Genomic DNA, 72,089 nt, shown 5'->3' with positions numbered 1-72,089 from the left:
AAGGGGATATGGGGACAATGGTGAAAAAGGGATGAGATGGGGACAAAGAGGTAATTCTGGAAGAGGGAGGAAGATGGTAACACAGATGTAATGCTGGGAAAAGAGGGAAGATGGGGACACGGCGATGTTAGAAAAAGGGAGAGATAGGGACACTAGGAGAGTAGATGCTTGAAAAGGGGGAGATGAGGACACCAGGAAGGCCTGTGCTGAAAAAGGGGGGAGATGGGGAAACAGAAAGGGCAGACACTGAACATGGGGGTAGGGTAGGGACAAGGGACACAGAAGGGAGATGCTGGACAAGACAAATAGTAGTGCAGAGGAAAGAAGGATGGTGCATTTGGAGACAGAGGAAATGTCAGATGGGCAAGAAACCCTGTAAAGGCAGAAGAAACAGAGAAATATAGAAAAGAGACAGTGGGACCAAAGCAAATGAAAAAATAAATTGCTCTAACGGTAGGAAAAAAAAGTATTTTATTTTATTTATTTATTGCATTTTGTAAGGAGGTTGGAGGGTTTAAGCAGGTCAGGAGGAGGGATGGGGCCAGACTACATTCCGCACAAGGCCCTGAGAAAAGGGATCGGGGGGGGGGGGGGGGGGTAGGTTCTAAAACCCGGTATGGCTCCCATGTGGAAGGGAGGGGGAAACGGACTGGAAAGAGCAGCTGCTATGGCAGGCGAGGGCCAGAAGGGGGAGCAGGGATGACAAAGCTCAATTCCCTTGGGTTAGAAATCAGTACAAGATTCCTTCCACCTGGGAGGGGGAGGAGGTCTCCAACCAACAGCATAGCAGAGAGGCAGAGTTAATGGAGTGCTTGGAGGAAGGAGAGTCTGGAGGGACCAGCACACCAGGTTTGGAGGAGCCAGTTGACATGGACTGTAATTGTACTTTGGGGCAGAGTTGCAGGGACTGAAGGCGGTGGGTGGTCACAGGAGTCAATTAGCTGTGTTGTGGGCGGTGTACTGCCATTCTGCAACCACCCAAGTGGAAAGACTTTTAAAACTGAAACCCAGGCTGTTGAACTGGAGAGAACTTGGATTTACAGGGAAGTTTTTTTTCTTGTTGCTTTGTTTTTGGAAACTGAATGGGACTTTAACCCCCTTGAACTGAGATTTGTGGAGGAGGGGAAATAAACTGTTTGGAACTAAAAGCTGTGTTGTCTGGAAGGACTTTGTTTGTGGACTGCTGAAGGGAGCCTACCACCCCCTGAAGGTTTGCTACCGGGATTACAGATATTACACTGGCACACCAGATGGGACTCGATTGAAGCTACCACAGAGTAGCAGGAGTGAAGCTGACAAGGCCACCCTTAGCAAAGCGAAGACCAGCGGTTACCCCAGGTAAGAGGTACCTGAAGGGGGATCAATGCTGGATTGAAGTGAGAAGCTAAGGGGGGAACACAGGTCATGCAAAGGAACCCAGGCGGGGTCGTGTAAAAGGGGAGTTGTGGGAGAAGAGCAGTACAAATTAGTAATTAGGGGAAGAAAAAAAAAAAGTGGTATCGCACTTGGTGTTTTTGGTTTTTTTTTCAGGGTATTCCAGACTGTCGGGTTGGAGCAGAAAGAAGTGCTTCACTGGATGGCTGCGCAGTTTCAGAAGCAGCAGGAGGGGGCTCAACAGGCCGTGCAGCAAGTGGTGGAAGCCGCCAAGGAACAGCATGTACCTTTGCTCCAGGCAGTGCAAGGTCAGATGCAAGCCATAGGGAGCCTGTTGGATAAAGTTGCAGCCCCGGGTATAGTGGCCGGTTTACCCAATGGGTGTAGGAACCCCTCTGTTTGGACCCTTTTCTTTGGGACGAATGGGGGAGGGTGATGATGTGGATGACATTTTTGCTACATTTGAGAGGATCGCAAGGGTAGTGCAATGGCCGAAAGAACAGTGGGCTGTTCGACTGGCGGGAAGCCTAGCTGGGGAAGCTCTGGGTACATACAGGGCCATGCCTGCAGACAGCTCCATGGATTATGAGCAGGTAGTGGTGGCCATTAAAAATAGATTAGGTCTTACTAGAGACCATTATAGGAGACTTTTTAGGGAGACTATTACGGGGATGGAAGTGCGGCCCTGGGCTTTTGCCTAGAGACTGAAAGACTTAGCTTATAAATGGCTGGAGCTGCAACAGAAGACTGCAGAACAGGTTGTGGAGGAGATTATAGTGGAACAGTTTTTGTTTGACATACCCACCCCAGTGCGCGAGTGGCTCATTAAGCAAGGGGTGCGCTCATTGGAAGGGGTGATTCATGGAGCTGAACTGTATTTTGAGGCAGGAAGACCTCCTACTAACCCCTTTCTCCCTAGTAGCAAAGAGGGTATGGGTCAAGGGGGAAGTACTCATGCCAATACGGGGACCAGTGGGAAGAGGGAGGAGGGTCGTAGGGACCCAGGTCCCAGTCCAGGGGGAAGAAGGTGTTTTAGATGTGGGAAGCCCGGCCACATGCTGAAGGAGTGTAGGGAAAGATTAGGGTTTGCGGGACATTTGGGAACAGATCCCGAGGATTTCTTCTTCCTGGAGGTTCAGGTGGGAGGGGTGACAGTTAAGGCCCTGTTAGACTTGGGGGCCAATCAGTCGATGATGTCCCGGGCCCTTTGGAATAAGATCCAGAGCACCGCCATGGGGGAAGAGGGCGGACAGTATGTAGGAATGATTCAGATTAGGTGCATACATGGGGCTTCAACCGCCTACCCTGTGTTCAGGATCCAACTACGGAGCCCTCTGGGAAGAGGGTGGCTTAATGTGGCGATCCTGCCAAAATTGCCTTTTGACCTCATTTTGGGGAGGGAGTGGGAGCTGTTTGTACGGGGGTTGAAAGGGGTCACAGGGTGGGTGACTACCCGGGCTCAGAAGGCTCGGGGTGGGTCGCAGGATAGGGGGGAGGATTCGGTAGGTCAGCTCTTCCCTTTCCATGAGGAGATAATGGGGGAACCGGGTAAAGGGAGGAAGGCTAGAGAAACACGGCAGGCGGAGAGGCATAGCCGGGCTATGCCCCTTAGGGCCCCTAAGGAGGTTGGGGGGAAGGAGAGGCTATGCCATGGAGGCCACAAGAGGTGGTGGAGAGATTTCCCGCTTTTGGCCGGGAGCAGAGAGATGACCCGGTATTAAAATGGGTCTGGGAACAAGTGGAAGGGGGGCCTTCAGGCGGGTTTCCCCGGTTTTGGGTGGTGGAGGGATTGTTGTACCGGGAAATACAGGATCCGGTGGGGGACCCGTGCGAGGCCAGCTGGTAATTCCCAGGGTCTTTAGGAGCCTTATTCTAAAAGGGGCCCACGATCATCCTTTAGCAGGGCATAAGGGCTCCCAGAGTACGTTGAAACAGGTGCTGGAGCGTTTTTATTGGCCTGGCGTACATAGGGAAGTCCAGAATTATTGCCAAAGTTGCCCCTCCTGTCAGCGGTTGGTGGACCGATATCCTCCCAGGGCATCTATGGTACCATTGCCTATTATTGGGGAACCTATGCGAAGTATGGCTATGGACATTGTGGGACCCCTCATCAGAACACCTAGGGGTTTCGCATACATTTTAGTAGTCATGGATAGGGCCACTAGGTTTCCCTGGGCCTTCCCAATGAGAAATATATGAGCTACCAGTATAGCGACCGAATTGGTCAAGCTTTTCTGTGAAGTGGGATTCCCACGAGAAATGCTTACAGATCAGGGGTCCAGTTTCAAATCTAGACAGTTAAGAGAACTGTGGGAAGCTTTTAACATACGCCACATTACCACAGCTGCCTACCATCCCCAGACAAACGGGATGGTAGAGCGATTTAATAAAACCCTTAAGCAGATGTTGAGGAAAGGCTTGAAAGGGAAATATGAGGATTGGGACCAGTTGTTACCCTATGCTTTATATGCATGTAGGGAGAATATCCAAGCATCCCTAGGGGTATCCCCCTTTGAATTGGTCTTTGGACGATTGCCGCGGGGCATTCTGGACATAATTCAGGAGGCATGGGTAGAGAGACGAAAGAGCCCAGAGAGGTTAGTACATACCTGAGGGAGTTAAGAGAAAGGATTCAGAGGGTCACGGCGTTTGCGCAGGACACCCTGGGGCAGAGCCAAGAGAGCCAGAATGGGTATTATGAACGGGGCACAAAAGTAAGGAAATTTCAAGTGGGAGATAAAGTGCTCATCATGGTGGCCTCAGACCCCCATAAGTTTACTTCTCAGTGGAAGGGACCCTGCGTGGTGACAGCCAGAGTAGGCCCATGGACATATCGGGTAAGGCATGCGAAAGGTAGGATTCAGACCTACCATGTAAATATATTGAAACTGTGGATAGAGAGAGAAGGGTTGGTGGCGGTCCCTGAAGAGGAGTTGGGGCCTCAACTAAGTGATGTACAGGAAGGGGGGAAACCCGTTATTGGCGAGTCTCTATCCCCGGGGCAGAGGCAACGGGTAAGGGAAATGATAGAGGAGTTTCAGGATGTTATCAATCCCCTACCTGGGGAAACCCATTTGGTGGCCCATGATATCATCACCGAGCCTGGTAGGATTGTAAGGCAGAGGCCCCATAGAACACCCGAATTTAAGAGGAAGGAAATTATAAGGCAGGTACAGGAAATGATGGACTTAGGTATCATAGAGGAATCAGTTAGTCCCTGGTCCAGTCCAGTAGTGTTGGTACCAAAGAGTGATGGGTCTCAGAGGTTTTGTATAGATTTCCGAAGGGTGAATGCCATATCCCGGTTTGATGCTTATCCCATGCCCCGGATAGATGACTTACTGGACAAACTGGGGCGTGCTCAGTATTTAACTACCTTAGATCTTACGAAAGGGTATTGGCAAGTGCCGCTGACAGAGGAGGCTAAGCCCAAAACAGCCTTTGGCACCCCTATAGGGTTATTCCAATTTAGACGAATGCCATTTGGGTTAAATGAGGCGGCAGCGTGCTGCCAATGATTGGCTGATCAGTTGCTGAGGTGGCATTCGGACTACGCAGCCACGTACATGGATGATATTGTCATTTTTAGCTCAGATTGGGAGTCCCATTTGCCCAAAGTCAAAGCTGTGCTAGAATCCCTCAGGCGGGCGGGCCTAACAGTGAAGCCAAAGAAGTGCGTGTTTGCTAGTGAAGAGGTAAAATACTTGGGATACATTGTGGGAGGGGGAGTTATCAAACCCCTAAGGGATAAAGTGCAGGGAGTGCGTGATTTTCTGCTGCCCCACAACAAAAAACAATTGAGGGGGTTTTTGGGGCTGATAGGATATTATCGCAGATTCATTCCTAGATTTGCGGAGAGGTCAAGCACCCTTACTGACATGCTGAGGAAAAGGTGCCCTAATGTCCTAAAGTGGACAGAGGCAGGGCGTGGGGAGTTCCAAAGGTTGAAAGACCTCCTGTGTCAGGAACCAGTCTTAAAAGGAATAGATTTTGAGAAGCCCTTCCTGTTACAAACAGACGCCTCCGAGACGGGCTTGGGGGCTGTGTTATCCCAAGAGTTTGAAGGGGAGGAGCACCCTGTCCTTTTTCTGAGTAGGAAACTGCACCCGGCAGAGCAGCATTACGCTGTTATAGAGAAGGAGTGTTTGGCTATAAAATGGGCTATAGAAACTCTGAAATACTATCTGCAGGGCAATACTTTTGTTTTGATTACTGACCACACGCTTCTGAAATGGCTCCAACAAATGCAGGGGCAGAATGCCAGGCTCACCCGCTGGTATTTAGCGTTACAGCATAGGGCGGGAAGCTTCACGGGAACGCTGACGCCCTGTCCCGAATTGCGAACTCCCCAGCAAGTAGCCTGGAGGAAGCAGGGATTGCAATTATTTGAAGGGGGGTGTGTAAGGAGGTTAGAGGGTTTAAGCAGGTCAGGAGGAGGTATGGGGCCAGACTACATTCCCCACAAGGCCCTGAGAGAAGGGATCGGGAGGGGGGGTAGGTCCCAAAACCCGGTATGGCCCCCATGTGGAAGGGAGGGGGAAACGGACTGGAAAGAGCAGCTGCTATGGCAGACGAGGGCCAGAAGGGGGAGCAGGGATGACAAAGCTCAATTCCCTTGGGTTAGAAATCAGTACAAGATTCCTTCCACCTGGGAGGGGGAGGAGGTCTCCAACCAAAAGCCTAGCAGAGAGGCAGAGTTAATGGAGTGCTTGGAGGAAGGAGAGTCTGGAGGGACCAGCACACCAGGTTTGGAGGAGCCAGTTGACATGGACTGTAATTGTACTTTGGGGCAGAGTTGCAGGGACTGAAGGCGGTGGGTGGTCACAGGAATCAATTAGCTGTGTTGTGGGCGGTGTACTGCCATTCTGCAACCACCCAAGTGGAAAGACTTTTAAAACTGAAACCCAGGCTGTTGAACTGGGGAGAACTTGGATTTAAAGGGAAGTTTTTTTTTTCTTGTTGCTTTGTTTTTGGAAACTGAATGGGACTTTAACCCCCTTGAACTGAGATTTGTGGAGGAGGGGAAATAAACTGTTTGGAACTAAAAGCTGTGTTGTCTGGAAGGACTTTGTTTGTGGACTGCTGAAGGGAGCCTACCACCCCCTGAAGGTTTGCTACCGGGATTACAGATATTACAATTTGTATCCCACATTATCCCACCTATTTGCAGGCTCAATGTGGCTTACATAGTTTTGTTATGACATTGTCATTCCAGAATATCAGATACAGTTAGTAGTGTGAAGAGATTAAGTAGAGAAGAAAGAGGAAGTGATTGGGCGGGTGATAGTAGAAGTGGATTTTCCTAACTGGTTGGATTGAGAGAGTGAATTAGTGAAGCTGTTGGTTCTCGTTGTAGGCCTTGTTGAAGAAGTATGTCTTCAGAGATTTGCGAAAGTTATTTGATTCAACAATTGATTTCAGGTCTGTGGGTAGAGCATTCTATATTTGTGTGCTCGTGTAGGAGAAGGTAGTGGCAAGCATCAGCTTTTATTTTAATCCTTTACAGCTGGGGAAGTTGAAGTTGAGGAATTTGCGGGATGTTCTTGTGGCGTTTCTGGGAGGTAGGTCCACTAGGTTCAGCATGTAGATCGGGGCGTCTGCATGGATGATTTTGTGTACAATCGTACATATCTTGAATGCAATGCGTTCTTTAAGTGGGAGCCAGTGCAGTTTCTCTCTAAGGGGTTTTGCACTTTCATATTTAGGTTTTCCAAATATGAGTCTGGCGGCAGTATTCTGGGCTGTTTGGAGTTTTTTGATAGTTTGTTCTTTGCAGCCCGCATATAGTGCATTGCAGTAATCCAGATGGCTTATTACCATTGACTGGACCAGGGTGCGGAAGACGTATCTCGGGAAGAATGGTTTTACTCTTTTGAGTTTCCACATTGTGTGGAACATCTTTTTCGTTGTGTTCTTCACGTGGGTATCAAGAGTGATGTTTCGATCAATAGTAACTCCAAGAATTTTCAGGTTTTGTGAGACTGGAAGAGAGCAGTATGGTGTGATTATGGTAGAGAAGTTTTTTGTGTTATGTTGGGAGGTGAGTACAAGACATTGTGTTTTTTCTGCGTTAAGTTTTAGCTGGAATGCATCCACCCAGGTGTGCATGATTTTGAGGCTTTGGTTGATCTTGTTGGTGATTTCATTTAGATCATGTTTGAACGGGATGTAGATTGTGACATCGTCTGCGTATATGTAAGGATTGAGGTTTTGATTGGCTAGCAATTTGGCTAACGGAACCATCATTAGGTTGAATAAGGTTGGTGATAGGGGGGATCCTTGGGGTACTCCACATTCGGGTGTTCATGGGGGTGATCTGTCCGCATTCGTTGTTACTTGGTATGATCTTGTGGTTAGGAATCCTTTAAACCATTTGATTACTGTGCCTATTGCTCTACTACTACTACTACTACTACTTAGCATTTCTATAGCGCTGCCAGGGTTACGCAGCGCTGTACAAGTTTAACATGGGGAAGGACCGTCCCTGCTCAAAAGAGCTTACAATCTAAAGGTTACAAACTATGTAGTCAGTGTAGGTATCAAGAGTGGGGAAGGTGGTTATGCGCCAAAAGCAAGGGAGAAGAGATGGGTTTTGAGTAAGGACTTCAAGATGGGCAGGGAGGGTGCATGATGTATGGGCTCGGGAAGGCTGTTCCAGGCATATGGTGATGCGAGGCAGAATGGGCGGAGTATGGAGTTAGCGGTGGTGGAGAAGGGTACAGATAGGAGTGATTTGTCCTGAGAGCTGAGGTTACGGGTGGGAACATACGGGGAGAGGAGGGTAGAGAGGTAATGGGGGGCTGCAGATTGAGTGCATTTGAAGGTTAAAAGGAGAAGCTTGAACTGTATATGGTAGCGGATCGGGAGCCAGTGAAGTGACTTGAGGAGAGGGGTGATATGAGAGTATCGGTTCACGCGGTAGATAAGACGGGCGGCAGAATTTTGGACAGATTGAAGGGGGGATAGATGGTTAAGCGGGAGGCCAGTGAGAAGAAGGTTGCAATAGTCAAGACGAGAGGTGACGAGCGAGTGGACGAGGGTTCGGGTGGTCTGTTCAGAGAGGAATGGGCGAATTTTGCTAATATTATAGAGGAAGAAGCGACAGGTCTTAGCTGTCTGCTGGATATGGGCAGAGAAGGAGAGGGAGGAGTCGAAGATGACTCCGAGATTGCGGGCTGAAGTGACGGGGAGGATGAGGGCATTGTCAACAGAGACGGAAAGTGGGGGAAGAGGAGAAGAGGGTTTGGGTGGAAAGACAAGGAGCTCAGTCTTTGCCATGTTCAGTTTCAGATGCCGGTTGGACATCCAGGCAGCGATGTCTGAAAGGCAGGCCGAAACTTTGGCCTGGGTTTCGACCGTGATGTCGGGAGTGGAGAGATAAAGCTGGGTGTCATCAGCATAGAGATGGTACTGGAAACCATGTGATGAGATCAGCGAGCCCAGGGAAGAGGTGTAGATCGAGAAAAGAAGCGGTCCAAGGACAGAACCTTGAGGAACCCCAACAGAGAGCGGGATGGGGGTGGAAGAAGAGCCATTAGAATATACTCTGAAGGTGCGATGGGAAAGATACGAAGAGAACCAGGAGAGGACGGAGCCCTGGAACCCGTATGAGGACAGTGTGTTAAGAAGTAAATTATGATTGACGGTATCAAAGGCGGCAGTTAGGTCGAGGAGGATGAGGATGGAATAGTGACCTTTGGATTTGGCGAGGAACAAGTCATTATAGACTTTGGAGAGTGCTGTTTCTGTCGAGTGCAGTGGGCGAAAGCCGGATTGGAGGGGATTGAGGACGGCCTGCAAGGAGAGGAAATCAAGGCAGCGGCTGTGGACAGCGCGTTCAAGTAATTTGGAGAGGAAGGGTAGAAGAGAGATGGGGCGGTAGTTGGAGGGACAGGTGGGGTCAAGTGATGGTTTTTTGAGAAGTGGTGTGACTACAGCGTGCTTGAAGGTGTCAGGGACAGTAGCAGTGGAGAGAGAGAGGTTGAGGATGTGACAGATTGAGGGGTTGACTGTAGGAGAGATATTGTTAAGCAGATTGGTGGGAAAGGGATCAGAGGAACAGGTGGTGCACTTAGAGGAAGAGAGAAGGCGAGCAGTTTCTTCTTCGGTGATCTCAGGGAAGGAGGAGAAGGAGGAGGAGGCCAGGCTAGGTTGGTTGGGGGAGTGGGTTAAGAAGTCACAGGGAGGAGAAGGCTTGGAAGTGAATTCAAGGTTTATCTTCTGCACCTTATCGCGGAAGTAGTCAGCTAGTGTTTGAGGAGAGAGTGGGGGGGGGGGGGGGGGAGCGGAGGGCACTTTAAGTAGGGAGTTGAGGATGGCGAAGAGGCGACGAGGGTTGGAGCCGAGAGAATTAGTTAATTGAGAATAGTATTCCTGTTTGGCAAGGAATAGGGAGGACTGTAAGGAGGATAGCATGAATTTGTAATGGGTGAAGTCTGACAGGGTGCGAGATTTCCTCCAGAGTCATTCAGCAGATCGGGTGCAGGAGTGAAGGTAACGGATGCAAGGGGTTAACCAGGGCTGAGGATTAATGCGCTTAGTGGGTCGAGAGACAGATGGTGCTAGGGTATCCAGAGCAGTGGAGAGAATTTCATTGTAGGCAGAGACAGCCGTGTCGACAGATTCGGAAGACGAGATGGAAGGGAAGAGATTGGAGATATGAGAGGATAGGGTAGGGGGGTCGACGGCCTGGAGATTCCTGAAGGCAGTGGCTATAGTTGGGCGAGGTTGAGGGGGAGGGTGATGAAGTGTGAGGGTGATTAGGTGATGATCGGAGATAGGAAGGACTGAGGTGCAGAAATTGGAAGGTGAGCAGGAAGAGAAGAGAACGAGGTCGAGACAATGGCCATTACGGTGAGTAGGGGTGGTAGAGCATAGTCGGAGGTTAAAGGAGGATGTCAGAGTGAGGAATTTAGAAGCGTAGGAGTTGGATGGGTCGTCAACGTGAATATTAAAATCACCAAGAATGAGGGATGGAGATGAGGGGTCAAGAAAGACGGTGAGCCAAGCGTCGAAGTCAGTAAGGAAGGAAGAGAGGGGCTTATCAGGGGGGCGGTAGATGACTGCAACTCTGAGTGGTGTCGGGTAGAATAGCCGGATGGCATGAGTTTCGAAGGATGAGAAGCAGTGAGACTGTGGCAGGGGGAGGGGTTGGAAACTACAAGAGGGTGAGAGAAGAAACCCAACGCCTCCACCGCGTGCGTCTGGGCGGGGAGTGTGGGAGAAAAGATATCCTCCATGGCATAGGGCTGCGATTGAGGCAGTGTCATTAGGGGTTATCCAAGTTTCAGTTAAAGCGAGCAGTTGAAGGGAACGGGAGATGAACAAATCGTGGGTGAAGGAGAGTTTGTTGCATACTGAGTGGGCATTCCATAGGGCACACGAGAAGGGGAGGGAAGCAAGGGGGAGAAGGGGAATAGAGATGAGATTGGAGGCATTCTGGGACTGGTTACGTGGATATTGAGAGGTGGGGGGGACCTGGATTGGGATTGATGTCACCTGCAGAAAGTAGGAGAAGGAGTAAGAGAGTGTGGAGGAGGGTGGGGGAGGAGGGTCGACGAAGATGGGATGGGTTAAGGAGGAATGGGGATGGGTTAATGGTGGGGAGGAAGTGTAGAAGGTTGAGAGCTAGGAATGACGAGGGGGGCAGGAGAGCTGGGGAGGTGGTGGGGGGTGGGGGGAGGTAGGGTAGGGGAGTAAAGAGCAGGACGGGAGGGGACAAGGGTGGGCAGTGAGTTCCTGAGGTAGACAGTGGAAGGGGAGGGGGGAAGAGGTTAGGAAGGGACAGGGCGATGAAGAGAATGTGTATAGGGGCCATATATAGGCGCTAAGGTGGATGCGGGTAGATGTGAAGTGGTTAAGGTGATAGGAGTGGAGGAGGAAGGCAGGAAGGCTAGGACTGGGACAGCAGGCAGTAGGCAGCATGCAGCAGCTAAGGCATAGGGAGTGATAGTGTTTAACGGAATTCAATCAGCAGTTAAAGTCAACAGTTAAAGTAGGTTTTCAGTATGCATCAGTAGTCAAGGTAACAACATGAGGATTTAAACATTAGCATTAAAGCAGTTCAATCAACAATTAAAGTAGATTACAGTGAGGTGCAGCTAAGCCTAAATGCTAACAATATTGCAGATTGTAGCGGCAATTAATAAAGCAAATAAGTGAGGATTTGCAGTGAGGTGCAGCTTAAGCCTCGCTGTCTACAATATTGCAGAATTAAGCCTCACTGTCTATAATATTGCAGAATTTAAAACAGCAATTAGGTAGAATTTCAGCATGATACAATATTGTAGAATTTAAAACAGCAATTAGGTAGAATATCAGCATGATACAGAGCAGTAGGATTTTAGGTAGCGACTTGAGACAATGAAACATATAAAATTAAGGAGATCAAACAGTCTAATGTATGTTTCCAGAGTGCTACAGAGTAGCAGTAAAGGGTATAGCCTTGGTGGAGTGGCGGCAGTAATATAAGCAGGTAGAGTGGGATCAAAACGTTGCAGGGGAGACTGGTAACAGCAAGAGTTAAAGCCAGGCAGTTTCGACTAAGTGTGATGGAAACTGGGTTGCAGGGGACTCGTTGGTGGAGATTCCGTGGTGCTAGGCACGTCACAATCAGTGTTCTCTCCGATAAAGAAGGAGATATTTCACCTCCTTGACTGTGAGTGGACCAGTTCGCGGATGAGGAGACTCCGCGCGGGCCACGGTGTGATCGGTGTTCCACTCTTAGGACACAGAAGGGGGCAACGGGCAACAGGCAAGCCTCCTGACGTGGCTTACCGTTTCGATGGTGTCTCAGTCACCGCTCCTTCCGGAGGAGGTATTCCACCTCCCCGTGAGTGGTGAGTGGATGTCGGTCGTCACTCTCAGGACACAGAAGGGGGGGCACAGGCAGGCCTCCCATGCGGACTTCCAACAGGCTACATGAACATTAAGCGGTGGAAAATATAGTAACAGCAGCAACAAGCAGTATGAACATTATTTAAAGGAGATACAAAGTGATCAAAGGGTTGGGAAGTGATCAAATACTTGCAGGCCGTAGCTAAGCTTGGATTGCCATTGTGGGTCGTCTGCAAGTTTCATATGTAGTGATAGTGGAGCAGAATCTTTGGTTGGGCTTTTTCTGGGCAGGTCCCTGCTGAATGGTACACGTTAGGGACGATGTTCGTGGGGTTTGCGCTCCTAGTGTTCTTCGGTGCGGCGTCCCGCGAGTGGGTCTGATCCTCCTCCGTGCCGCCCGATGGCCCGGTGCCTCTAGCGCAGCCACCACAGGATTTGCGTGTGGCTCAGGAGTCACCGCCGCTCTGCTGCTCTGCCGCACCTCAAGCTGATCAACTCCTCTCTGTCGGCGCTCCGACGCGTGGAGCAGTCGGGTGCGGAGTGCGCCCGCGTCCCTCAATCCGCTCGCGGCTTCCTGGGCAGCAGTCGGACGATTCAGGAGAGCGCCACATAGGGGATAGGATATGTAGTAGTATTTCATGATTAACCATGTCGAAGGCACTGGATAAGTCGAATTGTAGGACGAGTATCTTGTTACCAGTTGCGATTGCTTGTTTGAATGAGTTCATTGCGGCTACTAGAACAGTTTCTGTGCTGTGGTTTGTCCGAAATCCTGATTGAGATTTGTGCAGGATTGAGTGTTTATTTAGGTATTCAGTGAGTTGTTTCATCACTATGCCTTCCATGAGTTATGTTATGAGTGGGATAGATGCTACTGGGCGGTAGTTGGCTAAGTCCTTTGTGTTCTTCTTAGCATCTTTCAGTAGCGGAGTTAGTAGGATGTTTCCTTTATCTGTGGGAAAGATCCGTTTTGAAGCCTGTGATTTACGTGATTCGTGAGGTCTATTTTGAATTGTTTGGGTGCGGATCTTATTAGACTATTAGGGCATATGTCCAATTTGCATTGTGATTTGGCATATTTTCCGAGCCAATGTGAGATTTCCTTCGATGAGAGCTTGTCAAAGTTGGTCCATGATCGGTCTGCTGGGCATTCCCTGGGTTTCGGGTCTAGACATTCAAGTACATTTGTGTAGTCCATTGTATTTGGAGGTATCATAAGTCTGAGCTTTATGATTTTTTCCTTGAAGTAATTTGCGAGATTGATTGCTGATGGGGTTTCTGTGTTGTTGGAGGTGGCTGTAGTGGTGTTTATGAGATTGTTTACGAGTGAGAAGAGTTTGTGTGTATCTCCGTAGTTTGGTCCTATTTTGGTTTTGTAGTATGTTCTTTTAGTTTGTCTGATAGCGTATTTGTATTTTCTTTGTAGTTGTTTCCAGTCTTTGAGTGTGTTCTCGTCTTTTTTCTTGTTCCATGCTCTTTCTGAGATCAAAACCTGGCTATGCCTCTGGTCTTATCCCACCTCACCTCCTCTTCCTCCTTTTTCTTAACTCTCTTCCTTCCCCTCCCCTCCCTCTCCTTTCTTTCTCCCTGCACGCTGGGACACATCTTCATCTATGGCTGATATGAACTTCTGCTAACATTTCAAGTTGTTCAATCATGGGTCTGGCCCCATTTTTGTTGCTGTGGATTGGGAATTTCCACATGTACTTTCAACCATGCTGTCTCTCCTGATACCACTTCTTCATCCTACCTTCACTGGCTCCTGAATAATCTTCGGTGGGGAGTTTATATTATTGATTCAGATGCATATGGATGGGCACAGAAATAGCAGTGCTAGGTCTAGTGATTATGGGTTTGTGCATGTTGGTAGGATATGCATTTATTTGCTATGTCCTGAGGGCATGGCTGAAGAATTGAACAAATATGGGAGGAGGGAGAGAGAAGAAAGAAATGCAGTTAATTTCTGCAAAACCTGGAGCATACACCTGTTGGTCTTTATCAGACTAATATATACAGCTTGTAACAAACAATGCTTCTATCCCTAATCCTAGGCTTTTTTCATGCTTGCCTATTACTAATGTCTGTGCTTCACTATCTTATACTTTGATGCTAATTTCATATTTTAATGGTATTTATTGTCTTTAAAGTCCTGTACCTTTGAACTATTACAACTTCCTGGCCTTTGTGTCTGCAGTGGAGGAGATTAACAACAGCTCGGAGCTCTTACTCAACCTCACACTGGGGTTCCGCATTGAGAACCCTTATGACAACTTTTTCTTAATGTATAGAGCTGCCATAAATATATTTTCAGGAATGGAGACTGGGATCCCAAACTACAGCTGCAAAACTTCTAGATCACTGTTTGCTTTTATTGAAAGTCTTCCACCTGAGCACTCGAGCCAGTTTTCCAGCCTGTCTAGGATATACCACTACCCACAGGTCAGGAAGCATCTTTTATTTCACTTCATTCTCTCTTCTATGATCTGGTTCAAACTGTAAGGACAATGTGATTAATGTATATGATGAATTATTGGAACTCGTGAGTGTAAAGTTATTAACACTCAGTGCAATAAGAATTCTGAGAAGGAAATTTCTCGCAAGTAATGATTTATGGTACAATAACCAAACTAGTGGAGGTTTTAAGCAGCAGTTTCATTATAACGCTCGATCACCTAAATTTCCGGAAACTACTAAAGACAGACCTGTTCAGAAAAGCATACCCCACCGACCCAACATAAAAAACCTGGATACCTGCGACACAATGTAACCAAAGATTGTAATGGACATACCCTAACTCTTCCTCTCCCTCTCTAAGTTCCCCCAATTGTATTTACCATACATGTAACCCATTCTACCACAATTTCACCTTGTATTGTTGATACCTGTATTTGTTCATACCGGAATCGGCTAACGCCGTTTACGGTACCATCCACCTTATAATCGAAAGAGAAAAACACCCATATTCCGACCTAAATCGGGAGATAGACATCTTTCTCTCGCAGGCGCCCAAATCGGTATAATCGAAAGCTGATTTTGGGCGTCTTCAACTGCACTCCGTCGTGGGAATGAATAAAGTTGACGGGGGCGTGTCGGAGGCATGGTAAAGGTGGGACTGGGGCATGGTTATCAGCCTAGCAGAGATGGGCGCCCTTGGCCGATAATGGAAAAAATAAAGGCGTTTTTAGCGAGAATTTAGGGCACTTTTTTAGGACCCTGTTTTGTCACGAACAGGTGCCAAAAAAGTGCCCTAAATGACCAGATGACCACCAGAGTGATCGGGGATGATCTCCTCTGACTCCCCCAGTGGTCACTAACCCCCTCCCACCAAAAAAAAGAACACTTTTTTTTTCCAGCCTGTATACCAGCCTCAAATGTCATCCCCAGCTCCATCACAGCAGTATGCAGGTCCCTGGAGCAGTTTTTAGTGGGTGCAGTGGACTTCAGGCAGGTGGACCCAGGCCCATCCCCCCCATCTCTTACACTTGTGGTGGTAAATGGGAGCCCTCTAAACCCCCCCAAAACCCACTGTACCCACATGTAGGTGTCCCCCTTCACCATTAAGTGCTATGGTAATGCTGTAGAGTTGTGGGGAGGGGGATTTGGGGGGCTCAGCACCCAAGGTAAGGGAGCTATGCACCTGGGAGGTAATTTAAGGTTTTTTTCTATTTTTTAAAAGTGCCCCTTAGGGTGCACGGTTGGTGTCCTGGCATGTGAGGGGGACCAGTGCACTATGAATCCTGGACCCTCCCACGACCCAAAGCCTTGGATTTGGTCGTTTTTGAGCTGGGCTGCTTTGGTTTCGATTATCGCTGAAAAACGAAAACGCCCAGCTCAAAAAAACGCCCAAATCCAATGCATTCGCCTGGCACAAACCGTATTTTTGATAAAAAGATGGACGTCCATCTTTTTCGAAAATACGGTTCGGCCAGCCCCTTCACGGACCCGTTCTCGGAGATGGACGTCCTTACACATGGGCGTTCGCGTTCGATTATGCCCTTCCATGTAAGCCACATTGAGCCTGCAAAAAGGTGGGAAAATGTGGGATACAAATGTAATGTAATGTAATAATAACTATTAATTTTCCTGAAAGAAGCAAATCAAAGTATCAGTCAGCATGTCTTCTACTTTCTTGAAGCAAAGGCAAATTGCTCTAACTGATCTCAAGCCAAATGGAAAATAAAATAAACAGTCATACTAGGTTTTGTGGCAAACAAGATGCTGACTAAAGATCATGTTCCAAGTAATGGCAGCTGCTACAAGGTGGGTAGGTTTATTCTTCTAACGCTGATTCTAGCCAACAAATTCTCCAGATGGTGAGCCTCACATGTGAGCCTCAAATTAAAGCCACAGTTATATAGAAGGATCATTGAGAAAGTCCAGTGTTTAGAAAAGTCTATGAATCGTGTGGGTCTTGCCTAGAACAGCTACAAAGAGAATGTATACCCCTCAGTTTTGTGATAAAATGTTACCATTTGTTTCCCACAGGTTGGGACAAATTGTTGTCTTGCCTGGCACAAATGGTTGTATACCTGTTTATTTTATTCTCCTTAAGCTTGAGGTCAGTAAGAGACACTTTCCTTTGTTTTTAGGAAGAGTAAGTCAGGCTATCTGATACCTCAATTTGTTTTATTTGAGAAAATGTATTAGTTGCTATAAAGTAAGAGTTTGTAATGAAACTACTGCTAAGAAAACATTACTAGTTGGCTTTGATCCTGGCGAACTGGGGTCAGTTCCCACTGTAGCTCGTTGTGACCTTGGGCAAGTCACTTAATCTTCCAATGCCATAGGTACAAAAGCTTAGATTATGAACCCACTAGGCCCACTAAAGAAAGTACCTGCATATTGGGCTACGTTCTATATATCACACCTAAAACAATGGCTCCAAAGAAAAATAAGCCTATGTGCATTCTATAAACTATACCAAAATTTAGGCGCAGTTTATAGAAAACACCTAAATCTAGATGTAGTTTATAGAATATTCCCGGCCCAACACCTATTTTCTGTGACTAGATTTAGTTGCAGCCATTTATACCAATGGAAAATTGGTGTAAATGCCGACACCTAATTACTTGTGGAACGGTCATATTTTATAACACTGCATGTAATTTCAAGTAATGCACATGACCTGTCCATGCCCCTCCCATGGCCATACTGCCTTCTCAGATCTGCATCTTAGAATATACACACATCGCTTTTAGAACATGCCTAGACAGTTGTGCATGTAAATCCTAATTAATGCCAATTAATGTTAATACTTGCATGTTAAGTTCAATTATCAGTGCTGATTGGCTTGTTAGCTATTTATGCTGCATGTAGAAATCCAGAATACAACTGGATTTACACAAGCAGCTTAAGTCACACTATATAGAAACCGTTGGATAATGTGTACAGCTCTGTGTATGTCTAGTAGTACCATTGCTAGCAAATAGAATGAATCCGAGACCGAGGCAGGTGGAAATAATTCCCTAGGTACTGCTCTTCTCCTGAGTTGCTTGGAGACTCTCTTTGAATGAGGGAATAGCTTGAGGTTGGGGCAGGCCAGACTTTTAGGGGTCTCAGCATCCTTGCTTTCCTTCAGTAGGTCTAGACAAAGGGCTCTTAATGAACTCCTTGATGGTCCTGGTGGTGGACAGACTGAAAGTCCATCCAGCTTAACATCTTGTTTCCAACAGTGCCCAATCCAGGTCTCAAGTACCTGGCAAGATCTCAAAAGAGTATAATGGATTTTATGCTGCTTTATGCTGGGAATGGATTATTCCAAGTCCATCTTTTAATGGACTTTTAAGAATTTGTCCAAACTTTTTCTAAAACCTGCTAAGCTAACTGCTTTTACCACATTCTCTGGCAACAAATTCCAGAGTTTAATTAAACGTTGAGTGAAGAAATATTTTCCCAATTTGTTTTAAATTTACTACTTTGTAGCTTAATTGCATACTCTTTAGTACTAACGTTTTTGGAAAGAGTAAACATGCGATTCACGTCTACCCATTCCACTCCACTCATTATTTTGTAGACCTCTATCATATCTCCCCTTAGTTGTCTTTTCTCCAAGCTGAAGAGCCCTAGCCGTTTTAGCCTTTCCTCATAGGGAAGTCGTCCCATCCCCTTTATCATTTTCGTCACCCTTCGCTGTACCTTTTCTAGTTCCACTATTGGGCTCATTTTCGAAAGAAAAGGACGCCCATCTTTTGACATAAATCGGAAGATGGACGTCCTTCTTACAGAAACGTCCAAATCGGTATAATCGAAAGCCGATTTTCGACGTCCCCAACTGCACTCCATCGCAGGGATGGCCAAAGTTCAAGGGGGCATGTCAGAGGCATAGTGAAGGCGGGACTTGGGCTTGCCCAGCACTTGGACGTCCTTGACCCATAATCGAAAAAAAGAAGGACGGCCCTGACGAGCACTTGAATGTTTTCATCTGGACCTGTTTTTCTTACAACTAAGGCACAAAAAGGTGCCTGAAATGACCAGATGATCACCAGAAAGAATCGGGGATGACCTCCCATTACTCCCCAGTGGTCACTAACCCCCTCTATGCCAGTCTCAGATGTCATACTCAGGTCCATGACAGCAGTATGCAGGTCACTAGACAGGCGGACTCAGCACCATCCACCCCCACCTGTTACTCTTGTGGAGGAAACAGCGAACCCTCCAAAATCCACCACAAACCCACTGCACCCACATCTAGGTACCCCCTTCCACCGTAAGGGCTATGGTAGTGGTGTACAGTGGGGGTAGTGGGTTTTGAGGGGGGTTGGGGGGCTCAGCACACAAGGTAAAGGAGCTATGTTCCTGGGAGCATTTTATGAAGTCCACTGCAGTGTCCCCTAGGGTGCCCGGTTGGTGTCCTGGCATTTCAGGGGGACCATTGTACTACAAATGTTGGCTCCTCCAACGACCAAGTGGCTTGCATTTCTTCGTTTCTGAAATAAACGTCCTTGGTTTCGAAAATCGCCGAAAATCAGAAACGTCCATGTCTAGGGACGTTCAAATCTAGGGACGGCAAAATTTAAGGATTTGGAAGTCCCTGACGGTATTTTCAAAATGAAAGATGGACATCTATCTTGTTTTGAAAATACGGGTTTCCCCACCCCTGGATTTGGATGTTTTGCACGGACGTCCAAATTGAAACTTGAATGTCCCTTTCAAAAATGTCCCTCTATATTTCTTTTGAGATGCGGTGACCAGAATTGAATACAATATTTGAGGTGTGGTCGTGCTATGGAGCGATACAAAGGCATTATAATGTCCTCCTTTTTGTTTAACATTCCTTTCCTAATAATTACCTAACATTCTATTTGCTTTCTTAGCTGCTGCACATTGAGCAGAGGGTTTCAACATATCAACGATGACACCTAGATCCTTTTCCTGGTCGGTGACTCGTAATGTGGAACCCTGTGTCATGTAACTATGGTTGAGGTTCCTCTTTCCCACATGCATCACTTTGCACTTGCTCACATTAAACACCGTCTGCCATTTGAATGCCTAGTTTCCCAGTATCATAAGGTTCTCTTGTAATTTTTCACAATCCTCTTGCACGTAATTTGGCCATGTGGCCGATTTAGGGCACTTTATATAGAGTTTCGGGGTAACTGCCTCTGAATATCACAATCCTCTTGCAATTTAACAACTTTGAATAAATTTGTGTTATCAGCAAATTGAATTACCTCACTAGTTAATGCCATCTCTAGATCATTTATAAATATATTAAAAAACAGCGGTCCCAGTACAGACCCCTGCGAACCCCAATATCTACCCTTCTCAATTGAGAATACTGACCATTTAACCCTATTCTCTGTTTTCTATCTTTTAACCAGTTTTTAATCCACAACAGAACATTACCTCCTATTGCATGACTTTCTAATTTCTTTCAGTCCTTCATGAATTACTTTGTCAAATGCATTTTGAAAATCCAGATACATAATAACGACCGGTTCACCTTTATGTACATTTGTTCACCCCTTCAAAGGAATGTAGTAGATTGGTGAAGTAAGATTTCCTTTCACTAAATCCGTGTTGGCTTTGGGGCTCATTTTCAAAGGGGAAAAAGATCCCAAAAATGGCATAAGTCTGCATTTGGACATTTTTTTCACAAAAACGGCCAATTTTTAGACGTTTTTCTATGAAGTCCGTCAGAAGTGTATTCAAATCACAAGGGGGCATGTTAAGGGTGAGATCTGGGCGTTCCTAACACTTGGACATTTTTCTGCCATAATGGAACAAAACAAAAACATCCAGGGCTATAATTTGGTCGTTTTGGTCTAGACCTGTTTTATTAATGAATAAGCCACAAAAAAGTGCCCTAAATGACCAGATGACCACTGGAGGGAATCATGGATGACCTCCCCTTACTCCCCCAGGGGTCACTAACCCCTTGCCACCCATTCCCCATAAAAGTTGATTAAAAACATTACTTACCAGCCTCAGGTCCATTAGAGCAGCATGCAGGTCCCTGGAGTAGTCTAGTGGTTGGTGCCATGCATTGCAGACAGGTGGACCCAGGCTCATATGTCCCCCTATCTGTTACACTTGTGGTGGAAACTGTGAGCACTCCAAAACCCACTATACCCATGTATAAGTGCCCCCTTCACCCATAAGAGCTATTGTAGTGGTGTACAGTTGGGGGTGGTGGGTTTTGGGGGGCTTAGCAGACAGGATAAGGGAGCAACAGTGAGATGTGTGCCTGGGAGCATTTATTTGATGTCCACTCCAGTGCTCCCAAGTGTGTCCCATTGCTTTCCTGGGAAATCTGTGTGGCCAGTCTACTAAGAAAGCTGGATCTTCCTACATCCCAATGGCTTGATTTTGTGCTTTTCTCACTTGGACATTTCTTTGGACCAAAAAGATAAATGCACAGAGTACAAAACATTTAGCAAATAGCCATTTTTGAAAAAAAAAAAAAGGATAGACATTTTTCTGTTTTGAAAATGGCTATATTCTCCACTTGAATTTAGACATTTTTAGCAAAACGTCCAAAGTTGGACTTAGACGTCATATCGAAAATGCCCCTCTTTGTCTCATTAATCCATTCTTATGTATATGCTCTGTAATTTTGTTCTTTACAATAGACTCTGTCATATATTGGCTACCCTCCAATCTTCTGATGCCATGCTCAATTTTAAAGATAAATTACATATTACTATGCTCTAAATATTTGATATGTGAATGAAATATGATCTTTTCATGGCAAAGGTGATGATAAATTCAATCTTTTATTTTCAGCAGATAAGTTACATCTCAGGAAATCTTCTCATGAGCGACACAGCTAAGTTTCCTTATTTCTACCGGACTGTTCCCAGTGACATGCACATCTGTGCTGGGATACTCAAACTATTGAAGCATTTTGGCTGGACCTGGGTTGGTATCATTGCATTTGATGATGAAAACAGCATGAGGGCTGTGCAGATCCTGAGAGAAGGAATTGAGCAGAGTGGAGGTTGCATTGAATTCATAGAAACCTTACGTCAGTCCCGTTCACTCGGACTTCAAAATACAGATATTTATAACACCTTCAGTACATATTCAACTAATGTGATTATTTTATATTGTAATAAAGACTACAGAGAACTTATAAGACATACACCCATTTGGGAAGCACCTGGAAAGGTCTGGATCATCTCAGAAGAATGGGGATTTTTCTTCCCCTCATACAGTGTTGATAGAAAAAACACCTTAGCTTTAGCAGTCGCAAAGAAAACTATTCCAAGCTTTCACAAATTTGTCCGTGAGGGGAATCCTGCCATGTTTCCAAATGATTCATTCATAGAGATGTGGTGGAAGGACCTGTGTAACAACCAGTGCCCCAAGAGCATCCAAAGATCCTGCAACAGTGAGGAAACATTATTTTTCCAAATACACTGTGACTTTATAAACTCTGGGGATAGTTATAACGTTTACAATGCTGTGTATGGCCTGGCACATGCATTGCATGACATGATCACTTCTGGTTCTAGGAATACCACCAAGAGGAGTGGAGAAAGTGAGAGATTTTTAGATTTTCTGCCATGGAAGGTAACATCCTATGTTAGAAGAATGATATGTTCAGAAAGAAGTGATGGTATATGATTGCGCAGTGTGAAAGGGAAGCAGGATGTAGTGAATTGCAGAAGGTCTTTTAACTATTAAACAGATGCTTCATGTCCAACATTATAGACACACAGCTAATTGCAGAGATAAAAGCACATATAAAAACTACATATTTATCCTGCAGCTGTTGTGTTAAAAGGTTGGAAGAAAAGAAAAGCGTTGAGTACTGCATGATAAGATACTTCACCAGATAAGTTGTTTTTGGGGCATGCCTATTGATCCTCTGGAACTGTGGAACTTTGTAACAGAGTGTTATGAGATTAAACAAAGAGGACGCTTCTATGTTTTGCATTTTTGCATGAAAGTGTGGATTAGCTTTTTTTTAAAATTAATGGGGTAAAAAGGTAATTTTTAAAATAAACTTCAAAAATAAGCTCCACGCTAATGTTGCTTCAAATTGAAAACATGTTCCTAAGATCAGGATCAGATTGTATGAACTTAGAAGTTATAACCGCAGTGAGCTTCACTATTAAAAATGTCTCTCATTTTCATTAGCTTCATCATCATCTGAAGAACCTCCACTTTAAGAACGTTCTGGGTGAGGAAATCTTTTTTGATGAGAACGGTGATCTCGCCATTGGATATGATATTATAAACGTTGTCATTCTACCCGATGGGACACGGATTAAAGAAATTGTTGGAAGTTATAACTCTTATGCTCCTCCAGATCAGGAATTTACTATCTATGAAGAGGCAATCATGTGGGAGAGAACATTCAACGAGGTCAGATTTAAAGTCAATTTAAGTTCATCACGTTGGCATTTGAGGTCCTTCACTTTGGCACCTCCACCCCCCCCCCCCCCCCTTACCTCACTGCTCTCATTTCTTCTTACACCCGTTAGTGCAGAACTCCAAAGGGCAGGGCAGGTCATGGGCATTCCCACAAATTACACGTGTTGTTATAGAATACTTGCATTTGCCTACTTGCCATCAGTTGGGTGCCTGTATTTACACCAGCCTTTAGCAGTTATAAATGCTCACACCCAAAGTTAGGTGTGAAGTTTTCACTGAGCTAATAATCTGTAAAGGTCAATAGAATACTTTCATAGCACTCATTATTTCAGTGCCTATCTTTTAAGAGCATAAGCACAGCCATACTGGGACAGACCAATGGTCCACCTAGCCCACTATCCTGCTTCCAATAGTGGCCAATCCAGGTCACAAGTACCTGGCGTAAACCCAATTAGTAGCAACATTCCATAATACTAAGTTCAGGGCAGGCAGTGGCTTCCCCATGACTGTCTCAATAGCAGACTGTGGACTTTTCCTCCAGGAACTTGTCCAAACCTTTTTTAAACCTATATACGCAAACCGCTGATACACCATGTAACTTCTTTGAGTGTCCCCTACTCTTTGTACTTTTTGAAGGAATGTAGCTCACTGTGTACCTATTCCTTGTAATTTTTGAGGTTACATAGCAATACCATGTTTTATAATAGGAGAAATTATTTTTTCACTCAATACATGGTTAAGCTATGATTATCTGAAGGCGATGAAACAGTGCGACAAGACAGTGGCTATAGCCTTAAGGATGCTAAACTGTATAGAGAGAGGCGTGACCAGCAGAAGAAAGGAGGTGTTGATGCCCCTGTACAAGTCATTGGTGAGGCCCCACGTGGAATGTTATGTTCAGTTTTTAAGGTCATGTCTTGCTAAGGATGTAAAAGGACTTGAAGAGGTCCAGAGGAAGGTGACAAAAATGGAAGATCTGAATATGTATACCCTAGAGGAGAGGAAGCACAGCTATTCAAATACTTGAAAAGTATTAATATAGAAATAAATATTTTCCAGAGAAGGGGAAATGGTAAAACTAGAGGACATGAATTGAGGTTGCAGGGTGGTAGACTTAGGAATAATGTCAGGAAATTCTTCTTTACAGAGAGGTGTGGTTGATGCTTGGAATGCCCTCCCGAGGGAGGAGGTGGAGACAAAACGGTAGAAGAATTTGAAAAAGTGTGGGATGAACACAGAGGATCTCTAATTAGAAAATGAATGGTATAAACAGCAAAAAGAAAAAGATTGGTGGTGTGTTTGCATGATCAGTGGCACTTAAATAATGACTCTGGCTGTGAAGAACTAAGGCTGGTGATGGGCAATGATCAAGTATTTTAAATCACATTCATTGTTGGTTTAATCATGACTTGATAATGAGCGTGACTGGAAGGCTAACTGGTTGGATCGTTCAGGTCTTTGTCTACCATCATTTGCTAATTTATCTATATATCTTCATGCTATATTCAGCAGTAATATCTATATAGCTTAGCCCTCTAAATACGCCGGCCTAACTTTAAATAAATCAATATAATGTTAGACCTGCTATGTCTGCAGTGTAATTTAATATCAATGGGTATGTTAACTGGACAGTAGCTGAATAGTATTGATATCTGTATAAATTAGGCCCTGCTCCTGGAACACGTTTGCTGCATCCTTTACAGATCAAGATAAATTTGGCCAAAATATATCTATTTGACAAGGCAACAAGTTTAAACAAAAAATATCTCGTGTAGCTGAATGAAACTCACTCTGGATAAAGGTGTCACCTAAATGATTAAAGAAACAAAAATGCTTATAAGATAAGCAACCAATGGTGAGCAGCTCCATGAGGTAAATGTTCAGACTTGGAGGTAGAAAAGTAGGTTAGAAAGACATCACCTAAAATCCTTTTTTCTTACGAGGAAGCAGAGGTATTTTCTCATACTTTTAATCAAACCATTAAAGGTGACCTGCACAGCTACATTGCTCAAAACATTCCCCAATCAGCCTGAATGACTGATTCCAGGTCAAACCTACTTCATATCCTATCCTATATAATAAAAAGCACCTCCAACGTTCTGAAGCTGAGAAAGTGATGCCTTGAAGCATTCGTGCTCCTGCTGTATCCATCTCCTGAAATGATGTCATGTACTTCCGTGTTCGTAAAGACCAATCACTGGAAGGGAATGCTGCAGAATTGCCGGCTAATGGAACACGACGTCACACGCATGAGGGTGTTGTCGTCCCTCCTTTCCTCCCTTCTAGTTCCAGGCCCCCTACCTCCAAATTTTAAAAGTCAACTTCACTTACGAAGTTGGGTTTACGGCGGCCGACAGCAGCAGCGGTAACAGGCATGCAGGCTCGACCCTTCTCTCTCTGTCAGCTCTGGTCCCGCCCTTGTGGAAACAGGAAATGAGGGCGTGACCAGAGCTGAGAGAGACAGAAGGGCCAAGCCTGCACCCCTGTTACTGCTGCTGCCGGCCGCCGTAAACCCGACTTTGTAAGTGAAGATGACTTCAAATTTGGAGGTAGGGGGCCTGGAACTGGAAGGGAGGGAGGGAGGGAGGAAGGGAGGGACGACGACACCCTCATGTGTGTGACGTCGCATTACTATGTTTGTGCAGCGCTTTGTACGCCTTGTAGCGCTATAGAAATGCTAAATAGTAGTAGTAGGGGGACCCTGGAACTGGGAGGGAGGCGACAACGACCCTGGAACTCGGAGGGAGGGAGGAACTGGGAGGGAGGGAGGGGACCATGGCACACACTCTCATTCTCACACACACACTCTCTCACAGACACACTCGCACCCAGTCTCACTCTCTCTCTCTGTCACACACACACACTCGCACATTCACTCTCTCTCTCTCTCACAGTCACTGTCACACACACTCTCTCTCAAACATACACACTTCGAGGAAAACCTTGGCTAGCGCACGTTTCATTTGTGTCAGAAACGGGCCTTTTTTTACTAGTTATTTATATTTCCAATCAAAATAGAGCTCATACTGACCTCCATATTCTACTGAGTAGGTTTGCAATGCGCTGAAAAACTAAATGGGAAAAATGCTCATGTTTAGACAGAAAAGTAACACTGCATTTGAAAAGTCATAATCCAGTATTACCTCATGTTAATCAGTTTCTTCTCAATCCTCAGACACCTCCAGAGTTCAGGTGCAGTCCGAGTTGCCATCCTGGGTTCAGGAAATTAACCAGGGAAGGAAAGCCTGTCTGCTGCTATGACTGTATTCCCTGTCCAGAGGGAGAGATCTCCAGCCAGACTGGTGAGTGATTTCATGTTATTATGTGCTACGCTCATATTAGGCCCATATTCATCCTTTATTGAAGACCCAATATGGGCCAGCAAATATGCATGCACTCCTGCCTTTTCCAAAACATCAACACAACTGAGCACATCCTGATCTGGATGTCTCAATTGCAATCTCCGTATTCTATGAAAAATGGGTCTTTGCATGTCCCAGTGGAATACCTTATGTCTAATCCAAAAATACGCGCTGGATACCGCTAGGAAAACTAATCACACCCCGATTAGATAAGACATATGGAATCCTTTACAAACATCCATTTCAGGTGAAAGTTCATCTAAAAAATAATGCATGATTTTATTTCCAGGAAGCTCATCGTTCATTACTTGCTACTGTCTGTCAATTTGAAACAAGCCTTATTATAAGGGAATGGTTACTGTCCTGTAACTGATGTGATTTGTGAGGTAATGAGACAATATTTTTTCATTCTCAGATACAGATGCTTGTACGAAATGCCCAGAGGACCAATGGCCCAATCAGAAGCAAGATGCCTGCATCCCAAAAGTGATATCCTTCTTGACCCATGAAGAGCCTTTGGGGATAACTTTGACTTTCATCTGTATTTTCTTAATTCTCATTAATACTGCCATTTTGGGGATCTTTATTCATTACAAAGACACCCCCATAGTGAAAGCCAACAACCAATACCTCAGTTACATTCTCCTCAACTCCCTCATGCTCTGCTTCCTCTGTTCCTTGGTATTCATTGGCCACCCTGACAAAGTGAGCTGTGTTCTCCGACAGACTGCCTTTGGGATCAGTTTTTCCATTGCTCTCTCCTCTATATTGGCAAAAACCACCACTGTGGTCTTGGCCTTTCATGCCACCAAGCCTGGAAGCAAGCTCTGGAAATGGATGGGTTCCAGGATCTCAATTTCTGTAGTCCTTTTCTGTTCCCTTATTCAAACTGTTCTGTGTCTTGCATGGTTGTTCACTGCTCCCCCGTTCCCATATCTTAATATGAAATCAGAAATTGGAACAATACTAATTGAATGTAATGAAGGGTCAATACATGCATTTTACTGTGTTTTGGGTTACCTGGGATTTCTGGCTGGCATCAGCTTCATCGTAGCTTTCCTAGCAAGAAATCTACCTGACAGGTTCAATGAAGCCAAATGCATCACCTTTAGCATGTTGGTGTTCTGCAGTGTCTGGATCTCCTTCATCCCAACTTACCTGAGCACCAAGGGCAAGTACATGGTGGCAGTGGAGATATTTGCTATCCTGGCTTCTAGTGCTGGACTCCTGGGCTGTATCTTTTTCCCTAAGTGCTATATTATTCTGCTGAGACCTGAAAGGAACAGCAGAAAATGCTTATAGAAAAAAAACTAGGATTATTAATAAAGGATTTATTCATTTAAATATTGTTATCAGTTGTTGGGCAAGTCCAAGTTGAATGTCCTTTTTTTACCCAGAAATTGCATCTTTGGTTGCGGTCATCCTAAATTTCATATATTTTATATTATAGCTGAAATTAGATATTATACACAGTTTCTATATATCAATAAGTAGATGTGGAGGGGCACAATCGAAAGGGGCGCCCAAGTTTTCCTGAAGACGTCCTCGCAGGATGTCCCGGCGAAGGGGCGGGGGAAATCCGTATTATCGAAACAAGTTGGGCGTCCATCTTTTGTTTCGATAATACAGCCAGGGACGCCCAAATCTTGAAATTTAGGTTTTCACTAGAGATGGTCGTCCTTTGACTTGGTCGTTTCTGATTTTCGGCGATAATGAAAAGTAAGGATGCTCAACTCAGAAACGACCAAATGCAAGCCCTTTGGTCATGGGAGGAGCCAGCATTCGTAGTGCACTGGTCTCCCTGACATGCCAGGATGCCAACAGGGCACCCTAGGAGGCACTTCAGTGGACTTCAGAAAAAACTCCAAAGTACACAGCTCCCTTACCTTGTGTGCTGAGCCCCTCAAACCCCACCCCAAAATCCACTCCCCTCAACTGTACACCACTACCCTTAGTTCTTGTACTAAGTTCTGAAGCTAACGTTGAAGCCCCTTAAAATTTACACTCCAGCCCATCCATATCTATTCAGTCATGATCAGGGCGCAGACCGTAGAAGTCCGCCCAGCATTGGTTTTACTCTCCAATTACCAGCGTCACCACCCCATCTCCGCTAAGATTCCTTGGATCCATTCCTTCTAAACAGGATTCCTTTGTGTTTATCCAATGCATATTTGAATTCCATTACTGTTTTCATCTCCACCACCTCCCACGGGAAGGCATTCCACGTATCTACCACCCTTTCCTTCTCCTTTACAGCACAATCTTTACTTCAGCTGAGGTAGGCCAGTCCACCCCAAATGACCCAAAGCAGGTCACCCCCCCTGGACCATTAGGGGGGGTGACCTGTATAAAAGTACGTGCTTTTATACAATCAATCGTTTGACGCATTTAAATAAGTAAGGTGTTTACATACGTGACGTAGTTACTTGAGTGTGCGACTTTTCTAATTTTATACACAAGGTATTTCCTCATCACAAAACCTTAATGTCCTGAAGTGGCACATCTTTCTGTTTTTTATCTTTATGCATTCACTCTGCCGCTCCCCAGTACCTCTCCACTCTTGTCTCTCCCTACGCCCCCTCTCGGGTACTCTGTTCTGTAGATAAATCTCTCTTATCTGTCCCCTTCACCTCTTCTGCAAATTCCAGACTCCGTTCCTTTTATCTTGCTGCACCTCACGCCTGGAATAGACTTCCTGAGCCTGTACGTCTAGCCCCCTCTTTGGCCGTTTTCAAGTCCAAACTTAAAGCCCACCTCTTTACCACTGCTTTTGACTCCTAACCCTCACTTGCCCTGTCATTTTATCCTCACCTCTTTTCCCTACCCTTAATTGTTCTGTCTGTTTACCTGTCTTATCTAGACTGTAAGCTCTTTGAGCAGGGTCTTTTTTGTGTATGGTGTACAGCGCTGCATATGCCTTGTAGCACTATAGAAATGATAAGTAGTAGTAGTAGTAGTAGATTGGTCATCTCTTACTTAAGAAATATTGCCGATGATTGTGTTGTCAGTTTGTTATGCGCTTTTAAGGTTTTGGTTTGTTTTGGTTTGTTTTGATGTCTAGATTCACCATCTTTTTATTGAAAAAAATTATCAACAACCTTGCTTTCAGTTTTAATGTGGTTTTTTTTAAGTTTCTCTGTTCTTTGTTTATACTAATATTACATTTAGTTAATTGTCAGTATAATAGAGCTCTCTGGTTTTACATTAGCTCTTCGGTTTCATACTAGTACTCTGTTTTATATTGATACTCCCTATTTTTACACCATGTTTATCCTTTTTGAGATCATTTATTTCACTTGCAGTATAGGATGTCTTAAATATGCAAGATTTTATTATTTCTATCATTTTTATATTAAATGTTTTTTTTATATTTCTTTATAAGAATTTGACATCCAATAACCTGATTACATAAGAAAGTTTTGTGTTTATTTATTTTTTACATCTTTGGAACATCCTAACTTCAGTTGCCTAGAGCACACCCTATAAGCTATGGCACATGATATAAGTGTATGCCCATATGTAAATGGGTATTCTTAATGTTTAAAGAATTCTGTTCCACATTTGTTTCAGAGATTACGTGTATTTTATTTTATCGTATTTAATTTTTAATTTTAAGTCATATATTATCGTCACATCTTAATTCTAAGACAATTTTATATTCATGCTTGTTACTCATGTATATATATGTGTGTGTTTTGATTCATAATTTTTAAATTTCAGTATACTATTTGTATATGTTTTTCTCGACTCCTGAGGCAAGCGCTTAGGCGTTGAAACACAGCTGCTGTGTCGAGTCATTTGATGTTTCCTAATAAAGACTTAATTTTTATACGTAATATCCTTAAAATGTGTATGATAAAAGGGGGAGGGAGTGCAGGGGAAACAATAGGAAAAATACAAAACAAAAATATGAAAAGAGGCACTAAAATATCACTAACATTGTGATACTAAGAGCCATGTTTACTAACGCACGTTAGCCTTTTAAACTCCCTTACAATTAGTGAGTGCACTAACCATGTAGGCATCTATAAGGGATATTGTAGGCACATACATGGTTAATGAGCATTAAAAACGTTAACACGCCTATAACGCAGGTTAGTAAACAGAGCCCCAAAGATAAAACAACAATGCAAAATAATAAAGTCGGTTAAAAAAGAATAAAGATAAATCCACTACAAAAATCATGTAGTATCAGAGCTGTGCCTTCCTAGGGTGGTTATGGCGCAATGGGGAGAAAATATAGAACCACGGAATGCACCGAGTGAAAATGATGTAGCGATAATGCTGAAAACTCAAAGTGCCAAAAACGCAAAAACTAAAAAGAAAACATGGAACAAAAAGAGGCGAAAATATCAAATTAAAACTGCCAATGTTGGAACAAAGTGCTGAGAAACATGTCGATAAGAAAAAATCCTCAGAAGCCACACTGCAAGCTCTGGTTACGTTGAGAGCTCACAAAATGCATATCCTTTCCCAATGGCCAAAATGCACATCTGAGCCCTCAATAACCCAACTTCTTTTTACAAGTCTGAGAGTTTTGAAAGTGCTTGATATGCTGTCACAGACTATATAAGTACATAAGTACATAAGTAATGCCACACTGGGAAAAGACCAAGGGTCCATCGAGCCCAGCATCCTGTCCACGACAGCGGCCAATCCAGGCCAAGGGCACCTGGCAAGCATCCCAAACGTACAAACATTCTATACATGTTATTCCTGGAATTTTGGATTTTTCCAAGTCCGTTTAGTAGCGGTTTATGGACTTGTCCTTTAGGAAACCGTCCAACCCCTTTTTAAACTCTGCTAAGCTAACCGCCTTCACCACTTTCTCCGGCAACGAATTCCAGAGTTTAATTACACCATTGGGTGAAGAAAAATTTTCTCTGATTTGTTTTAAATTTACTACACTGTAGTTTCATCGCATGCCCCCTAGTCCTAGTATTTTTGGAAAGCGTGAACAGATGCTTCACATCCACCTGTTCCACTCCACTCATTATTTTATATACCTCTATCATGTCTCCCCTCAGCCGTCTCTTCTCCAAGCTGTATAGCCCTAGCCTCCTTAGTCTTTCTTCATAGGGAAGTCGTCCCATCCCCGCTATCATTTTAGTCGCCCTTCGCTGCACCTTTTCCAATTCTACTATATCTTTCTTGAGATGCGGCAACCAGAATTGAACACAATACTCAAGGTGCGGTCGCACCATGGAGCGATACAACAGCATTATAACATCCTCACACCTGTTTTCCATACCTTTCCTAATAATACCCAACATTCTATTCGCTTTCTTAGCCGTAGCAGCACACTGAGCAGAAGGTTTCAGTGTGTTATCGACGACGACACCCAGATCCCTTTCTTGGCCGTAACTCCTAACGTGGAACCTTGCATGACGTAGCTATAATTCGGGTTCTTTTTTCCCACATGCATCACCTTGCACTTGCTCACATTAAACGTCATCTGCCATTTAGCCGCCCAGTCTCCCAGTCTCGTAAGGTCCTCTTGTAATTTTTCACAATCCTGTCGTGATTTAACGACTTTGAATAACTTTGTGTCATCAGCAAATTTAATTACCTCGCTAGTTACTCCCATCTCTAAATCATTTATAAATATATTAAAAAGCAGCGGTCCTAGCACGGACCCCTGAGGAACCCCACTAACTACCCTTCTCCATTGTGAATACTGCCCATTTAACCCCACTCTCTGTTTCCTATCCTTCAACCAGTTTTTAATCCACAATAGGACATTTCCTCCTATCCCATGACCCTCCAATTTCCTCTGTAGCCTTTCATGAGGTACCTTGTCAAACGCCTTTTGAAAATCCAGATACACAATATCAACCGACTCCCCTTTGTCCACATGTTTGTTCACTCCTTCAAAGAATTGAAGTAAATTGGTCAGGCAAGATTTCCCCACACAAAAGCCATGCTGACTTGGTCTCAGTAATCCATGTCCTCGGATGTGCTCTGTAATTTTGTTTTTAATAATAGCCTCTCTCAGGATCCAAGATGGCTGCCTGAGCAGACGTGTGGGAAAGAGCTCCTGAAAGCCACCGAAAACTGCATCAATTGAGTGCTCTCAGACCCGTTATGGGTAAGAGGAAGGGTAAATCCGCAGTGCCTACCTCCACAGGCAGGGTTGAGCCCCCTCTTTTGAGGCAGTTGACGCTGGAAGAATCGGGACTCCAACCGCCGGGAACCGGAATGTTCGCTCATGGCGGTCCGGGTGAACAATTAGACCTAAGCGCTGAGGGAGTATCTTTAAGCCCTCCTTCTTTGACGGTTCCTCCAAGACCAGGACGAGAGGCGACGGCCGCGAGAGAACGGCGCGTTGAATCCGGAAGTCGGTCCTCAACGGCTGGGTGTGGAGACCCCGCGGCCGCGTCGACACCAGTGCAGTTGCCAGCTTCGACAAGGATCTTGTCTGAGAAAAGCCCTGGGGAATCGCCCTTGAACCTTGAAGTTATGAAACCAACTACCGTTACGATGGATTCTATATGGGATGCAATCCAAAGACTGAATACCAGCTTGCAGCAAATTTCAGGTACTTTGTCTGGTGCTGTGGTGGATATAAAGAGTCTACAATCTGATTTGCAGTTGAAAAATGCAGAACAAACTATAAAAATGGAGAATTTTGATAAAGAAGTAAAAACAATTAATTCTTCTATAAATGTTTTAATAAGGGATAGTAATCTTCAACAACGCAAACGGAATATTTAGAAAATCAAATGAGGGCTAACAATTTACGTTTCCTCAATTTTCCTAAAAGCCCATTGGTTCCAGCAATTGACATGCTAAAGAAATACCTTAATGAAATATTAGGTATACCATCTGAGATGTACCCTCCGATTACTCGAGTAATGTATATTTCTGGAGCACAAGGGAAATTATTACCTGTTAACTCTCAAGATGATCTGAATATAACAGAATTATTAGAATCCTCATTAGAAACTATAACAGAAAGAACTACATTATTAGTTACTTTTGCTCTGCAATTAGATCGCAATAATATTTTTAAACTCTTTTTCCGCCACACTAATTCATTGTTCTTTGGATCCAAAATTCAAGTATTTCCAGACTTTACCCGAGAAACTCAAAGGAAGAGGAAACAATTTTTGTTATTAAAAGAGAGAGTTTTGCGTATAGGTGGGACCTTTATGTTAAGGTTCCCATGTAAATGCCATATTTCTTTGAATTCTGTAAATTATGTTTATTTTGATCCAGAGAAGTTAAAAGCATTTATTGCAACAAAAGAATAATACTGCATTAATTTTGGATTGTAAGCGTTATACCTGCTAGCGATTTTCATGTTCCTTCTGCTTAAGTAAGAAGTTAATTACTCTGATAAGTATGAGGTCATTTAATTTTCCTGTTCTTGGATCAACAATTGTGGACTAAAATGTTATTTTTTTCTCCTTAAAGATTTCCTGTGTAATATTATTACCTGATGTGTGTGATTTATGTTATTACATAAATGTAATGTTATAATTATTAAAAAAAAAAAAAAAAAAAAATAATAGCCTCTACCATTTTCCCCGGCACCGACGTCAGACTCACCGGTCTATAATTTCCCGGATCTCCCCTGGAGCCTTTTTAAAAAATGGGCGTTACATTGGCCACCCTCCAATCTTCTGGTACCATGCTCGATTTTAAGGATAAGTTGCATATCACTAGCAGTAGCTCCGCAAGCTCGTTTTTCAGTTCTATCAGTACTCTAGGATGAATACCATCCGGTCCAGGAGATTTGCTACTCTTCAGTTTGCCGAACTGCCCCATTACGTCCTCCAGGTTTACCGTGAAGTCAGTAAGTTTCTCCGACTCGTCCGCTTGATTTACCATTTCCGACACCGGTATCCCACCCAAATCTTCCTCGGTGAAGACCGAAGCAAAGAATTCATTCAGTCTCTCCGCTACGTCTTTGTCTTCCTTGATCGCCCCTTTTACCCCTCGGTCATCCTGCGGCCCAACCGATTCTTTTGCCGGCTTCCTGCTTTTAATATACCGAAAAAAATTTTTACTATGTTTTTTTGCCTCTAATGCTATCTTTTTTTCATACTCCCTCTTGGCCTTCTTAATCTGCGCCTTGCATTTGCTTTGACATTCCTTATGCTGTTTCTTGTTATTTTCAGACGGTTCCTTCTTCCATTTTCTGAAGGCGTTTCTTTTAGCCCTAATAGCTTCCTTCACCTCACTTTTCAACCAGGCCGGGTGTCTTTTGGACTTCCGTCTTTCTTTTCTAATTCGCGGAATATGTATGGCCTGGGCCTCCAGGATGGTATTTTTGAACAGCGTCCACGCCTGTTGTACAGTTTTTACTCTCTCAGTTTCCCCCCTAAGTTTTTTTTTTACCGTTCTTCTCATTTTATCATAGTCTCCTTTTTTAAAGTTAAACGCTAACGTATTTGACTTTCTGTGTACAGTTACTTCAAGGTCGATGTCAAAACTGATCATATTATGGTCACTGTTATCAAGCGGCCCGGGTACCATAACGTCCCTCACCAGATCATGCGCTCCACTAAGGACCAAGTCTAGAATTTTTCCTTCTCTCGTCGGCTCCTGCACCAGCTGCTCCATAAAGCTGTCCTTGATTTCATCAAGGAATTGTATCTCTGTAGCGTGTCCCGATGTTACATTTACCCAGTCTATATTTGGATAATTGAAGTCACCCATTATTATCACATTGCCCATTTTGTTCGCGTCTCTGATTTCTTTTATCATTTCTGTGTCTACCTGCTCATCCTGGCGAGGCGGACGGTAGTACACTCCTATCACCATTTTTTTCCCTTTTATACATGGAATTTCAACCCACAGTGATTCAAAGGTGTGATTTGTGTCCTGCTGAATTTGTAATCTATCTGAGTCAAGGCTCTCGTTAATATACAATGCTACCCCTCCACCAGTCCGGTCCACCCTATCATTACGATATACTTTGTACCCCGGTATGACAGTGTCCCACTGGTTATCCTCCTTCCACCAGGTCTCAGTAATGCCTATTATATCCAATTTTTCATTTAGTGCAATATATTCCAACTCTCCCATCTTATTTCTTAGACTCCTAGCATTTGCATATAGACATTTCAGAGTATGTTTGTTGTTCTTATTTGCATGATGCTTAGTACCTGACACTATTGATTTGACATCTTTTGTCTGATCTTTAGTTGTATTTAAGGGCACCTGGCCTACCACGGTCTGTTGTGCAACCTCACTATCCAGAAACCTTATCTTCCCTGTTTGTGAGGTATCTTTGCAAGATACCTTTTCCCGAACCATGCGCTTTTGAGCGACTGTCGGCCTTCCCCCATTTCTAGTTTAAAAGCTGCTCTATCTCCTTTTTAAATGCCGATGCCAGCAGCCTGGTCCCACCCTGGTTAAGGTGGAGCCCATCCTTTCGGAATAGGCTCCCCCTTCCCCAGAATGTTGCCCAGTTCCTAACAAATCTAAAACCCTCCTCCCTGCACCATCGTCTCATCCACGCATTGAGACTCTGGAGCTCTGCCTGTCTCTTGGGCCCTGCACGTGGAACAGGTAGCATTTCAGAAAATGCTACCCTAGAGGATCTGGATTTGAGCTTTCTACCTAAGAGCCTAAATTTGGCTTCCAGAACCTCTCTCCCACATTTTCCTATGTCATTGGTACCCACATGTACCAAGACAGTGGACTCCTCCCCAGCACTATCTAAAATCCTATCTAGGTGATGCGTGAGGTCCGCCACCTTCGCACCAGGCAGGCAAGTCACCAGGCGATCCTCACGTCCACCAGCCACCCAGCTATCTATATGCCTAATGATCGAATCACCAACTACAACAGCTGTCCTAACCTTTCCCTCCCGGGCAGCACTTGGAGACATATCCTCAGTGCGAGAGGATAGTACATCCCCTGGTGGGCAGGTCCTGGCTACAGGAGTACTTCCTACTTCACCAGGGTGATGCTCTCCTTCTAGGAGACCTCCCTCCTCCAAGGTAGCACAAGGGCTACTAGACTGGAGGTGGGACCTCTCTACAACAACCCTGTAGGTCTCCTCTATGTACCTCTCTGTCTCCCTCAGCTCTACCAAGTCTGCTACTCTAGCCTCAAGAGAATGGACATGTTCTCTAAGAGCTAGGAGCTCTTTGCATCGGGCGCAAACATATGACATCTCACCAACTGGGAGATAATCATACATGTGACACTCAATGCAAAAGACTGGATAGCACCCCTCTCGCTGCTGGACTGCTGACTCCATCTTAGTGTTTTTGAGTTTTCCAATATTTTAAAACTTGCTACAGTATTAAGGATATTAGCCTAATATAAAAGTGTCTTTTACTTTATATAGTGTATTGTATGATTTATTTAGTATTTCCTTCTTAAATGGTAATGAAATGTATTTAAAACTCTATAAGAGCACTCCTTGCTTGTTACCCTAATTACAATAACTGACTATAAATGAGGAGTTGTCCTAGGGCTGGGGGGAATACTAAATTAGATCCTGCAGTGGCTGTTAGATTCTATCTGTTAATGCTGTGGTACAAGGCTTTTAAAACTAAGTGGAAAAGACTATGGAGATTAGCTGTTTTCTGTTAGCTGTTGAAATTTGCTTTTTAAGATTGCCTAACACTAACCTACAATTCCTCCTTTAAACCCCAATCTTTAAGTTCCCAAAGCACAAGCAAAGTAGCGTTCACTTACCAGAGAAATGTCCTCTTCTCTCAGAACTTCTCAGAAATTTATCCCTTTGCAGCCAAGGGATAAATTAGGCTAAGTTAGGCTACCTGAGAGAGACAGAAAGTTAGATAGAGGGAAATGTAGGGCATTAAAAGGAACGTGAAAGGAGACTAAGAGAGAGGGGCAGGTATTGTATAAGGAGGAAAGGATGGTGAACTCGAGGGACAGCCTACCAGTGAAGACAAAAACAGTATCTGAATTTAAGAGAGCTTGGGACAAGTACATAGGGAGTGAAACAGAGAGTAGATAGTACGGGTGAGGAGACTTCATAGGCCATAGGGTCTTTGACTACATTTTCTATGATTCCCTGGATTCTCAGCCCAGTCAGCTAACCATTATGCTTCTCCTCTACAATTTCTTGATGTAGACAGTGGTGGAGATAAAGAAGCAGCCTGACCATTGTTCCATTATCTCTTCCAGAACTTATGGGGGTCAATATTCAGTCAGCATGATAACTGGCTTAAATTAAAAGTCAATACTGATGTTTAACATAATCCATAAAGTCAAGGCCATTATCTATATAAGTAGTAGGACTGCGTCAGTGGTGTGCTGGAGCAGGCTCTCACAGGCTCTCGAGAGCCGTTTGTTAAGTTTTTAAGAATTTTGGGAGCCGGTTCTCCATGGCTACTTTAACAAATGGATCCCAAAATGTGGGCTTGGGCCCCTCCTGAATTCTCTTTTACTTTGCTGGCGAGAGAGAGCCCCCTGTTAACAATTTACCAGCACACCCCTGGACTGAATCTACTGATAGTATGGTTTACCTTAGGCCAGTGGAATAAATCTGTATCAGGCAGATTTATTTAAATTATTACAAAGCCTTTCTGGTTAAAGATGAGAGAGATGGGGTGCAGGATGGTAGTAATGGGGATCAGATCTGCTCTGTTATTGAAGGTGCTGGATTACCAAGGAAGGGACACAATAGGACACAAGGAAGGGACAGTGGAGGAGTGGCCTAGTGGTTAGGGTGGTGGACTTTGGTCCTGAGGAACTGAGTTCAATTCCCACTTCAGGCACAGGCAACTAGCTCCTAATGACTCTGGGCAAGTCACTTAACCCTCCATTCCCCCAAGTACAAATAAGTACCTGTATACAATATGTAAACCTCATTGAGCCTGCCATGAGTGGGAAAGCATGGGGTACAACTGTAACAAAAAAAAATAGAATGTTCTGGAGAGATACTTTGTATTAATCTAACTGGAATTTCAGATGTATCCAAAGCAGTATAGACACAATAACTGTTCAGAGTGGATGAGCTATTTCATCTTTTTCTGTTGTCATCAACTGTATTACAATGTTGTGTTATACTATTGCACACAAGCATTCCAATCAAATTAATGTTTGTCTCTAAGTTAATGAAGACAGAGGATCCATAAGGTCATATTTAGAAGAAACAACCTATATTTCACAGTAAATGTAGATGTCAGGAGTAGATATCCCTTAAGGATGAACCTCTGAGCCGCGGGACCCAACAGAGAACACCATAGTGTCCTCACAGGCATTGGAGCTCAGCTAGAAATAGAGTGGTCACCTCACCATAAGCATTGCAATTTTGCTGTCTTTCTTTATCTTTCTTGTGTGTAAATGCACAGGTGTTCTTCACTGCAGTTTAGTACTTAATATTTTCTGTCCATCATTTAAATATTCAGTTAGATAATAACATCAGAAACTATACAGTATCCTATGCCATGCCCAGCTATAACATTTGGAGCAGGAAGAGTGCGCATTATCACAGCAAAAGCTGTTTCATAGTATTAATGATGGAAGCTCATCTGGTTCTGATTGTGCTGATGCTTTGTGACATCCTGTGGAAGACGGCTGAGTGTCAGTGCACACTTGGAAACTACTTATCAATACCTGTACGACCAGGTTACCATAGGGATGGGGACATCATGATCGGGGGACTTGTAACTGTAGAAACCTTTCACCTATATCATCATCCATCCTTCACAACTGTTCCCTCATTAGTTGGACAAGTCTTGTAAGTAGCATCCTGGTTTAGTTCCTATATGAGGCAGCCTTGAGGGTTTTAATTTTGTTGGTTCAGTGACATAAACTGCAGATATAACCTGATGACATTTTACTAATTCTCTCACATTAGTTTTTTCCCTTTGAAATGTGCCCTGGGGAAGAATGACCTGCTAAGATTTTCATCTGCTTTATCTGTGAATATTTTCCCTTTAAAACCATTGTGAAAATACACAACTAGATGTGTTGTTGTCTTTCTCAAGCCCTCATACTTTTTGGACAGGTAAAAATATTTTTTTCCCTGGGTCCAATTTTTTTCAATGAACAGAGTGAAAAGTTTTATGACAGTTTTCAATCCTGGATAAATGTATTATGAAAAGTGACCTCCCCACATTTTTCCAAAGCACGTTTGCATTCTGAAGCTGAATTCTATTGAATAGATATCCACCATACTCTCCGTGAAGGAAAAAATTCAAATCTTTTATTGAGGTTCTCCCCTTCTTAATATTCAGCTTTTCATTCTTTTGAAAATACTACTTGTTTGTACCTTATTCAAAGCACATAAGTACATAAGTAATGCCACACTGGGAAAAGACCAAGGGTCCATCGAGCCCAGCATCCTGTCCACGACAGCGGCCAATCTAGACCAAGGGCACCTGGCAAGCTTCCCAAATGTACAAACATTCTATACATGTTATTCCTGGAATTGTGGATTTTTCCCAAGTACATTTAGTAGCGGTTTATGGTCTTGTCCTTTAGGAAACCGTCTAACCCCTTTTAAACTCTGCCAAGCTAACCGCCTTCATTACGTTCTCCGGCAACGAATTCCAGAGTTTATTTACGCATTGGGTGAAGAAAAATTTTCTCCGATTTGTTTTAAATTTACTACACTGTAATTTCATCGCATGCCCCCTAGTCCTAGTATTTTTGGAAAGCGTTAACAGACGCTTCACATCCACCTGTTCCACTCCACTCATTATTTTGTATACCTCTATCATGTCTCCCCTCAGCCGTCTCTTCTCCAAGCTGAAAAGCCCTAGCCTCCTTAGTCTTTCTTCATAGGGAAGTCGTCCCATCCCCGCTATCATTTTAGTCGCCCTTCGCTGCATCTTTTCCAGTTCCACTATATCTTTCTTGAGATGCGGCGACCAGAATTGAAGACAATACTGAAGGTGCGGTTGCACCATGGAGTGATATAACAGCATTATATCATCCTCACACCTGTTTTCCATACCTTTACTAATAATACCCAACATTCTATTCGCTTTCCGAGCCGCAGCAGCACACTGAGCAGAAGGTTTCAGCGTATTATCGACAACAACACCCAGATCCCTTTCTTGGACCGTAACTCCTAACGTCGAACCTTGCATGATGTAGCTATAATTTGGGTTCTTTTTTCCCACATGCATCACCTTGCACTTGCTCACATTAAACGTCTTCTGCCATCTAGCCGCCCAGTCTCCCAGTCTCATAAGGTCCTTCTGCAATTTTTCACAATCCTGTCGCGAGTTAACGACTTTGAATAACTTTGTGTCATCAGCAAATTTAATTACCTCACTAGTTACTCCCATCTCTAAATCATTTATAAATATATTAAAAAGCAGCGGACCTAGCACAGACCCCTGAAGAACCCCACTAGCTACCCTTCTCCATTGTGAATACTGCCCATTTAACCCCACTCTCTCTGTTTCCTATCCTTCAACCAGTTTTTAATCCACAATAGGACTTTTCCTCCTATCCCATGACCCTTGCATTATATATTCCTTTTGCTTTTCTTCTTCTGTCAAGTGTGTCTTTAGTTCCTTCAGCCCCTCTGCATGTGACTTATTCTGCAGACTATCCACCATTTTGCTCACTTTCGTATGAATTACCTCCATCCTACTTGTCCTTTTGTGCAGAAACTTTACTTCAGCTGAGGTCGCCACCCAAGCAACCTGGAGGGGAATTATCGAATGGCGCCGGTGAAATAGGTGGCCGGCGATCTATTTTGGTGGCGCCGCAAACAGCTGCTTAGAACCGTATTATCGAAAAAGATGGCCGTCCATCTTTTGTTTCAATAATACGGTTGGAACCGGCAAAATGCCAGCGCTCGCCGGGTTTGAGATGGCTGCTTTTGTTTTTCAGCGATAATGGAAGCTAAATGCGGCAGCCATCTCAACCCCGGCTAAATCTAAGGCATTTGGTTGTGGGAGGAGCCAGCATTTGTAGTGCACTGGTCCCCCTGACATGCCTGGACACCAACCGGGCACCCTAAGGGGCACTTCTAAAATTTTTTTTAAAATATCCAAATTGCTCCCAGGTGCATAGCTCCCTTCCCTTGGGTGCTGAGCCCCCCAAATCCCACTCCCCACAACTCTACACCATTACCATAGCCCTTATGGGTGAAGAGGGGCACCTACATGTGGGTACAGTGGATTTTGGGGGGGGGGGGGTTGGAAGGCACAACACTTACCACCACAAGTGTAACAGGTGGGGGGGTGGACCTGAGTCTGCCTGCCTGAAGTGCACTGCACCCATTAAAAACTGCTCCAGGGACCTGCATACTGCTGTCATGGAGCTGGGTATGACATTTGAGGCTGGCATACAGGCTGGGAAAAAGTTTTTAAAGATTTTTGTTGGTGAGAGGGGGTTGGTGACCACTGGGGGAGTCAGGGGAGGTCATCCCCGATTCCCTCCGGTGGATATCTGGTCATGTAGGGCACTTTTTTGGGACTTGTTCGTGGAAAAAAAAGTCCAAAAAAAGTGACCTAAATTCTTGCTAAAAACGGCTATTTTTTTCCATTATCGGCGAAAGCCGCCCATTTCTGTTCCACCGATAACCACGACCCAGTCCCGCCTTCACCACGCCTCCGACACGCCCCCGTCAACTTTGGCCGTTTCCGCGATGGAATACAGTTGAAGACACCCAAAATTGGCTTTCGATTATACTGATTTGGGCGCCCACGGGAGAAAGACACCCATCTCCCGATTTGGGTCGAAATATGGTCGTCTTTCTCTTTCGAAAATAAGCTGGATCTTCACCTGTGGCTGATATGAACTTCTGCTAACATTTCAAGCTGCTCCATCATGGGTCTGGGCTCATTTTGTTGCTGTGGATTATGAATTTCCACATGTACTTTCAATCATGCTGTCTCCCCTGATACCACTTCTTCATCCTACCTTCTTTGGCTCCTGAATAATCTTGAATGGGGAGGTTATATTGTTGGTTCAGATGCATATGGATGAGCAGAGAAACAGCAGTGCTAGGTCTAGTGATTAAGGGTTTCTGTATTTTGGTAGGATGTGCATGTATCTGCTGTGGCCTGAGGGCATGGCTGAAGAATAGAAAAAATATGGGAGGAGGGAGAGAGAAGAAAGAAATGCAGCTAATTTCTACTAAACCTGGAGCATGCACCTGTTGGTGTTTGTTATCAGACCAATATATAAAGCTTGTAACAAAGTATCTTCTAACTCTAATCCTAAGCCTTTTTCACTCTTGTCTATTTCTAATGTCTGTACTTCTGTACCTTATACTTTGATGCTAGTTTCATATTTTAATGGTATTTATTGTCTTTAAAGTTCTGTACCTTTGAACTATTACAACTTCCTGGCCTTTGTGTCTGCGGTGGAGGAGATTAACAACAGCTCGGAGCTCTTACCCAACCTCACACTGGGGTTCCGCATTGATAACCCTTATGACAACTTTTTCTTAATGTATAGAGCTGCCATAAATATATTTTCAGGAATGGACACTGCAATCCCAAACTACAGCTGGAAAACATCTGGTCCACTGTTTGCTATCATTGAAAGTCTTCCACCTGAGCTTTCGAGCCAATTTTCCAGCTTGTCCAGGATATACCACTTCCCACAGGTCAGGCATTCCTTAAAGAACATCAACCTTTAGCAGAATGAAACCAAATTATTAACCTTTCACCCTTAACTCTGAAAAACTGTAGAATTTAAATGATGATTCAGAGAAAAATGAACTTCATGAATGTAAATAATGTGTCAAATATGTAGTCAATGGGTTGAGGCTCCCTATGCCCCCCTCCTGGTATTTCTTATAACTTTAGCCTCCATTGCCTCTGGTTCAAACTTTAAGCTAATATGTTTAATATGTATGATGTATTATTTGAACACATGAGTATAAAATGATTAACCCTCAGTGCAATAAGTAGTCTGAGATGGAAATTCCTCGCAAGTAATTTTCCTGAAAGAAACAAACCAAAGTATCAGGTAGCCTGACCTCTACTTCCTGGAAGCAAAGGCAAATTGCTCTGAGTGTTCCCAAGCCAAAAGGAGAAGAAGATCAACAGTCATAGTACTTTCTTTCTTTCTTTCTAACAGATTTTTTGCAATCATATTCAAGTATAACTTGTTTGAAAAGCGATACATTTTACATTACAGTTTCAAAGCAATAAGAAATATAGAAACAAAAATATAAATTCTCACTTAAGTCCACTATTTTGATTCAAGATGGTAAGAAAAATGGAATTTTGTTCAATCAACAATTTCAAAGACATTGATTTGAGGAGTTTGCAGGTTACATAATTCTGTATTATATTAACATATATATATATATATATATATATATATATATAGATAGATAGATAGATAGATAGATAGATAGATATAGATATATATATCAGGAGATATAGCATTTTTAACCATCATTACTTTGCCTAGATGTTAAGAATGCAGTTAACTGAGCTGGTTCGAAAAAAACATCAGGAAATATTTGTATTTTTTGACCAAGAAACAATTTATCTTCATTTTTAAAGTACATTGACATTAGCCAAGACTTATCTGGAGCCAATGCTACTGTCGCTATTAATGTTGTTGGAATAACAGGATCATTATCTGATGATTCAAGTAGTTCAGAAATATTCAGTTGTTGTTCTTGTTTTTTCTGATCATCTTGATCAGGTAATGGCAAGAAATATACTTGAGAGAAAGGAGGAATTACCTCCTCTTTCACACCAAAAATTTCTATAAAATATTTTTTTAACATCTCTCTAGGAGATTTAGTTAGTTATTTGTGGGGAAATTCAAGAATCGAAGGTTGTTACTCCTAGCAGCATTCTCAAGAGCTTCATTTTTTTTTCTCAAGGAAATCAAATCTTTTATCATAGACTCCTGTTGAGTTTGTAATTTTTTAACTTCCAATGTCATTTTTAAATCTGATTGTTCTAATTTTTCTGTGTTATGATCCAAAGCTTTTATATTCTGTTCAAGATTCAACATATCCTGGTTCAATTTTTGTATCTGTGGGGATAGCGATTTCCCTAATCCCACTATTAAAGTGATGTCTAGAGTCACTTCAGTAGGCTTACTAATTTCAAAAGAAAATTTTGTGGGTAGTACCTCTTTTTCCGATATTGTCTCCACGTTCAGACTTGCAACTTCTTCCACCTTAGATGTAATAGGTGATATCGATGTTCCCTTCTGGGCCTTTGGTTCATCAACGGACTGGTCTAACGCCTCCCATCTCTTTTCACCTGCACCATTCTTGGGAAGCAGGTTTAGAGACGCTTCCGTCGGTGTACTACAACCTGTTGGTTGCGGGGGTGGTTTCCTGATGTCGGGGCTGAGTGTCAACTCTAACAGTCATACTACATTTTGTAGCAAACAAGATGCTGACTAAAGATCCTGTTCCAAGTAATGGCAGCTGCTACAGGGTAGGTAGATTTATTCTTTTAACGCTGACTCTAGCCAATGAATTCTCCAGATGGTGAACCTCAAATTAAAGCCACAGTGATACAGAGGTATCATTGAGAGAGTCCAATGTTTAGAAATGTCTATGAGTCAGTCATGTAGCCTGGTGCTAGTCCATAGATAATTCTGTGTATGATATAGCATATCTTGAAGGCTATGTGCGCATTAATTGTTAGTCAGTGTAGTCTTTGTAGGAATCGTGTTTTTTCGTAGATAAGTCTGGCTACTGTGTTTTGGGCTGTCTGTAGTTTTCTTATGATTTGATCTTTGCATCCTGCATAGATTCCATTTCAGTAGTCTACATGGGCTAGCACCATTGTTTGGATCATGTTATGGAATACGAACCTAGGGAAGTAAGGTTTTATGTGTTTGAGTTTCCACATTGGGTAGAATATTTTCTTTGTCATGACCTTGGCTTTGTTTTTGAGTGACAGGTTGGGGTCTATGGTAATGCCTAGGATTTTCAGGTTGTCTGAGATTGGGAGAGATGAGCCCAAGGCATTGATGGTAGTGGGGTGTTTAGTGTTGTGTTGGGATGAGAGAAGGAGACAATGAGGGGCATAATCAAACGTGAACGCCCATCTCCATGTGCGTCTATCTCCGTGGACGGATACGTGAAGGGGCGGGACAGACCGTATTTTCGAAAAAGATATAAGTACATAAGTAATGCCACGCTGGGAAAAGACCAAGAGTCCATCGAGCCCAGCATCCTGTCCATGACATCGGCCAATCCAGGCCAAGGGCACCTGGCAAGCTTCCCAAATGTACAAACATTCTATACATGTTATTCCTGGAATTGTAGATTTTAATAGTGGTTTATGGATTTGTCCTTAAGAAAACCGTCTAACCCCTTTTTAAACTCTGCTAAGCTAACTGCCTTCACCACCTTCTCCGGCAACGAATTCCAGAGTTTAATTACACGTTGGGTGAAGAAACATTTTCTCCGATTTGTTTTAAATTTACTACACTGTAGTTTCATCACATGCCCCCTAGTCCTAGTATTTTTGGAAAGCATGAACAGACGCTTCACATCCACCTGTTCCACTCCACTCATTATTTTATATACCTCTATCATGTCTCCCCTCAGCCGTCTCTTCTCCAAGCTGAAAAGCCCTAGCCTCCTTAGTCTTTCTTCATAGGGAAGTCGTCCCATCCCCGCTATCATTTTAGTCACCCTTTGCTGCACCTTTTCCAATTTTCCAAACCTTTCCTATTAATACCCAACATTCTAATCACTTTCCTAGCCACAGCAGCACACTGAGCAGAAGGTTTCAGTGTATTATTGACGACGAGTTTCTTGATCCGTAACTCCTAACGTGGAACCTTGCATGGCGTAGCTATAATTCGGTTCTTTTTTCCCACATGCATCACCTTGCACTTGCTCACATTAAACAACATCTGCCATTTACCCGCCCAGTCTCCCAGTCTTGTAAGGTCCTTCTGTAATTTTTCACAATACTGTCGCGGGTTAACGACTTTGAATAACTTTGTGTTGTCAGCAAATTTAATTACCTCATTAGTTACTCCCATCTCTAAATCATAAATATATTAAAAAGCAGCGGTCCTAGCACAGACCCCTGAGGAACCCCACTAACTACCCTTCTCCATTGTGAATACTGCCCATTTAACTCCACTCTCTGTTTCCTATCCTTCAACCAGTTTTTAATCCACAATAGGACATTTCCTCCTATCCCATGACCCTCCAATTTCCTCTGTAGCCTTTCATGAGGTACCTTGTCAAACACCTTTTGAAAATCCAGATACACAATATCAACCAGCTCCCCTTTGTCCACATGTTTGTTTACTTCTTCAAAGAATTGAAGTAAATTGGTCAGGCAAGATTTCCCCACACAAAAGCCGTGCTGACTTGGTCTCAGTAATCCATGTCCTCGGATGTGCTCTGTAATTTTGGGCGTCCATCTTTTGTTTCGATAATACGGTTGGTGCCGGGCAAATGCATCGGATTTGGGCGGATTTGAGCTGGGCGGAATCGTTTCTCAGCGATAATGGAAACCGAAGTTGCCCAGCTAAGGGGGTTGCCTGAACTGCCCAGTTGACCACTGGAGGGAATCGAGGATGACGTCCCCTGACTTCCCCAGTGGTGATTAACCACCTCCCATCCGGAAAAAAATAACGTTTCAAACTTTTTTTTAGAGTATGTCCTTTGCTATGCCTCCCTCCCTGTGACAGCAGTTAAGGATGTTCTTCCCTGTAATGGCAGTTGAGAACGTCCAAAATGCCTCCAACACCCTCTTTATTTATTTGGATTGTGGATCACAAGTAGCAGCACTGGGATTTGAACCAACCACCTCTGGATTGCCAGACCAGTGTTCTAACCACTAAGGCAGTCTGCCACTCCTCTTCCTTGAAATTTGGCTGTCCCTGTAGGGGGGCAGTTCATGATGTCCAAAATGTTTGAAAGAAGGACGTCCATGCCTTTGTTAATCCTCTGTTGACACACACATACCTCCCCTACATACTGCACCCCCCCCCCCCCCCACACACACACACAGTGATGGCCAAATTTCAAGGAAGTGGAGCAGCAGGGAGGAGTGACAGACTGGCCTAGTGTTTAGAGAACTGGCCTGGTAATCCATAGATGGCTGGTTCAAATCCCATTGCTGCTACTTGTGATCCACAATCCAAATAAATAAAGAGGGTGTTGGAAGCATTTTGGACGTTCTCAACTGCCACTGCAGGGAAGGACGTCTTCAACTGCAGTCGCAGGGACAGAGGCATAGCGAAGGATATACTCTTTAAAAAAGAAATTTGTAAAGTTGTTTTTTTTCCGGGTGGGAGGTGTTTAATCACCACTGGGGAAGTCAGGGGAGGTCATCCTGGATTCCCTCTGGTGGTCATCTGGGCAGTTGGGGCACTTTTTGGGGATACTTGTTCGTGAGAAAAAAAGGTCCACAAAAAGCGGCCCAAATTCTTGCTTCTGGCGCCCTTCTTTTTTCGATTATCAGCCGAGGGCACCCATCTCTCCTCAGCCGATAAACACGCCCCCAGTCCCGCCTCCAACACGCCCCCATCAACTTTGTCCATTCCCGCAACAGATTGCAGTTGGAGAAGCCCAAAACTGGCTTTCGATTATACCGATTTGGGCGCCCACAGGAGAAAGGCACCCATCTCCCGATTTGGGTCGAAATATGGGTGTCTTTCTCTTTCAAAAATGAGCTGGATTGTGTTTTTTCTCTGTTGAGTTTTTAGCTTAAATGCTGATGCCCAAGATTCCATGAGTGTCATGTTGTTTATGATTTCATTGGTGATTTCTGATGGATTCTTTTTGAAAGGTAAATAGATTGTGATGTCATCCACGTATAGGAATGGGTTTGGATAACTTCCTTGTTAAGTTCAGTTATCAGTGCTGATTGACTTGTTAGCTAATTATGTTGCTCTTGCAAATCCAGATTACAACCAGATTTACACGTGCAACTTAGGTCACACTATATAGAATCCGTAGGATAATACATATGTCTAGTAACAGTATAGAAATGATTAGAAGAACCGAATCATTACATACTCAAAACTATCTCTCTGCTTTCTTAGACCGAGGCAGGTTGAAATAATTCCCTAGGCATTGCTCTTCCCCTGAGTTACTTGGAGACTCTCTTTGAGTAAGGAAATAGTTTCAGGATGGGGCAGGCCAGACTTTTAAGACTCCTGATCCTTTACCAGCACTCCCAGAAAGAATGAACTGACCCAGAAACAGATGGATCACAGTGGGCTGTGATAGATTATAATCTGTGACAGAAATACCCACTCCCCCAAATGATATCACTATAATATGCCTCTGCTGCATTAGAAATTGTGAGAATCCTGTATTGGAATCCAAATTCTTGCTAGAGATGAGGAAAGAGATGAACATAATATTGCCATACTGGGACAGACTGAAAGTCCATCAAGCCCAGCATCCTGTTTCCAACAGTGGCCAATCCAGGTCACAAGTACTTGGCAAGATCCCAAAGCTATCCAAACCCCGCTAAGCTAACAGCTTTTACTACATTCTCTGGCAAAGAATTCCAGAGTGTAATTATACATTGAGTAAAGAAATATTTTCTCCAATTTGTTTTAAATTTACTACTTTGTAGCTTCATTGTGTGATCCCAAGTCCTAGCATTTTTAGAAAGAGTAAACAAGCGATTCACGTCTACCCGTTCCACTTCACTCATTATTTTATAGACCTGTATCATATCTCCCCTCATCCATCTTTTCTCAGTGCTGAAGAGCCCCAGCCACTTTAACCTTTCCTCATAGGGAAGTCGACCCATCTCCTTTATCATTTTTGTTGCCCTTCTCTGTACCTTTTCTAATTCTACTATATCTTTTTTAGATGTGGTGACCAGAATTGCACAGAGTGTTCGAGTTGTGGTCATACCATGGAGCGATAGAAAGGCATTATAACATACTCATTTTTGTTTTCCATCCCTTTCCTAATAATTTCTAAGATTCTATTTGCTTTCTTAGCTGCCGCTGCACATTGAGCAGAGGGTTTCAGCATATCATCAATGATGACACCTAGATCCTTTTCCTGGTCAGTGACTCCTAATGTGGAACCTTTCGTTATGTAGCAATAGTTTGGGTTCCTGTTTCCCACATGCATCATTTTGCATTTGCTCACATTAAACATCATCTGCCATTTAGATGCCCAGTCTCCCAGTGTCTTAAGGTTCTCATGCAATTTTTCACAATCCTCTTGCGATTTAACAACTTTGAATAACTTTGTGTCGTCAGCAAATTGGGTTACCTCACTAGTTATTCCCATCTCTAGATCATTTATAAATATGTTAAAAAGCAGCAGTCCAAGTACAGACCCCTGGGAAACCCTATCTATCCTTCTCCATTGAGAATAGTGACCATTTAGCCGTACTCTGATTTCTATGTTTTTAACCAGTTTTTAATCCACAATAGAACACTACCTCCTATCCCATGACTTTCCGATTTCCTCTGCAGTCTTTCATGAGGTACTTTGCGAAATGGCTTTTGAAAATTCAGATACACAATATCGACCGGCTCACCTTTATACACATTTGTTCATCCCTTAAAAGGAATGTAGTAGATTGGTGAGGCAAGATTTCCCTTCACTAAATCCATGTTGGTTTTGGGGCTCATTTTCAAAAAAGAAAAACATCCAAAAAATAGCATAAATCTGCTTTTGGGCATTTTTTTTCACAAAACATCCAAAGTGTTATTTTTGAAACCAATTTTTAGATGTTTTTCTATGAAGTCCATCAGAAGTGCATTCAAATCACAAGGGGGTGTTTCAGGAGTGGGTTAAGGGTGGGATCTGGGCATTCCTAACACATGGACATTTTTCTGCCATAATGGAACAAAACAAAAACATTCAGGGCTATAAGTTGCACGTTTTGGTCTAGACTTGTTAACGACTAAGTCACAAAAATGTGCCCTAAATGACCAGATGACCACTGGAGGGAATCAGGGATGACCTCCCCTTACTCCTCCAGGGGTCACTAAACCCCTCCCAAAAATTTGATTAAAAACATTACTTACCAGCCTCTGTGCCAGCCTGAGGTCCATTAGAGCAGCATGCAGGTCCCTGGAATAGTCTAGTGGTAGATGCAGTGCATTGCAGATAGGTGTACACAGGCCCATACCTCCCCTTACCTGTTACACTTGTGGTGGAAATTGTGCCCCCTTCACCCTTAGGGCTATTGTAGTGGTGTACAATTGGGGGTGGTGGGTTTTGGGGGGCTCAGCAGACAGGATAAGGGCGCAACAGTGAGATGTGTACATGGGAGCATTTATTTGAAATTCACTGCAGTGCCCCCTAGTGTGTCCCGTTGCTCTCCTGGGATGTCTGTGTGGCCAGTCTACTAAGAAAGCTGGATCTTCCTACATCCCAATGGCTTGATTTTGTGCGTTTTTACAATAGTCTCTGCCATTTTGCCAGGCACTGATGTCTGTAATTTCCTGGATCAGCTGTGGAATCCTTTTTAAAAATCGGCATTATATTGGCCACCCTCCAATCTTCTGATGCCACGCTCGATTTTAAAGATAAATTACATATTACTATGCTCTAAGTATTTGACATGTGAATGAAATATGATCTTTTCATGACAAAGGTGCTGATAAATTCAATCTTTTATTTTCAGCAGATCAGTTACACCTCAGGAAATCTTGTCATGAGCGATATGGCTATGTTTCCTTATTTCTACCGGACTGTTCCCAGTGAGTTGCACATCTGTGCTGCAATAGTCAAACTATTGAAGCATTTTGGCTGGACCTGGGTCGGTATCATTGCATTTGATGATGAAAACAGCATAAGGGCTGTGCAAATCCTGAGAAAAGGAATTGAGCAAAGTGGAGGTTGCATTGAATTCATAGTAACCTTACAACAATCCCGTTCACTCAGGCTTCAAAAAGCAGATATTTTAGGCACCTTCAGTACATATTCAACTACAGTGATTATTTTGTATTGTAATAAAGACTACAGAGAGCTTATGAGATATACAACCTTTTGGGACGCACCGGGAAAGCTCTGGATCATCACAGAAGAATGGGGATTTTTCTTCCCCTCATACAGTGTTGATAGAAAAAACACCTTAGCATTTGCTATTGCAAAGAAGACTATTCCAAGCTTTCACAAATTTGTCCGTGAGGCGAATCCTGCCATGTTTCCAAACGATTCATTCGTACAGATGTGGTGGAAGGACATGTGTAACAACCAGTGCCCCAAGAGCATCCGAAGATCCTGCAGCAGTGATGAAACATTTTTTTACTTCTCACAGTGTGACTCTATAAACTCTGGGGATAGTTATAACATTTACAATGCTGTGTATGGCCTGGCACATGCACTGCATAACATGGTCACTTCAGGTTCTGGAAATACCACCCTGTGGAGTGCAGAAAGTGAGAGATTTTTAGATTTTCTGCCATGGAAGGTAATATCCTATGTTAGAAGAATGATATTTTCAGAAAGAAGTGATGGTATATGGTATATGATTGCCCAGATTACCTTCTCCTGAAGCAGGTTATTTATTTATTTATTTATTTGTTACATTTGTATCCAGGTAACAGACAAAAGAGGGGAGACTCGCCTCAAACTTGTGCAATACAACAGTAATAAAGGAGTGAGTCTATTCACACAAAATATTGTGCAGGGAAAAAGATTAGAAAGAATGGGGGAAGTCCTCAGAAAAGGTGACACACAGCAAGACTGCTGGAATTGTTTCAAAAAGAAAAGTCACTGTGCTTTCTTCAGTCATTGGTCTTAAACCTCCCCCCCCCCCCCCCCCCCAGATTCCTTTGGGTGGACATCTTTTTTTCAGAATTATTTTTTAAAGATATACTCAATATGCTTCAACAAAATTGTAGAGACTGAAAAAGAAGAAAAGACCACTTAGCCGGTTGCAGCATCGCGGGTAGGCATCCATACCCGGGATAAGGACGCTGAGCAAACAATTGCTGCTCTAGTGGATCTTTATAAAGCCATTCGATGAATTGGGCTGGCTCCCGGCTCAACACTCAGCTGCTGCATTGTTGAGTCAGGAACCAGCCTGCGAGGATGACCAAAGTTCACGGGGGCATGTCGGCACCATAGCAAAGGCAGCTCTGGGGAGTGATTAAAAGATGAGCGACTCGGGCTGATAATGGAAAAAAGAAGGGTGTCCCTGATGAGCACTTGGCCGACTTTACTTGGTCCATTTTTTTCTTGCAACCAAGCCTCAAAAGGTGCCTGAACTAACCAGATGACCACCAGAGGGAATCGGGGATGACCTCCCCTTACTCCCCCAGTGGTCACCAATACCCTCCCACCCAAAAAAAAACTTTAAAACATTTTTTGCCACCCTCAAATGTCATACCCAGCTCCATCACAGCAGTATGCAGGTCCCGGGAGCAGATTAAGTGGGTGCAGTGCACTTAGCCAGGCAGACCCAGGCGCAGCCCCCCTACCTGTTACACTTGTGGTGGTAAATGGGAGACCTCCAAAACCCAACCGAAACCCACTGTACCCACATGTAGGTGCCCCCCTTCACCCCTTAGGGCTATGGTAGTGGTGTACAGTTGTGGAGAGCAGAGTTTTGGGGGGGAGGTTGAGGGGGCTCAGCACCCAAGCTAAGGGAGCTATGCACCTGGGAGCAATTTGTGAAGTCCACTGCAGTGCCCCCTAGGGTGCCCGGTTGGTGTCCTGGCATATGAGGGGGACCAGTGCACTACGAATGCTGGCTCCTCCCATGACCAAAGGGCTTGGATTTGGTCATTTTGAGATGGGTGTCCTCGGTTTCCATTATGGCCGAAAACCGGGGACGACCATTTCTAAGGTCACCCATCTCAACATTTAGGTCGACCTTCTCTAAGGTCGACCTAAATGTTGAGATTTGGGCATCCCCGACTGTATTATCGAAACCAAAGATGGCCGCCCATCTTGTTTTGATAATACAGGTTTCCCCGCCCCTTCGCAGGGCAGTCCTGCGAGGACACCCCCATGAAAATGTGGGCGCCCCGGTCGATTATGCCACTCCACGTTTGCTAACAGAATGTTAGGAGATGAAATAAAGAGGACTCTTAACGTTATTTCAGGTCGGGTACTTGAAATCAGCCCTGGGCAGTTGAGGCTCAGTTGTTTAAATTTCATCTTTGAGTAGTCATGTCCCCTTTTTTAATTTCTTTAGGCAAAGTTATTTTGGCCATATTCGAGAAAGACCTATGTTGATTGCGGAATTATTACTATTTGATGGTGAACTACCAATAAATGTTCACTGATTTAACTGATGTTATGCCTAAAATGTTTCTTACTATATACAAACAAAATTAAGGGGGAAGAAGGCCATGTTTTATAAACTTCAAAAACAAGCTCCACCCTAATGTTGCTTCAAAATGAAAACATGTCCGTAAAATGTGTTTGAAGTTCGGAGTTCATACCTGCAGTGAGTTTCATTAATAAAATGTCTCTTGTTTTCATTAGCTTCATCATTATCTGAAGAACCTCCACTTTAAGAACATTCTGGGTGAGGAAATCTTTTTTGATGAGAATGGTGATCTCGCCATTGGATATGATATTATCAACGTTGTCATTCTATCTGATGGGACACGGATTAAAGAAATTGTTGGAAGTTATAACCCTTATGCTCTTCCAGATCAGGAATTTACCATCTATGAAGAGGCGATCATGTGGGAGAGCACATTCAACGAGGTCAGATTTGAATACAAGTTAAGCTCATCGCACTGGCATTTAATACAAGTTAAGCTCATCGCACTGGCATTTAAGGCCCTTCACTCTGGGACAGCCCCCCCTTTCCTTACCTTACTGCTCTCTTTTCTCCATACAACCCTTAGTTCAAAACTCCAAAGGGGGCGTGACCATGGAACGGCAGGACAGGTCAGGGGCATTCTCATAAATTACACGTGATTTTATAGAATACCTGCATTTGTACATCTAATTGCCATCAGTTGGGTGCCAGCATTTACATCAGACTTTAGCAGGTATAAATCCTCACATCCAAAGTTAGGTGTGAAATGTGCATTAAGCTAATATTCTGCAAAGTGCCCCATTAAAGAATACTGGCATATAGCATGTATTATTTCAGTGCCTATCTTTAAGAACGTAAGAATAGCCATAAAAGGGCAGACCAATGGTCCATCAAGCCCAGTGTCCTGCTTCCAACAGTGACCAATCCAGGTTACAAGTACCTGCAGAAACCCAAATAATACCAAGATTCCATGCTATCAATCCCAGGACAAGCAGTGTCTTCCCCATGTCTATCTCAATAGCAGACTATGAACCTTTCCTCCAGGAACTTCTCCAAACCTTGATTAAACACAGATACGCAAACCACTTGTCTCAAAACACTTAGCCACCTGCCTCCGGCTACCCTGCGGACACCTGGAACACAACTCTGGTCCACCTGCACTAGCTCCCTCCTCCCACCGCCTGGGTCACAACCATCTCTGGGTGAATCTGCTGCTCTCAAATAAGTTTAGCTCACAGAATACACCAGCCTAACTTTAAATAGATCAATTAACAATATTTTATTTATTTATTAGGATTTATTTACCACCTTTTTGAAGGAATTCACTCAAGGTGGTATACAGTAAGAATAAATCAAACATAAGGAATTGGAGGAAGGAGGTCATAGGGCTGACTTTGATTCAGCTGATTGGCTGCTGGCAACTAGGAAGTGAAATTGAACTTCATATGACCACGGCAAGCAGCAAGTAGAGTTAAATGAGTGGTTGCGACCGTTTCAGTGCTGTGTTGCGGTCTGAATCCTAATTTGGATTTATGGAGGATTGAGAATTTTCAAAAGAGGGAGTAGCGTGATCAACAGGACTCTTCCAAACATCCAAGGAGATGTGATAATGGAGTAAAAGTCTTTAATCAATACTGAAATAGGACTCGACTTCTCAGCATTCTTGGTCAATATTGCTTTACCCAGAGTTGTACTTCAGCTGCCACTGTGAGCTTTAATGGTCAATCAGCATCATTAGCCTTTCTAAAGAATTATTCATGTGACCCCTGATATAGGCGATACGCCGAAACACAGACCATGTCAGGTCCCTTAATATTTGCATCAATAAAGTGTTTCTCCATAACATCTCCAGTGGTAGATTCATGCTTTGATCAGCCTTTTCTCTTTCCTGCTTGGTCAATACACAATTACAGCAGTAAAAATATTCAAATAACAATACAAAGTACTACTTACAATGTCAGCACAATATGTAATAGAACATTTTAATTGACAGTGTAGGGTATAAGCAAAGATGGAACATATGGATAGGTAAGAGAGTAAGAAGAATTAGAAAGTAAGGCGACTAATTTAAAGAAAGGTGCACATGAGGTCAGAGAGATGGTTAAATATTATCTCAGCTAGGGTAGAAGTGAATGAACATGTCCTGCTGCAGGATTTGCAGCCTGAATCATTCCTTGTGTGTGTGAGTGAGGTAACAAGTTAGTTCTCCAAAGACAAGCAGGCTGATATTCTCACAAGTGGGTGACGCCACGTCGGCCCCGGAGGATTTTAAAGCAAAATCTAAAAATCTCTTCTACGGCGTTCCGTCGCGCGAGCGATCGCACTGCGCATGTGCGCACACCTCTTCCCGCTCGCCGTGCGGACACGCCCCTCAGTTTTTCTTTTTCCGCGTCTGAGGAGACACGGAGTTCGTTAGTGCTTCGTGTTTTCTTCAGGTCCTCGGAGTAAAATCTCTTTTTTATTTTACCCTTTTTGGGTGTTCTTTATTTTTTCATTTGATCCTTTCATGACAGGTTCATTGTGGCTTATATATACAGGTACTTTTTTGTACCTGGGGCAAGGAAAAGTTAAGTAGTTGCCAGAGTCACAAGGGGCTGTGCCTGAAAGGAAAACAAAGCATATAAGCTTCTCTTTTTCTTTTTTCTTTTAAAAGTGCTGGCATATTGTTATCTGTGGGCTCTCTCTCGCCAGCAAACTAAACAAGCCCACATTTTTAGGATCCATTTATTAAAACTTTACAAATGGCTCTCCAGAGCTGTGAGAGCCTGCTCCAGCACACCACTGTCTTTAAGCCCCACAAGTGGTGAAGGTGTATGTCACAGGAAAAACCAGGAACCTAAGCAGGTGCATCCCTGGTCAGCCACTGAATGGGCAACCTGGTGACACAATATCAGTGGTGTAACCTTTGAAGTGAGTCTCCACCCGCCTCGGCGCCTCCTGCTATGCAGGTCATTCGGGCGCATTGGAGGATGTGTCTTGGGCCGGATCATCTCCCTGTGAAGCGCAAGTAGTGTCTCAAAGACGAGACGTATTCTACTCTGCCAGGGATGCCCAAAGGAGATCATTCTGGAGTCCGACAGAGACCGATGCACGCTGGGTATAGTTATGCATCGAATAGGTCTCCACCTGCCTCGGCGCCTCCTGCTTGGCAGGTCATTCGGGCGCATCGGCGGATGTGTCTTGGGCCGGATCATCTCCCTGTGAAGCGCAAGTAGTGTCTCAAAGATGAGACGTATTCTACTCTGCCAGGGATGCCCAAAGGAGATGCCCAGAGCTTTGCTCCCTCGGTTATGGAGGTATCCGGGCTTCAGACATCAGTCGGTGCCGAGAGCGTTGCTCCCTCTGTTATGGAGGTATCCTGGCATTGGACGTCGATGCACCGGTACATCGGTACCAGGTATCATCGGTGCCGTGGATACCATCGGTGCCGGGTGTCATGGGTACCGTCGGTACCGAGGAGTATCGATACCAGGAACATTGGTACCATGGTCGGTGTCATGGGTCCCGTCGGTACCGGGTATCATCGGTACCATGGGTCCCGTCGGCACCGGGTATCATCGGTACCATGGGTGCCGTCGATGCCGAGTGTCATCGGTGCCATGGGTGCTGTCGGTACCGGGTATCATGGGCACCATCGGCACCAGGTATCATGGGCACCATCGACTATCGGTACCAGGTATCATCGCCCATCGGTACCGAGTATCATGAGTGCCATCGGTACCATAGTATCAGGTATCGTCGGTACCGTGGATACATGGGTATCAGGTATCATGGATGCCGTCGGCACATGAGTACCATCGATACCAGATATCACATTGGTACCAGGTGTCATGAACACCGTCGGTGCCATGTGTACCATCGGTACCGTCTGTGCTGTTGGTGCCGGATATCATGGGTACCATCGGTACCACATGTCATGGCTACCATCGGTACCAGGTATCATGGGTACCATCGATACCAGATATCATGACTATCATCGGTACCAAATACCATGGGTACCATTGGTACCGGGGGCCATCGGTACCATGTGTATCATCGGTACCGTCGGTGCCATGGTCTAGCAGTCTGGTTTCGATTCCCTTGCATTTCAAGACTTTGTCCTTGGCTTCGGGACCATGGGTACCATTGGATGCCATGGGTGCTACCGCCTCCTGCGGCATCTAGCTTTTCACCTGGTCTCCTTCACCGATGCTGCCTCTGGTATGGGTGTTCGCACCCTACTGGGGCAACTTCTCGACCCGTAGTAGCCTCCATATCGGACGCGTTTGGATCTGAGCTGCTCTGTTTGAGTAGTTAGTTCAGTTCAATGATGGTCATCTGACATTACAGTGGAGATTGTGAATCCCAATGCCCAGATGCTAGAGGTCCTGGACTACTATCTTCACCTGAGTCTTCTGCACTCAGAACAGATAGGAGTTCTAAGAACTTACTTCGGCGCCCCCGGGGCCAGAGCATACATCCTTAGCCTCTTTTGGAGAATGGCGTACCAGGCTGGCATGATTGCATCCAAAATCAAGTCTTGTCAGATCTTTACGAGCATTCCCACCGGAGTAGGCTAAACCTTTTCACCAAGTGGTCAGGTAGCACACGGTGTGTCGCAGGTTCCTGTCCAAGGGCATTTTCGACACTTGTAATGTAACACCTAGATTTCTGCTCTAGGTACAGTGATGCGCAGACTCTCGTGACTGTGTGCCTCTCTCCTGGAGGAGGAGACTCAGCAGAAAACTGTAGATATGCTGTGCATACACTTCCTCATCTTGGAAGTTCTTTAGAGAGAAGAGTAGTTTTCCTTGTGCCTTAAGGGGTCGTACCTATACTCCTACTTCTCGACAGCCGGTTCGGGCTATGCCTCAGCACGCTCGTTCTAGTCAGCGGCGTGCACCTAATCAGGCCCCTGCAGCTATTCCCCAGGAACCAGAGGGGTTTTTGACTGGCTCCAATTCAGTATAGCCACTAAAAAAAAAAAAAAAAAAAAACAATGTCTGTACCGGCCAATCTGCCTGTCGGGGGGGAAGTTTAAATTTTCTCCACCAAAGGTGACTTCTTTTATCCTCCAACCGGTGGGTTTTTTCAACTAATCCGGTTAGGATACATTCTCAATCTGGAATCAAGCCCTCCACATTGTTCATTGGAAGCTTAATCCTTTAGCTTCCATCAAAAGTCAGTACTTGCAGAGGAACTCTCTGCTTTTCTCAGCGCCAATGCAGTCGAGCCCGTTCCACCAGGGCAAGAAGGGTTGAGATTCTATTCCAGGTCTTTCCTTGTGGGTTGCGACCCATCATAGACATAAGGGGCCTAAACAGATTTGGTTCAGGATGCTTTCCCTGGGCATCCTTCTTCCCATACTTCAGGAAAACGATTGGTTATGCTCTCTGGATTTACAGGATACTTATACTCTCTTTGCATCCAGAGTATGTTTTTTTCCTAGTGCCTGGCTGTTGTTGCAGCGTATCTTCATGGACTGGGAGTGCATGTGTTCCCTTAACACGATGATTGCCCGTCTCAACAGATTACAGCACAGTACATATTGAGACTTCTAGACACATGGCTTCCACAGTTCATGTAACTCCCATGGCACTTTTGCACATGACATCCGCTCAGTGCATCCTAGCTTCCCAGTGGTATCAAGTTTAGGGTATCTAGAGGATGTAACCCAACTGTTCGCCAGTCTTCGGAATTCCCCTCAGAGGTGGTTAATTCTCTCTATTTGATTCTGAGGCACCTTACTCAGTCAAAAGCTGCTGACGAAGGTTGCATCCCTCCTGGCTATCCAACCACATTATTTCAATTCAACAAACAATCGGGTTGTGATGTACTCGATAACAAAGGAGTACTGGATCTTGCCCTCTGAGTCAGGATGCCATGCAGATATAGCGGTGGGCCCGCAACGCGGCATGTTTTCTCCAAGCCACTTATCTAATTGGCGTAAACAGCAGTCTGGCCGACAGGCTGAGCAGGATAATGCTACAGTTGAGCATGCCTATAGTTCGAAAGACCCCTCAGTGGATCTTTTTGCTATTTAGTCCAATCGCAAAGTCCCTCAGTTCTGTTTCAGGCTGCAGGTTCACGGCAGGCTACCATCGGATGCCTTTCTCCTTCTTTGGGAGACAGGTTTTCTGTATGCGTATCCTCCCATACATCTGGTGGAAAAGACTTTGCTGTTTCTCAAGCAAGATTGTGGAGCCATGATTCTGATTGCTCTTTTCTAGCTGCGTCAGATAGGATTCCCTCTTCTTCTGGAGTTGGAATGTTTTCCAGCTCTCATTACGCAGAACGAGGGGGCACTTCTACATCCCAGCCTCCAATCTCTGGCTCACACGGTCTGGATGTTGAGAGTGTAGATTTCGTTGAGTTTTCCAGAGTGTCTCCCGACTCTTGCTTGCTTTCAGAAAAGATTTCACAAAGAGGTGTTATTCTTTTTCATGGAAGAGGTTTGCCGTCTAGTGTGACAGCAAGGCCCTAGATCCTGCATCTTGTCTTATACAGACCTTGCTTGAGTTCTTTCTACACCTGTCTGAGTCTGGTCTCAAGACCAACTCTGTCAGTATTCATCTTCGTGCAATAGAGCTTATCATCAACGTGTGAAAGGTCAGCCTTTAGCTGTCCACTTCACGAGAGGTTTATATCTCCCCCAATATTGAGAGAATTCCTTGTATGTGTCTAGGGGAGATTATTTCTGTTGGGCTTAGCACCCACAGTAATTTTGACAGTTGGCTCTTATGCTTCGGTCAGAGTTCCTATCACTCCTTATCCAGTATCTTGGGGTCCCAATGTCGTTTTCATCCAGCTGCTGCAAGCTCAATTCGGGCCACTGGATTCCTGCCATCTGAAGTATTGGACCTGGAAGGTCCTTTTCCTTAGTGGCTGTTCCTTCAACTCGTAAGGTCGGTGAGCTTCGGTCTCTAGTAGCTCAAACGCCTTACCTTACTTCTCATCTTAACAGAGTAGTTCTCTGCATGCAGACAAAGTTCTTACTGGTGCTGGTATCAGAGTACCAGCTGATCCAGTCAGTTGTCTTGCCAACATTCTTTCTCCCTCATCTTACAAGCCCTGCGAAAGCAAGCTCCGCACTTTTTGCGTGGAGCAGACGAGCTCCCTCGGACGGTCCGCCCAGGTGTTTATTTCTTTTAATGCCAGTTGCTGTCGGAAACCGCATAGTTTCTTCTTGGCTAGCAGTTTGCATCTCCTTCATTTTTGTCCAAGCTGGACTGACTCTAGAGGGCCATGTCACGGCTCACAAAATTAGAGCCATGGCTGAGTCGGTGGCTCATCTAAGATCAGTCACTATTGAAGAGATCTGCAAAGCTGCGGCGTGGTCATCAGTCCACACATTCACATCTTACTACTGCCTTCAGCAATAGCCGACTCGTCAGTCGGTTTGGGCAGTCGGGGCTGCAGAACTTCTTTAGGGTTTAGAATCCAACTCCAACCCTCCTAAGCCCATTTTTGTTCTGTTCCAGGCTACACTCATTTAGATGTTTCTTCTTTTCAGGTCAATTTTATTCTGGCCTCGCCGTTGCGAGACTCAATTGACCACTGTTTGTTGTGTTGTGTAAGCCTGGAAGCTAGGGATACCCCACTTGTGAGAATATCAGCCTGCTTGTCTTTGGAGAAAGAGTAGTTACTTACCTGTAACAGGTGTTCTCCGAAGAGAGCAGGCTGCATATTCTCACAAACCCTCCCACCTTCCCCTTTTGGAGTTGTCTCCTCCATCTTTTGGATTTAACTGAGGGGCGTGTCCGCACGGCGAGCGGGAAGAGGTGTGCGCACATGCGCAGTGCGATCGCTCGCGCGACGGAACGCCGTAGAAGAGATTTTTAGATTTTGCTTTAAAATCCTCCGGGGCCGACATGGCGTCACCCACTTGTGAGAATATGCAGCCTGCTGTCTTCGGAGAACACCTGTTACAGGTAAGTAACTACTCTTTACTTCTTTCATTAAAGGCCTGGTTGAAGAGCCAAGCTTTTACCTGCTTCCTGAAGTAGAGATAGTCTTGTGTTAAAGTTAGACCTGCTATTTCTGCAGTGTAATTTAATATCAATGGGTGAGTTATCTGGACAGTACCTGAATAGTATTGATATCTGTATAACATTAGGCCCTGCTCCTAGAACACTCTTGCTGCATCTTTTACAGATCAAGACAAATTTTGCAACAAGGAAGAAAAAAATCATAGTGTAGCTGAATGAAACTCACTCTGTTAGCTAAATGATTAAAGAAACAAAAATACATATACGTAAATAACCAATGGTGAGCAAATCCATTAAGAAAATATTCCGTCATTGAGGTAGAAAAGTAGGTTAAAAAGACATCACCTAAAAGTCCTTTTCTCATAGCCCCTTACGAGGGGACGAAGAATTCAGAGTTATTTGAGGAAGCAGAGGTATTTTCTCATACTTTTAATCAACCCATTAAGGGTGACCAGCACAGAAACATTGCTCAAAACATTCCCCAATCAGCCTGAATGACTGATTCCAGGTCAAACCTACTTCATATTATTTATATTTCCAATCAAAATAGAGCTCATACTGATCTCCATATTCAACTGAATAGCTTGGTAATGAGCTGAAAAACTAAATGGAAAAAATGCTCATGTTTAGACAGAAAAGTAACATTGCATTAGAAAAGTCATAATCCAGTATTGCCTCAAGTTAATCAGTGTCTTCTCAATCCTCAGACACCTCCAGAGTTCAGATGCAGCCCAAGTTGCCCTCCTGGGTTCAGGAAATTAACCAGGGAAGGAAAGCCTGTCTGCTGCTATGACTGTATCCCCTGTCCTGAGGGAGAGGTCTCCAGCCAAACTGGTGAGTGATTTCATGTTATAATGTGTCAGGCATTGAAGACCCAAACAAAAAAAAAACACAGCACCACGGGCCTTTAAAAATGGAACACAGTTCTTTAATGAATGAGCCTTGACAAAAAGACCCGACACGGGCCGTGTTTCGGTGACTAGCACCTGTGTCAGGGGTCACAGTGATGACGTGGAAACCTTGGGGAATAACTCAAATAAATTCCTCTACAATATATTATTCCTTACCCCACGTCTCATATAGTAAAAGCTACAAAGCACCAAGGCACTTTCACTTTCTGTATCCATTTTTAAAGGCCCGTGGTGCTGTTTTTTTTGTTTGGACTTTAGTTTGGACTTCGTTCCCTCTCTTTTGTTATATCCAAGGCATTGAAGACCCAACATGGGTCAACAAATTTGCATGCACTCCTGACTTTTCCAAAACATCAACACAGCTGAGCACATCCTGATCTGGATGTCCCAATCGCAATCTCAGTATTCTATGAAAAATGGGTCTTCGCATGTCCTAGTGGAATACCTTGTGTCTAATCCAAAAAATGTGCTGGATACTGCTAGCAAAACTAATCACACCCCGATTGGATAAGACATTGGAATCCTTTAAAAAAATCCATTTCAGATGAAAGTTCATCTAAAAGATAATTCTCATTGTTCATTATTTGTTTAATGTTTGCTACTGTCTGTCATTTTGAAACAAGCTTTACTATAAAGGAAAAGTTACTGTCCTATAACTGCTGCTATTTGTGAGATAATGGGAAAATAATTTTCATTCTCAGATATAGACACTTGTACAAAATGCCCAGAGGACCAATGGCCCAATCAGAAGAGGGATGCCTGCATCCCAAAAGTGATATCCTTCCTGACCTATGAAGAGCCTCTGGGGATAACTTTGACTTTTGTCTGTATTTTCTTAATTCTCATTAATACTGTCATTTTGGGGATCTTTATTCATTACAAAGACACCCCTATAGTGAAAGCCAACAACCGAGACCTCAGTTACATTCTCCTCATCTCACTCATGTTCTGCTTCCTCTGCTCCTTGGTATTCATCGGTCACCCTGACAACATGACCTGTATACTCCGACAGACTGCCTTGGGATCAGTTTTTCCATTGCTCTCTCCTCTATATTGGCAAAAACCACCACTGTGGTCATGGCCTTTCATGCCACCAAGCCTGGAAACAAACTCCGGAAATGGATGGGTTCCAGGATCTCAATTTCTGTAGTCCTTTTCTGCTCCCTTATTCAAACTGTTCTTTGTCTTGTCTGGTTGTTCACTGCTCCCCCGTTCCCATATCTTAATATGAAATCAGAAATTGGAACAATACTAACTGAATGTAATGAAGGGTCAATACATGCATTTTACTGTGTTTTGGGTTACATGGGATTTCTGGCTGGTATCAGCTTCATCGTAGCTTTTCTAGCAAGAAATCTCCCTGACCGGTTCAATGAAGCCAAGTATATCACCTTCAGCATGCTGGTGTTCTGTAGCGTCTGGATCTCCTTCATCCCAACATACCTGAGCACCAAGGGCAAGTACGTGGTGGCAGTGGAGATATTTGCTATCCTGGCTTCTAGTGCTGGACTCCTGGGCTGTATCTTTTTCCCTAAGTGCTACATTATTCTGCTGAGACCTGAAAGGAACAGCAGAAAATTCATATAGAAAAAACTAGAATTATTAATAAAGGATTTATTCATTTAAATATTGTTTTCAGTTGATGGGCAAGTCCAAGTTGAATATCCTTTTTTTTACCCAGAAACTGCATCTTTGGTTGAGACGATCCTAAATTTCATATATTTTATAATATAACTGAAATTAGATACACAATTTCTATATATCATTAAGTAGATATACTGGTGAATAATAAATAAAGTTGTTGTAATTATCTTTTTATTGTAATAAATTCATTTCTGAGTCATTCTTCACTGAATGGGGTAACACTTGGGGCTAGTTAGGAAAGGGGATGGGATTTGATATACTGCCTTTCTGTGGTTACAATCAAAGCAGTTTCCATATTATATACAGGTAACTATTTTGTACCTGGGGCAATGGACTGACCACCAGGACGCCTGCTGCAAATCCTAGTGCTGCTTCTTATAACATAGTAGATGATGTCAGATAAAGACCTGTACGGTCCATCCAGTCTTCCCAACAAGATAAACTCATAGCAAATGGTATGATGTGATTCTACATATCTACACTTCATCTTCATTTATCTTTCAGGGCATAGACTGTAGAAATCTGCCTGACACTGGCTTTGTTCTCCAACTACTGAAGTTGTCACTGAAACCGCACTCCAGTCCAGTGGCATAGCTAGGTGGAGCCACGGGGGCCTGGGCTCCCCAAATTTCTTCTGGGCCCCTGGTTTTGCTGGAGGGTATGCTCAGTTTCACTAACAGGAGAGTGCAGGACATGAGGGGAAGAGAGAGCAGGGCAGACAATGCGGAGGCGCCGGAGACCGGCGCTGGATGAAAACTTCACCCCGCCAGCCAAGGTATTTGCAGTGTGCAACTCACCGGGGTAAGGGGTGGTGAGGTAGCGGGGCGGCTACCAAAATGTGCCCCCCCTTTCCGCAAGGTCTGGCTACACCCCTGCTCCAGTCCATCCAAATCTGTCCAGCTACGATCAGGTCACAGCCATTTAAGTCATTGTCTGCCATCATTTTTCTATGTTACTAAGAGAGGCATAATCGAACGGGGGTGCCCATCTCTAAGGGACTACGGAAGGGGCGGCACTGACCCTATTATCGAAACAAGATGGGCGCCCATCTTTCGTTTTGATAATACGGTCCAGGCCACCCAAATCCCAACATTTAGGTCGACATTAGAAATGGGTGAACTCGGTTTTCGCCAATAATCGAAAACGAGAGCGCCCATCTCAAAAACAGCGAAATCCAAGGCATGTGGTTGTGGGAGGGGCCAGCAATTGTAGTGCACTGGCCCCCTCACATGCCAGAACACCAACCGGGCACCCTAGGGGGCACTGCGGTGGACTTCAGAAAAAGCTCCCATGTGCAGAGCTCCCTTACTTTGGGTGCTGAGCCCCCCAACCCCTCCCCCCAAACCCACTACCCACAACTGTAAACCACTACCATAGCCCTTAGGGATGAAGTGGGGCACCTACATGTGGGTACAGTGGGATTCGGGTGGGTTTTGGAGGGCTCACATTTACCACCACAAGTGGAACAGGTAGGGGGGATGGGCCTGGGTCTGGCTGCCTGAAGTGCACTGCAGTGCTCACTAAAACTGCTCCCTGGACCTGCATACTGCTGTGAGGGAGCTGGGTATGACATTTGAGGCTGGCATAAAGGCTGGCAAATAATGTTTTAAAATTATTTTTGTTTAGGGTGGGAGGGGGTTGGTGACCACTGGGGAATACGGGAAGGTGATCCCCGATTCCCTCCGGTGGTTATCTGGTCAGTTTGGGCACTTTTTTGAGGCTTGGACCTGAAAATAAATGGACCAAGTAAAGTCGGCCAAATGCTCATCAGGGCCACCCTTCTTTTTTCCATTATCGGCCCGGAGCGCCCATCTCTTACCCACGCCCCAGTCCCGCTTTCGCTACGCCTCCGATACGCCCCCTTAAACTTTGTCCGCTTTGCGACGGACTGCATTTGAGAGCGGCCAAAATCGGCTTTCCATTATGCCGATTTGGCCACACCTAAGAGAAGAGCGCCCATCTCCCAATTTGTGTCGGAAGATGGGCGCCCTTCTCTTTTGAAAATAAGCTGGTAAGTTACCACCTTCCGCGAAAGTCTATTCTACATACACACCACCCTCTCTGTGAAAAAATATATTTCCTGACATTATTCCTAAGTCAGTCCCAGACATTTACCCCGGATTCTGTATAGTGCGACCGGAATTGCCACTTTACAGGCAATTATTGACACTAATCGGCATTAATTAGAATTAGCACACAGAACTTGCCAAGTGTATTCTGTAAAGTTCTACTCTTAAATTCTAAGGGCCAGAATGGTAAAGGAGGCTTGGCCATGGGCGTAGAATGGGCTGGTTGTAGGCGTTTCTAATATCTGTGCGCAGTAATGTAGGATACATCTGCTCCTCACCGAACTTAACAGCTTTTATTCTTGACATTAATACCTGTGACAAAATTTCATCACATGGACGGGCGCTTGGTGTATTCTTTAACTGCAAGTAATTTTAGACGTAGTTTATAGATTGCACAAATTTCAGATATAAAATCTAGTCCTTAGGGGCCAATGTAATGAGTTGCGCTATCCGTTGACAAAGCGTTTTATGTTTGATTTTCTTCTGCTAACTTTTCACCTGATGCAGTAGGGATTTTCATGGTGAAATATACTCAGGGAACTAATCGCTAAAGAGTAACAAAGTTGACATATACACCACATGTCAATCCACTAAATTAGGTATTGTGCCCAATGTGAAAAAGGCCCTACATTTTGGCAGTTGTTTTTATAGTAACATAGTAAATGATGGCAGATAAAGACCTGAACGGCCCATCCAGTCTGCTCAACAAGATAAACTCATTTTACATGGTATGCGATACTTTATATGTACACCCGAGTTTGATTTGTCCTTGTCATTCTCAGGGCACAGACCATAGAAGTCTGCCCAGCACTGTTCTTGTACTAAAGGTTTTGAAGCTAATGTCGAAGCCCCTTAAAATTTACACTCCAGCCCATCCATATCTATTCAGCCACGATCAGGGCGCAGACTGTAGAAGTCCGCCCAGCATCGGTTTTACTCTCCAATTACTGGCGTCTCCACCCAATCTCCACTAAGATTCCGTAGATCCATTCCTTCTAAACAAGATTCCTCTGTGTTTATCCCACTCATGCTTGAATTCCATTACCGTTTTCATCTCCACCATCTCTCGCAGGAGGGCATTCCACATATCTACCACACTTTCCTTCTCCTTTACAGCACAATCTTTACTTCAGCTGAGGTAGGCCAATTCACCCCAACTGGCCGGAAGCAGGTCACCCCCCCCCCCCCATTAGGTATCTGCAATGTGCTCTTTTTTTGTCTCCCTCTGAAAAAATGGTGACATCTGACAGGAAGAGAGACAATCACGCCTGATGCTTCAGAACGTGGTGTGCGCTGTTTTTCTGTCTTTGCACATTTTTTCAAATGCAGCAGTACTTTACATTAGAAGACTGTGTGCTGAAATTCAGTGCTCCGCTCTAACATACAGATGATTACATCTGTACTTTGCCTGCACATAACCAGTGAGGCGTGTGCCTGCAAAAGAGTTTACAATAATTGTAAAAGTGCTAAAAAGAAAAGAACTCCATAATGTAGACAGGGAGAATACGTGAAGAAAAGAAAAATAGAGTTATAAAGCACCAAGGCCCCGATGCACAAAAGTCCCTGTGAAAAAATGTGTGCTCTATATACGTAGTTAAAGTTACTGGGGCCAATATTAAAAGCGATTTCAGAAGTAGGTAGGAGCAGAGGAGAAGCCTAGTGGTTAGAGCACTGGTCTTGCAATCCAGAGGGGGCCAGATCAAATCCCACTGCTGCTTCTTGTAATCTTGGCCAAGTCACTTAACTCTCCATTACCTCAGATACATACTTAGATTGTGAACCTTCCCGTGTACCTGAATGTAACTCACCTTGAGCTACTACTGAAAAAGGTGTGAGCAAAATATAAATATATGTATGGACTTGTGCTCAATTAGGCAAATATTGATGACCCCTGATGAAGGCTATTGCCAAATCTTGGTCAAGTAGGGCTATACTTCAATAAAAATGTATTTGAGATCCCTTGTTTGTTTCCTTCATTCCTGGACCAGCTCTGCTGTTTTTCTTGGACTTGTCATTGGTGCGGATGTTTCCAGTGAGCCTGGTAGCTAAAGATTCCCACATATGAGAATGGATACCCTGCTTGTCTTTGGAGAAACCTGTAGTAGTGGTGCTCCGAGGATAGCAGGATACGTATTCTCACATACTTTTCCTCCCTCCTCCCCAAGTTATATTCTTGTACTTATAGCACTCACACATAGGACAGGAAGGCACCGCACATGAGCAATGGACTCCGCCCAGACTATGCCTGAACTATGGTCTTAAACATACCTACACATATGTCTTGTACAAGTGAATAATCTTCCTGTCATCATATGATATTTTATGCAACGTATGATGGGGTATTTTTTTATAAAAGCCCTTTTCTGTGAACAGAGAGAAAATGAAGTCCTTACCTGCTAATTTTCTTTCCTTTAGTCACAGTTGATAAATCCAGACATTTGTGAGTTTTGACCATCTACTAGCAGGTGGAGATAGAGGACAACAGAACTGAACTCCTTATAGGATGGGATGCTCCTTATTCGGTCAGTGTGCCTCATAACAAAGCCAAAGGAAATTAGTATAGCAACATTTCTCCTTCCTCACAGAACTGAAGATTGAACATTAAACAATGACAGCACAATACTCCCCTCCTAGGCAAATAGAGAAAAAGAGGGTAAGATTCTGGAATCATCTGCAGTGACAAAAGGAAAGAAAATGATCAAGTAAGACATAATTTGTCCGTCATTGCCATCAACAGTAGATGAATCCAGAAACTTGTTGGGATGTAGCAAAGGAGTCCTCATGCATGACAGGAAGCAAAACCAACTGCAGAAAGATCCAGCACCCCAAAAGTTGCATCAGAGCGTCCTGAAATGTTCAATTGATAGTGTTTGGGAAAAGTATGCAAATAGGATCATGCAGCCGATCAACAGTAAACTGGATCCTTCGCCCAGGACATGGAAACAGCCCTAACAGAATGAGCCTGAGGGAAGGTGAAGGTTCTTTTCCCATAAAAAACATAAGCTGAAACAATGAACTCCTTAATCCACCGAGCAATGATCAACTTTGAGGCTGCATTCTCCTGATTTTGCCCTATGAACAGCACAAAAAGATGATCTGACCAGCATTGACTTCAGGGTACTGAAGAAACATCCGGCGGACATCAAGCAAATGCAACAAATTAAAGAACTTTCCAGAGACCTCCCTGGTTAAAGAAGGGAGAAACAATGGCTGGCTGACATGAAAATCAGAAACCACCTTAGGGAGAAAAGAAGGCACAGTATAAATGGAGACACCAACCTCAGTAAAATACAGGAAAGGACCGTGACAAGAGAGTGCATGAAGCTCAGAAATCTGCTGAACAGAAGTCATTACCATGAGAAATACGGTTCTCAAGGTAAGGTCCTTGAGCCATTCCTTCTGAAGGAGCTCAAAGGGCACACTCTGAAGAGAGTGAAGAACCATATTAAGATTCCATGCAGGTCAAGGGGGAAAAGGGGTAGTTGAGATGATTCACCCCCCCTTAGAAAATGAAAAATGTCAGGATGCGTGGCCAGAGAGGAACTCTGAATTTGACCCTGATAACAAGCTACCTGCACTGTATGTGAGTTTTAGGACAGACCTTTCTTAAGCTCATCCTTCAAGAAGTCCAAGATGTGTAGCAATGAAACATGAAAGGGAGACACTGCCCATTCCGAACACCAAGATTCAAAAAGCTTCCAGGTCCTAGCATAAGCCATAGAGGTAGAGCTCTTTCTCGCTTGAAGCAGAGAATCAATGATCTCTTAAATGTAACTGTTTCTCCTCAAATCGGACCTTTCAGGAGAAAGGCCGTAAGACCAAATAGGGATGGATCCTCCATCTGGATTGGTCCCTGCATCAGAGGGTTTGGGCAAAAAGGAAGACGGTAAGGGCTGTTTACTGGTAAGCAAACCACATCTGCATACCAAGGCCTTCAAGGCCAATCTGGAATGATCAGAACCACCCGACCTGGATACCGACAGACCCTATGAAGGACCCTCCCTATCATGGGCCAAGGATGAAAGACAGAGAAACGCTGTCACTGGTCAAGGTTGAAGAAGAGCATCTATTTCTTCTGAACTGCATTCTTTCCCTCTGTTGAAAATCCTGGGAACTTTGGCATTGACCAGTACTGTAGATCCAGGACAAAGATATATCTATATATCTGTATCTATCTATATGTAAAATGATAAATTTACTGTATATTATAATGTTGTTTTATTTTAAAGCAGGAGTTAAAGTCGGTACATTTTTAACAACTGACCCCACCCAAAATTGCTTCTGACTCTGATTCCACAGCCCTGTCTAGTAGGAGCCTTATCTATAAAGAAGGCTTGGCATGGGTGTAGAAAAGGAGCATAACCAGATATGTACATGCTCATACGTTAGACACCAGGCACTTACTCCAGCCTTAGAGTCGGCATGTGTGTGTCCTGGTGCAGGAATTATGTGCATAAAACTTACAGAAGCTTATTTTCAAGCCATGGCAGCTAACTCGCACATTCGGTGCTGGCCAAAGATATACCAGGGTTGCACAAGGCTAAACATGGCTGCTGAAGTTAAGTGACAATCACGTGCCAAAAATCGGCGGATAGCCGTTTATATCATTTGATATAGCCGCCTATCCACTAGTCACTAACTGACATTTACTGTAACTGGCTAGGTGCTGATTCTAGACAGTGAAATGTGACTGAATAAAATATAACTATAGATACGTTTTTATAGAATATTATGTTTGGAACCAATTATCAGCACTAATTGGCATTAATTAGAATTTACGTGCACCATCTGCTAAGCGTATTCTGTAACATGGTGTGTGTTAATTCTAAGTCACATAGTTGAAAATGGGGTATGGCCATGGGCGAGTCATGGACATTCCTAAAATATATGCGTGTTGTTATAGAATACATCTGTTCCGCACGTAATTTAGGCGTCAGGATTGACACCAGGTTTTTCTCAAAGTAATTGGCCGTGACTAAATTTAGTCGTGTGGACTGATGCGCAGTATATTCTATAAACCATGTGGATATTTAGGCTTATTGTATAAAGTACACCTAAATTAAGGTGCACTTTATAGAATATACTTAAGCGAATTTCATTTCGGCACTGAATTTTTAGGCATGATATATAGAATCTACTCCAATATGTTTGAAATCTGATGACAATAAATTCCACACAGATGGACCATCATCCATGAATGCTGACTCTCTATATACATCAAACCTGATGCATCAGAAGCTTGGAATCTCGAGCACAGCCTGGTCGCTGGAGCACAAAGTGCAGGGTAGAACATAAATCTTCAAAGTGGCAGCTAAAAATGATGGAGCCTTATCAACAAGAATTTTAAAAATCAATGAAAGACTTTTAAAGTGTATTCACCAAATAATAGGTAATCCGTGAAGTTGTTTTAAAAACGGTGCGACATGCTGAAAGCGTGGACATCCAGTAATGAGGCAAGCAGCAGCATTTTGGGCCACTCATAGGACCCACAAGTCGCTTTTAGAAAGACCAAGAGAAAGAGAATTACAGTAGTCAATTGAAAGATAGACAAAATCTTGTACCACTGTGCGAAAATGCTTGTACGTAGGTGTCTGTGTGTGAGAGGGCATATTAGTATGTCTGTATGTATTTATATCTTTGTTTACTCTCTACATGTCTGTGATCAAGAGAATAAATGAAAGGAGAGGACTATTTAGAAGTGCAATTCCATAACTGCTGTGAATCAGTGTTTGTACACTGCAGCTGTTGGAATTGCTTTGCATCAGTTCTCTTATGTTTCCTACCACCTGTAGAATCTTCATTTCTACAGCATGGCGCAACTTACTTCCCTTTTCTGTGGGTAGGCAGCCTTCCAGTGCTCCATCCCTTTAGCCTTTCCATTGATGCCACTGACTAGAGCTGTCTTCAAGCCTTCGCCCCCCTCCTCCTCTACACACACCTTTCCTTTGGTTAGATCCTATCTACAGTCTAAGAAAGTACAGCTACCTCTCAGTGTTCCAACTGCACAGTATTCCCATTGGTTGAATCCTTCCCACATTAT

At 44.0% G+C, this 72,089-nt stretch overlaps 1 protein-coding gene and 1 pseudogene across 1 annotated transcript; both read left to right on the top strand.

Annotated features, from left to right (window-relative positions):
• The first annotated feature begins 3,941 nt into the window (after window positions 1–3,941).
• Window positions 3,942–27,695, top strand: LOC115464721 (vomeronasal type-2 receptor 26-like). The gene is made up of 6 exons (XM_030195080.1): window positions 3,942–4,768; window positions 14,358–14,649; window positions 21,436–22,224; window positions 22,795–23,022; window positions 26,207–26,333; window positions 26,809–27,695. The coding sequence occupies exons 1-6, from the start codon at window positions 3,942–3,944 to the stop codon at window positions 27,693–27,695; spliced, it is 3,150 nt and encodes a 1,049-aa protein (XP_030050940.1).
• An 11,150-nt stretch (window positions 27,696–38,845) lies between these two features.
• On the top strand, window positions 38,846–63,923 carry LOC115464720 (annotated as a pseudogene).
• Window positions 63,924–72,089: the final 8,166 nt, after the last annotated feature.

This window comes from Microcaecilia unicolor, chromosome 3 (assembly GCF_901765095.1).
Source record: "Microcaecilia unicolor chromosome 3, aMicUni1.1, whole genome shotgun sequence".
Taxonomy (NCBI): Eukaryota; Metazoa; Chordata; class Amphibia; order Gymnophiona; family Siphonopidae; genus Microcaecilia; species Microcaecilia unicolor.
Note: the sequence above shows the minus strand (reverse complement) of the source record. Positions and strands in the feature narration are given on the sequence as shown.

Bases quoted from the DNA above. Each gene is read 5' to 3' on its own strand.
- LOC115464721 (XM_030195080.1), top strand. From the start codon at position 3,942: ATGGGTAGAGAGACGAAAGAGCCCAGAGAGGTTAGTACATACCTGAGG. The intron at 4,769-14,357 runs GTATTGGCAAGT...TTGTCTTTAAAG, and splicing joins ACCTTAGATCTTACGAAAGG to TCCTGTACCTTTGAACTATT. The intron at 26,334-26,808 runs GTGAGTGATTTC...TTTCATTCTCAG, and splicing joins AGAGATCTCCAGCCAGACTG to ATACAGATGCTTGTACGAAA.